The following is a 71,655-nucleotide window of genomic DNA, read 5'->3' on the forward strand; positions in this document are numbered from 1 at the left end:
TCTGGGGGTTTTGATGTGCACCACGGCCATACAGTTGAGCGACATGATAACGTACGGGCGCGGCATGCCAGCCTGAATACCGGCCGCCAGCGTCAGAAAAATGCGACAGTAATGTTTGTTCAAGTCCATACTAAGCCGTCGGATGGAGTATCGTTGGCCAATATCGAGTCGTTGGTAGAAGCGATAACAGGAATACAAACAAATGTCTCCCCACGGCGCCTTTAATTGCTGCTGCTCAATCGCGGCTCCCCTGGCCTCGGCTGGCTCCGCTCCTGAAGGTGTCGCGGAAACCGAGCCTATCTTTGTTTTACTATGAGACGAGGTTCACAGTAAAACGATGACGAGAGCAGCACCTCAGCGCTAGCCAGTTTCGAAGTGCACTCAGCTGCTGCATCGATGCGAAACCGGCTAGGCTTAGCGACGACTAGGGCAGCCAGGGGGTAGCACGTAGTTCATTGCCCGGCGCGCCCGCGGGCGGCGTCGTTCCCGAAAGCTCGCCTCGCTCACTCCCGCTGGCTCACTGATTGGGTCAACAGCTTGCGACCTTCACTCGGAAGGCTGGAAAATCGAGAAGCGAGCGACTGGCGCTGCGACTGAGCGATACTTTATGCCCACGCTTGCACTACTGGCGAACAACCTTTAACGAACATATGCTTGGGTTATCGGCTGCTTTGCGGCGAGTCTTAGTTAAGATCGTCCGCGACGCCATCGTCACCGTCCGTGACGCACAGGCTGAGAACTTCAATTCCAGTACGTGCCGAAACAACTCGTATTTTTCGTAACGATACGAGCTCGAAAACACGCCTGCTTCGATGCGCTAGTGGGCTCTTGCTTGTTAAACTACACGTGATCAGGATGCGGCGAGTGCTAGCCACTGTTGCATATTAGCTAAAGTGAGACGGAAGTATCGACGTAGTTTCGTAACGCAGTTGATATCAAAGCACTCCGCTTGTACTGGTCACCGATTAAGCTGTTAAGTTTCATGATCTCCGGTGAGCGTGCCAGTGTCGCGCAAATTAATGCAGCGCAGCTACTCTCCATCGTGCCAATTGCGTTCAACTTATCCACGATATTCGCCAGATTGAGATACGACGCTTTTCTTCGCTGTTTTTGTCGCAACTTAGTGATTTTATCCGGCATCAAACGAAATTGCATTGTCAACACCATCGTCTGCTCCGTCGTCTGCTAGGGCATCCGGGTCACTTCAGGGGATCACAGGATCGCAGCTTCTACAAACGACATGCCAGAAAAAGTAACTGAAAGCGCTTTAGTATTCTTAAATAATCTAAAAATAATTTAAAATAAATGCAGTGTCTTTGTTGTGAAGATAATATAAGTATTCATGGTTTAAAAAACAAATTTTTTTGTCGGTTGTAATTTTGCACCGACACGAAAGCGCAGCCGTCGGCGCCATTGCAGCGCAACCGACACGTCGTGTTTTGTATTATTTGCCTCTTTGAGGCGTTGCTTGAGTACTTGTACGGCGGACACATGTGAAGAACTCATTCAATAGGAAAGTGGGCATTTTCCTCGTTGGCGTTCCATAACCCCTCTCGCAACGGCGCCTCTCCTCCTCCTGTATCCTCCTTGCCCTCTTTTTCCCCTTTCCTTCTATTTTCTCTTTCCCTCCGCCTCCTCGCCTAGTTGTTCTCTTTCACAGATCTCGCTCCGTTCCTTTCTTTTCTATAACCTCAGCGGCTAGGGCATAGAAAGCGTGGTCCAGCGTCTTGTGCGCGCTTATTTTGAAGCATTTCTGCAGCCGCTGCAGAGAAAGCGATTTGGGGATGTATTTTCGCCTTCGGAACGCGTTCGAATCGTGGTGCAGCGTCTTGTGTGCGCTTGTTTTGGAGCGAAAACGCTGCTCTGCGCCCATTTATGCAGCCACAGAGCCCAGTTCATTAACCGCCGCAGAGAAAGCGATACGGGGACGTATTTTCGCCTTCGGAACGCGTTCGAATCGTGGTGCAGCGTCTTGTGTGCGCTTGTTTTGGAGCGAAAACGCGGCTCTGCGCCCATTTATGCAGCCACACAGCCCAGTTCATTAACCGCCGCAGAGAAAGCGATACGGGGACGTATTTTCGCCTTCGGAACGCGTTCGAATCGTGGTGCAGCGTCTTGTGTGCGCTTGCTTTGGAGCGAAAACGCGGCTCTGCGCCCATTTATGCAGCCACAGAGCCCAGTTCATTAACCGCCGCAGAGAAAGCGATTCGGGGACGTATTTTCGCCTTCGGAACGCGTTCGAATCGTGGTGCAGCGTCTTGTGTGCGCTTGTTTTGGAGCGAAAACGCGGCTCTGCGCCCATTTATGCAGCCACAGAGCCCAGTTCATTAACCGCCGCAGAGAAAGCGATTCGGGGACGTATTTTCGCCTTCGGAACGCGTTCGAATCGTGGTGCAGCGTCTTGTGTGCGCTTGTTTTGGAGCGAAAACGCGGCTCTGCGCCCATTTATGCAGCCACAGAGCCCAGTTCATTAACCGCCGCAGAGAAAGCGATACGGGGACGTATTTTCGCCTTCGGAACGCGTTCGAATCGTGGTGCAGCGTCTTGTGTGCGCTTGCGTTGGAGCGAAAACGCGGCTCTGCGCCCATTTATGCAGCCACAGAGCCCAGTTCATTAACCGCCGCAGAGAAAGCGATACGGGGACGTATTTTCGCCTTCGGAACGCGTTCGAATCGTGGTGCAGCGTCTTGTGTGCGCTTGCTTTGGAGCGAAAACGCGGCTCTGCGCCCATTTATGCAGCCACAGAGCACAGTTCATTAACCGCCGCAGAGAAAGCGATACGGGGACGTATTTTCGCCTTCGGAACGCGTTCGAATCGTGGTGCAGCGTCTTGTGTGCGCTTGCTTTGGAGCGAAAACGCGGCTCTGCGCCCATTTATGCAGCCACAGAGCACAGTTCATTAACCGCCGCAGAGAAAGCGATACGGGGACGTATTTTCGCCTTCGGAACGCGTTCGAATCGTGGTGCAGCGTCTTGTGTGCGCTTGCTTTGGAGCGAAAACGCGGCTCTGCGCCCATTTATGCAGCCACAGAGCCCAGTTCATTAACCGCCGCAGAGAAAGCGATACGGGGACGTATTTTCGCCTTCGGAACGCGTTCGAATCGTGGTGCAGCGTCTTGTGTGCGCTTGCGTTGGAGCGAAAACGCGGCTCTGCGCCCATTTATGCAGCCACAGAGCCCAGTTCATTAACCGCCGCAGAGAAAGCGATACGGGGACGTATTTTCGCCTTCGGAACGCATTCGAATCGTGGTGCAGCGTCTTGTGTGCGCTTGCTTTGGAGCGAAAACGCGGCTCTGCGCCCATTTATGCAGCCACAGAGCCCAGTTCATTAACCGCCGCAGAGAAAGCGATACGGGGACGTATTTTCGCCTTCGGAACGCGTTCGAATCGTGGTGCAGCGTCTTGTGTGCGCTTGCTTTGGAGCGAAAACGCGGCTCTGCGCCCATTTATGCACCCACAGAGCCCAGTTCATTAACCGCCGCAGAGAAGGCGATTCGGGGACGTATTTTCGCCTTCGGAACGCGTCCGAATCGTGTTGCAGCGTCTTGTGTGCGCTTGCTTTGGAGCGAAAACGCGGCTCTGCGCCCATTTATGCAGCCACAGAGCCCAGTTCATTAACCGCCGCAGAGAAAGCGATACGGGGACGTATTTTCGCCTTCGGAACGCGTTCGAATCGTGGTGCAGCGTCTTGTGTGCGCTTGCTTTGGAGCGAAAACGCGGCTCTGCGCCCATTTATGCAGCCACAGAGCCCAGTTTATTAACCGCCGCAGAGAAAGCGATACGGGGACGTATTTTCGCCTTCGGAACGCGTTCGAATCGTGGTGCAGCGTCTTGTGTGCGCTTGCTTTGGAGCGAAAACGCGGCTCTGCGCCCATTTATGCAGCCACACAGCCCAGTTCATTAACCGCCGCAGAGAAAGCGATACGGGGACGTATTTTCGCCTTCGGAACGCGTTCGAATCGTGGTGCAGCGTCTTGTGTGCGCTTGTTTTGGAGCGAAAACGCGGCTCTGCGCCCATTTATGCAGCCACAGAGCCCAGTTCATTAACCCCCGCAGAGAAAGCGATACGGGGACGTATTTTCGCCTTCGGAACGCGTTCGAATCGTGGTGCAGCGTCTTGTGTGCGCTTGCTTTGGAGCGAAAACGCGGCTCTGCGCCCATTTATGCAGCCACAGAGCACAGTTCATTAACCGCCGCAGAGAAAGCGATACGGGGACGTATTTTCGCCTTCGGAACGCGTTCGAATCGTGGTGCAGCGTCTTGTGTGCGCTTGCTTTGGAGCGAAAACGCGGCTCTGCGCCCATTTATGCAGCCACAGAGCCCAGTTCATTAACCGCCGCAGAGAAAGCGATTCGGGGACGTATTTTCGCCTTCGGAACGCGTTCGAATCGTGGTGCAGCGTCTTGTGTGCGCTTGTTTTGGAGCGAAAACGCGGCTCTGCGCCCATTTATGCAGCCACAGAGCCCAGTTTATTAACCGCCGCAGAGAAAGCGATACGGGGACGTATTTTCGCCTTCGGAACGCGTTCGAATCGTGGTGCAGCGTCTTGTGTGCGCTTGCTTTGGAGCGAAAACGCGGCTCTGCGCCCATTTATGCAGCCACAGAGCCCAGTTCATTAACCGCCGCAGAGAAAGCGATACGGGGACGTATTTTCGCCTTCGGAACGCGTTCGAATCGTGGTGCAGCGTCTTGTGTGCGCTTGCTTTGGAGCGAAAACGCGGCTCTGCGCCCATTTATGCAGCCACAGAGCCCAGTTCATTAACCGCCGCAGAGAAAGCGATACGGGGACGTATTTTCGCCTTCGGAACGCGTTCGAATCGTGGTGCAGCGTCTTGTGTGCGCTTGCGTTGGAGCGAAAACGCGGCTCTGCGCCCATTTATGCAGCCACAGAGCCCAGTTTATTAACCGCCGCAGAGAAAGCGATACGGGGACGTATTTTCGCCTTCGGAACGCGTTCGAATCGTGGTGCAGCGTCTTGTGTGCGCTTGCGTTGGAGCGAAAACGCGGCTCTGCGCCCATTTATGCAGCCACAGAGCACAGTTCATTAACCGCCGCAGAGAAAGCGATACGGGGACGTATTTTCGCTTTCCGAACGCGTTCGAATCGTGGTGCAGCGTCTTGTGTGCGCTTGCTTTGGAGCGAAAACGCGGCTCTGCGCCCATTTATGCAGCCACAGAGCACAGTTCATTAACCGCCGCAGAGAAAGCGATACGGGGACGTATTTTCGCCTTCGGAACGCGTTCGAATCGTGGTGCAGCGTCTTGTGTGCACTTGTTTTGGAGCGAAAACGCGGCTCTGCGCCCATTTATGCAGCCACAGAGCCCAGTTCATTAACCGCCGCAGAGAAAGCGATACGGGGACGTATTTTCGCCTTCGGAACGCGTTCGAATCGTGGTGCAGCGTCTTGTGTGCGCTTGCGTTGGAGCGAAAACGCGGCTCTGCGCCCATTTATGCAGCCACAGAGCCCAGTTCATTAACCGCCGCAGAGAAAGCGATACGGGGACGTATTTTCGCCTTCGGAACGCGTTCGAATCGTGGTGCAGCGTCTTGTGTGCGCTTGCTTTGGAGCGAAAACGCGGCTCTGCGCCCATTTATGCAGCCACAGAGCACAGTTCATTAACCGCCGCAGAGAAAGCGATACGGGGACGTATTTTCGCCTTCGGAACGCGTTCGAATCGTGGTGCAGCGTCTTGTGTGCGCTTGCTTTGGAGCGAAAACGCGGCTCTGCGCCCATTTATGCAGCCACAGAGCACAGTTCATTAACCGCCGCAGAGAAAGCGATACGGGGACGTATTTTCGCCTTCGGAACGCGTTCGAATCGTGGTGCAGCGTCTTGTGTGCGCTTGCTTTGGAGCGAAAACGCGGCTCTGCGCCCATTTATGCAGCCACAGAGCCCAGTTCATTAACCGCCGCAGAGAAAGCGATACGGGGACGTATTTTCGCCTTCGGAACGCGTTCGAATCGTGGTGCAGCGTCTTGTGTGCGCTTGCTTTGGAGCGAAAACGCGGCTCTGCGCCCATTTATGCAGCCACAGAGCCCAGTTCATTAACCGCCGCAGAGAAAGCGATACGGGGACGTATTTTCGCCTTCGGAACGCGTTCGAATCGTGGTGCAGCGTCTTGTGTGCGCTTGCTTTGGAGCGAAAACGCGGCTCTGCGCCCATTTATGCAGCCACAGAGCCCAGTTTATTAACCGCCGCAGAGAAAGCGATTCGGGGACGTATTTTCGCCTTCGGAACGCGTTCGAATCGTGGTGCAGCGTCTTGTGTGCGCTTGCTTTGGAGCGAAAACGCGGCTCTGCGCCCATTTATGCAGCCACAGAGCCCAGTTCATTAACCGCCGCAGAGAAAGCGATACGGGGACGTATTTTCGCCTTCGGAACGCGTTCGAATCGTGGTGCAGCGTCTTGTGTGCGCTTGCTTTGGAGCGAAAACGCAGCTCTGCGCCCATTTATGCAGCCACAGAGCCCAGTTCATTAACCGCCGCAGAGAAAGCGATACGGGGACGTATTTTCGCCTTCGGAACGCGTTCGAATCGTGGTGCAGCGTCTTGTGTGCGCTTGCTTTGGAGCGAAAACGCGGCTCTGCGCCCATTTATGCAGCCACAGAGCCCAGTTCATTAACCGCCGCAGAGAAAGCGATTCGGGGACGTATTTTCGCCTTCGGAACGCGTTCGAATCGTGGTGCAGCGTCTTGTGTGCGCTTGCTTTGGAGCGAAAACGCAGCTCTGCGCCCATTTATGCAGCCACAGAGCCCAGTTCATTAACCGCCGCAGAGAAAGCGATACGGGGACGCATTTTCGCCTTCGGAACGCGTTCGAATCGTGGTGCAGCGTCTTGTGTGCGCTTGCTTTGGAGCGAAAACGCAGCTCTGCGCCCATTTATGCAGCCACAGAGCCCAGTTCATTAACCGCCGCAGAGAAAGCGATACGGGGACGTATTTTCGCCTTCGGAACGCGTTCGAATCGTGGTGCAGCGTCTTGTGTGCGCTTGCTTTGGAGCGAAAACGCGGCTCTGCGCCCATTTATGCAGCCACAGAGCCCAGTTTATTAACCGCCGCAGAGAAAGCGATTCGGGGACGTATTTTCGCCTTCGGAACGCGTTCGAATCGTGGTGCAGCGTCTTGTGTGCGCTTGCTTTGGAGCGAAAACGCAGCTCTGCGCCCATTTATGCAGCCACAGAGCCCAGTTCATTAACCGCCGCAGAGAAAGCGATACGGGGACGCATTTTCGCCTTCGGAACGCGTTCGAATCGTGGTGCAGCGTCTTGTGTGCGCTTGCTTTGGAGCGAAAACGCGGCTCTGCGCCCATTTATGCAGCCACAGAGCCCAGTTCATTAACCGCCGCAGAGAAAGCGATACGGGGACGTATTTTCGCCTTCGGAACGCGTTCGAATCGTGGTGCAGCGTCTTGTGTGCGCTTGCTTTGGAGCGAAAACGCAGCTCTGCGCCCATTTATGCAGCCACAGAGCCCAGTTCATTAACCGCCGCAGAGAAAGCGATACGGGGACGTATTTTCGCCTTCGGAACGCGTTCGAATCGTGGTGCAGCGTCTTGTGTGCGCTTGCTTTGGAGCGAAAACGCGGCTCTGCGCCCATTTATGCAGCCACAGAGCCCAGTTTATTAACCGCCGCAGAGAAAGCGATTCGGGGACGTATTTTCGCCTTCGGAACGCGTTCGAATCGTGGTGCAGCGTCTTGTGTGCGCTTGCTTTGGAGCGAAAACGCGGCTCTGCGCCCATTTATGCAGCCACAGAGCCCAGTTCATTAACCGCCGCAGAGAAAGCGATACGGGGACGTATTTTCGCCTTCGGAACGCGTTCGAATCGTGGTGCAGCGTCTTGTGTGCGCTTGCTTTGGAGCGAAAACGCGGCTCTGCGCCCATTTATGCAGCCACAGAGCCCAGTTTATTAACTGCCGCAGAGAAAGCGATTCGGGGACGTATTTTCGCCTTCGGAACGCGTTCGAATCGTGGTGCAGCGTCTTGTGTGCGCTTGCTTTGGAGCGAAAACGCGGCTCTGCGCCCATTTATGCAGCCACAGAGCCCAGTTCATTAACCGCCGCAGAGAAAGCGATACGGGGACGTATTTTCGCCTTCGGAACGCGTTCGAATCGTGGTGCAGCGTCTTGTGTGCGCTTGCTTTGGAGCGAAAACGCGGCTCTGCGCCCATTTATGCAGCCACAGAGCCCAGTTTATTAACTGCCGCAGAGAAAGCGATTCGGGGACGTATTTTCGCCTTCGGAACGCGTTCGAATCGTGGTGCAGCGTCTTGTGTGCGCTTGCTTTGGAGCGAAAACGCGGCTCTGCGCCCATTTATGCAGCCACAGAGCCCAGTTCATTAACCGCCGCAGAGAAAGCGATACGGGGACGTATTTTCGCCTTCGGAACGCGTTCGAATCGTGGTCCAACGCGCAATAACGCGAGACAAACTACCCGTAGTCAAGTATTAGGGCCAAGCATACACCACGCGACAGAAAAAAACATAGGTCGCGTAGAGAAAGCTATTGCGGGCGTACTTACGCCCGCGAAATCTCGCCGTGAACACTTACGCTCACCGACTGCAGTCAAACAGCGAGGCAAATCCACTTTGTGCACAAATGTGGGCGTAAACCAACAAACGCTAAAACATAGGGCACGTAATTCAGTTGACATTCCGACTGCGTTTCACTCATGCATATACATATGTCTTTTTTCAGAAGGCCAATTAAGCGTTCCTTCACTGCAAAGTCATAAGAGTTGGCTCCTCCTAGAAGCCGCTTGGCGTGAAGGGTAGCTTCAAGGGTTTGCGTCGCCAAGCTGTTTCTAGTCTTTGTTTTCATCAGGTTGATCAGAGAGAAAACTTTGTTGCACTGCAGTGCGGCGAACAGGGAAGCTTGCAGAGGCAAAGCCTTATTTCAGGGCGCCCGTCTGCCTCATTGAGTCTTTAGAGCTTTTCTCTGCAGCGCTTCCCTCATCATCTCTGTACAGTCCGTGCATTTGATTCACCATGTAAATAGAATAAATATATCGTTGTCCCCCAATGTCTTCGTGAGTCCCGTCATCCTCGTACCTCCACCCTGCCCGACCCCGCTACCTCGATCCCATCAATGCTTTCCGCACGTGCAGATGGCGCATTGGTAGACTCTCAAAATCAAGGTGGTCAAGAAAGGGTGAATAAGGAGCCTATTCACACGGAAAAATAAAAATGACCCATACAGAAAGTAAAATTTCCCTACATTACAACAACAATCTATTTTTCCCCTAAACGTTTAAATTCTCTAGATATAGGAGAAAATCCCTAGGGTTGGCAGGCCTGCGCCGAAGGCTCGGAAGAGCCGGCGCAGTGTAAACGGAAAGAGGAGTGGGTGGGGGGACAGGAGGAGGGGCCGGAGCAGCGAGGAGGGTTATGGAACGCCAACGAGGACTCGCGTGCCGTCGGCTCGCGCGCGCCTCGGTACTGCTGTAAACAAGGCAGCCGAGGCGTGCTTTTTGAGAGCTGTAGAGAAGTTGGCGTTACGACCACTGAGGGTGAACAAAATTGAAAATTAACTTTGTGAGGTTTTTTACGGCACCACGGGTGTTCTTACCCAACAAAAATCCGTCCGTCGCCGTCCTGTTTTAAGCGATGCAAAATCTTAAATGGGAGCACAGTTGCATGACTGTGTTCGAAAAGTGTGGAAATGACGGGGCGCTTACATCGCACCAGAGTGCAAGTTTATCGCCAAACAGAACGGCTGCCAGTGATTAGTTGACCACAACAGCGCGTTTTCCGGAAAGGCGATGCTGCTGTGATCACCCTTGAGATTACTCAGACACGAACGTCACATGATTCATTTCACTTATTTTTTTTAATCGAAAAACATCATTATGCTAAGTAAAGCAGTTTTCGGATAGGCAGCACAACGGCCTTCACCTCAACCAACGACAGCAGTGGGTCACGTATGTGGCACAGTTATGGCGTCGAACCTTTACCCACGACCTTCAGTTGACCTTTGACATTGGGGTGCTCTTTGGGTTGACCGTAAGAGCACCCGATGGGGTGATGTGAAGCCACGTGATGGGTAACCATGCGCGCAGAAGCTTCCCGCTGAATTCCAGGGTTATTCAAGTTAAGGGACTGCCAACTTTCCCCCTGAAAATAATAATAATAATAATAATAATAATAATATTAATAATAATAATAATAATAATAATAATTGGTTTTGGGGGAAAGGAAATGGCGCAGTATCTGTCTCATATATCGTTGGACACCTGAACCGCGCCGTAAGGGAAGGGATGAAGGAGGGAGGGAAAGAAGAAAGAGAAATAGGTGCCGTAGTGGAGGGCTCCGGCATAATTTCGACCACCTGGGGATCTTTAACGTGCACTGACATCGCACAGCACACGGGCGCCTTAGCGTTTTGCCTCCATAAAAACGCAGCCGCCGCCGTCGGGTTCGTGCCCGGGAACTCTGGATCAGTAGTCGAGCGCCCTAACCACTGAGCCACCGTGGCGGGTATCCCCCCTGAAAATTGCTGCTTGTGGTTTCGTTATTTTCGCGTGGAGGGCGCAATTCCGTCATTTAAGTGCGACGCAGCACTGAAAAAAAATCACACTTTCCAATAAATGCACGCCATAAAGAGAACTTGCGAAGAAGCCGCCTTGTGTCCACGATCAAAGGGACGGAGAGCAAAGACCTCAAGTGAAAAGCAGGGCCGACTAGTAGCAGCCAAAAACGATGTAAATGCGTGGGAAGGCTTACTTACCGCCAGTACGTCGGTGAGTACTTTATATGTGTCAGTATTTGGCAACTTGCTTCGTGTATACTTGTTCGTATTGGAAGCTTCTCATTCATTCACGCACGAACCGGCAATTGACGAACGCAGCCCTTCTACACCATCTACCAGAAATTGAGAGGAGGGGGGAGGTATTCACTATACTCTTTTTAGGCTTGAGAATAGTTACCGAATGTAAAGAAACTGGTCGCCGATGTACTTTCCAATGCGACGGTTATGCAGACGCATATCAGTATATTTCGATTTTCTAGCTCTCTCCGGCATAGCGAGAATGCTCTTTTCAAACACTTAACAAGCTGCGACTGCAGTACACGAACAGAGGCAGGCAAAAAACGGCACCATGTGACGTCACGAACCGACGAGTCAAGCGACGAAGGTCATGACGTCGCATAATTAATGGTAATTAATATAATTAGGCAAAACTAAGATTAATCACTATAATTAGTGATGACATCATATGAGTGTGACGTCATACCAGGTCAAGTGACAGCGATGTAATGTGCCATCAGACCTAGTCACGTGACGACGCTCTAATATGACATCACACCTACTCACGTGACAACGATGCAATTTCTTGTCGTACCAGGCCCCCATCTACCCCCTTCCACCCCCATTTCAAGATCCATATGGATCCCACATTACTACACATGCGCGCATGACGCATTGCAAAGAGTGCCCACAACCCGGTCCGCATTAATGACATTAGGATTGTCCAGCAGGTAAACGCGCCAGTTCTCATGTATGACTTACTGCAAAGATCATGCAACGACACACGCCTTTGACTCTCGAGATGATGGCGATGATGATGCTAACAGTGTATCCTTATGAGCGCGGGGAAGTGTGATATACCGCTACGAAATTAAAAGTTGCCAGATAATTCATTAAATATTGTACATTACCCAGCAACCGAAGACAATTATTGTGCGGGAAAATAGGAATACCTGCAGCTAATAGTTAGGGATGATGATGTTCCTGGGAGGTCAAGACCCTCCCTCGTTTCAGCTACTTCCCTCCAGGTTTGGAAATCCTAGGAATTCTCCGATTACTCGGTGATCCCGCGCCATTTTGAAAGAAAGGGCTAGATCACGTCTTCGAACACTGTGTAAACTATTGGTCAAAACAACTGGCCTAGAGGGGACAGCGTGAACCGCTCTCTCTGTCAAGAGCACCATGGCTCAAATTTCCCCGCAGCAGAATATCTTTTCCCGAGCACCGCCCCCCCCCCCCCCCCATACGCCTGAACAGAATGTTGTGTACCATTTCGTCAACCAGTCTGAGAAAATTGCTTTAAGTCAATCACTTGTCTTCCTTCAAGACTGAACTAATCCATGGTACGCCAGCATCCTCGACGTTTTTTACCTGCGAGCACCGCCCGTGCATTCTGCTAAGCCGTTTATATTCAACGATGGGTCTCTGCAAAATAGTTGCACGAAAGATAACGCGTAGTGCCTGGTCATCTGCAAGGCAGGCTGCCAACTTAACCGATCCCATACGAGAAAAGAAAAAAAAAGAGGATGATTAGAAACATACAAACAAAAATCGCACACTTAAAACAGAAGCAAACAACAGTGTGCCCCATTAAACGTCATATTAGAAGGTTTGAAACAGCGACTCAGCAGCACGGCGCGAGCATATAATCAATCCTATTGTACATCTTCATTCAAAAAAAGGAAAACGAATCGGCTACCACATCTCTATACGTTCATTATAGTCTTGCATTTTTTCGCCGCTAAAACACCGCTATGCTGGCGCGTTCGCATCGTGTTGCGGTGTTTCGGCATAATAAGCGAATTTCCGAGAAGGAACAAGGAACCGGAGACCCAAAGGGAGGTTATTCGGAAAGATAAAAAAGTGGATAAAAAAATGGAGCGAACAGCGGAACAGCTGTGAGAGAAAATTACAATTATTACAATTACTGCACCATTTCCTCTCCTCGAAAAGCAATTTTCCAAATAAAAATGCCCCTGTGCTGTGCGGCGTTAAAGAACGGCAAGTGGACTAAACTGAAATGAGCCCTCCACTATAGTATTCATCATAATCTCTGCATCACTCCGGAACGTGTAACTCAACGTTTACCTTTCTGTTTTTTTTTTATTCACGCATGTACAGAAGTACGGTCGACCTCAGTTTTCGGCATACCGCCGAAGCAGACATCGTTTGGCGCATTCATAACCGAGCTCATTAGGCAGTGTAAGCTTTATCATCGTATCCACAAGTACAGCACCTTATCGCGGACACTTCTAGACGGCGTGCGCTTTACCAGAATTAACCGCACGCCACGCGCCCCCGTTTCATTCCGTCCCGATATCGTCCGCACGCGTCTACAGCAGCGGTGAGTCGCACGCAGCCTAGTAGGCGTTGCATAACCCTCCTCGCCCCACCGGCCGCTCCCCCTCTCCATTCGAGCCAGCAGCGGCGCCAAACAGGCGGGACTCGGGTGCGCGGGGGTGCTGAGGGGGAAAAAAGCTCGGGAAAGACCTTCCGCGCGACCGGCCTGTTTCACATGGCGCGCCGGGAACGAAAAATTACGGCCCGGCCGCACTGTCGTTGCGACGATAATCGCAGCCGCCGTTTCACATGCCAACGATTTCTGTCGGTGTCATCGGCACCCTAGCGTCGGTGCGGCCTTTCAGTGCACGAAAATTCTTCGGCTGCAATAAATGTCAAACATCGTGGCAGGCGTTGATTTCGTAATCATGGGTAATAATATTGGGCCGTGATGTATTATTAAACGTTTTCGAGATTTTCCTCCCAACTATGATATGCCGTTTTTTACCAGTTTTGTGTGCCCTCAGCAAAGGTTCAGTATCGGCTTTTTGGAGCGCGGTTTATTAACCCAACAAGTGTGGCCCTCCTTGAACATCAGTCTTAGATCTAGGAACTGAAGTTCATCTTTTTCCGGCATTTCGAACGTGAAATTTAGACCCATTGCGTTCTCTTTAAACACTTTCAACACATCAACCGCGCGCCTAGCGTGCCCTCCCTTTTTCATTAGTATTAGAAAGTCATCTACATATCTCCAGATCTTAAAAGCAAGACCGTCAAGATTTTCCTTGATCGCTACGTCTACTTTTGCAAGAAAAATGCTACTGAGTATCGGGGCTACACGAACCAATACACACACCCTTTTTTTGCAAGAAAATTGTCCCGCGCCATTCCACAAAAGTTGAACAGAGGTGAAAAGAAAGCAGTTCTAAAAAGGCTTCTACTGTGATACCGCTGAGACCAGTAAATGCTACTTCATCGTTCTTGAGTGTGATGCATTCCTTGACGGTGGACAAGAGCTTGCCATGAGGTAGAGAATAATACAAATCTTCAACATCAATGCTAAATCCGAAACAGGTTCCTGGGTTGCTATCTTGGAGGTACCAGACGATCGCCTGTGAGTCAGGAACAGCATAGGGGTCGACTACTTCTAAGGCGGTGAGGTTCTTTTGTAGATAGCCGGATACTGCGTGTTGCCAAGTGTGGCGCTCGGACACAATTGTGCGAAAGAGCCCGATGTACTAGAAATTTGCTGCTATGTTCGCGCTGTATTTTTTCCTCTAAAATGACTATATATTAGAAAAATATATTTGTGGGGAAAAATGGGAAATTTTTAGCCGACAACTGGGAAAAACCAACTGGCCAATGCAGCAACACTGGTATCGGGCATGTTGTAGTATGGGGTATGGAGCAGTCCGAGTTTCCGAGCGCAATTTCGAGTTTCCGAGCTCGGGCGCAATTTGATACAGAGATGGACGCGAGGGAGCACTGGTAGTTTGCAGTGTCTCGAATTATGGCGCGCAGAATCGCGTTTTTGCTCGAATTGCGCGCAATACGCGAGTTTCATACAGCGCTGCACACGAGGGAGCACAAATAGTTTGCAGTTTCTTACGCTATGGCGCGCAGAATCGCTTTTTTTGCTCGAAGTAACCGCATAGACTATGATTCGACCTTGTTGGCCTAGCGCAGATACGTCCCCAGTCGCTGTCTCTGCAGCGGCGCTGCTTTCTCGGGCCAGGTCAGCAATATGGCGGCCCCGCGCACGTGAACGAACTCGACTGACACCTAATGGCGAGGCGGCCGATCGCGCGGAAGGTCTTTCCCGCGCTTTTTTCCGCCTCAGCACCAATAACCAAACCACAAGCAGCAATTTTCAGGGGGAAAGTTGGCAGTGCCTTAACTTGAATAACACTGGAATTCAGCGGGAAGCTTCTGCGCGCATGGTTACCCATCACGTGGCTTCACATCACCCCATCGGGTGCTCTTAAGGTCAACACAAAGGGCACCCCAATGTCAAAGGTCAACTGAAGGTCGTGGGTAAAGGTTCGACGCCATAACTGTGCCACATACGTGACCCACTGAGGTGAAGGTCGTTGTGCTGCCTATCCGAAAACTGCTTTACTTTGCATAAAGATGTTTTTCGATTAAAAAAAAATAAGTGAAATGAATCATGTCTCATGATGCATGTAAATGAAATGTTCGTGTCTGAGTAATCTCAAGGGTGATCACAGCAGCATCGCCTTTCCGGAAAACGAGCTGTTGTGGTCAACTAATCACTGGCAGCCGTTCTGTTTGGCGATAAACTTGCACTCTGGTGCGATGTAAGCGCCCCGTCATTTCCACACTTTTCGAACACAGTCATGCAACTGTGCTCCCATTTAAGATTTTGCATCGCTTAAAACAGGACGGCGACGGACGGATTTTTGTTGGGTAAGAACACCCGTGGTGCCGTAAAAAACCTCACAAAGTCAATTTTCAATTTTGTTCACCCTCAGTGGTCGTAACGCCAAGTTCTCTACAGCTCTCAAAAAGCACGCCTCGGCTGCCTTGTTTACTGCAGTACCGAGACGCGCGCGAGCCGACGGCACGCGAGTCCTCGTTGGCGTTCCATAACCCTCCTCGCTGCTCCGGCCCCTCCTCCTGTCCCCCCACCCACTCCTCTTTCCGTTTACACTGCGCCGGCTCTTCCGAGCCTTCGGCGCAGGCCTGCCAACCCTAGGGATTTTCTCCTATATCTAGAGACTTTAAACGTTTAGGGGAAAAATAGATTGTTGTTGTAATGTAGGGAAATTTTACTTTCTGTATGGGTCATTTTTATTTTTCCGTGTGAATAGGCTCCTTATTCACCCTTTCTTGACCACCTTGATTTTGAGAGTCTACCAATGCGCCACCTGCACGTGCGGAAAGCATTGATGGGATCGAGGTAGCGGGGTCGGGCAGGGTGGAGGTACGAGGATGACGGGACTCACGAAGACATTGGGGAACAACAATATATTTATTCTATTTACATGGTGAATCAAATGCACGGACTGTACAGAGATGATGAGGGAAGCGCTGCAGAGAAGAGCTCTAAAGACTCAATGAGGCAGACGGGCGCCCTGAAATAAGGCTTTGCCTCTGCAAGCTTCCCTGTTCGCCGCACTGCAGTGCAACAGAGTTTTCTCTCTGATCAACCTGATGAAAACAAAGACTAGAAACAGCTTGGCGACGCAAACCCTGGAAGCTACCCTTCACGCCAAGCGGCTTCTAGGAGGCGCCAACTCTTATGACTTTGCAGTGAAGGAACGCTTAATTGGCCTTCTGAAAAAAGACATATGTATATGCATGAGTGAAACGCAGTCGGAATGTCAACTGAATTACGTGCCCTATGTTTTAGCGTTTGTTGGTTTACGCCCACATTTGTGCACAAAGTGGATTTGCCTCGCTCTTTGACTGCAGTCGGTGAGCGTAAGTGTTCACGGCGAGATTTCGCGGGCGTAAGTACGTCCGCAATAGCTTTCTCTACGCGACCTATGTTTTTTTCTGTCGCGTGGTGTATGCTTGGCCCTAATACTTGACTACGGGTAGTTTGTCTCGCGTTATTGCGCGTTGGACCACGATTCGAACGCGTTCCGAAGGCGAAAATACGTCCCCGTATCGCTTTCTCTGCGGCGGTTAATGAACTGGGCTCTGTGGCTGCATAAATGGGCGCAGAGCCGCGTTTTCGCTCCAAAGCAAGCGCACACAAGACGCTGCACCACGATTCGAACGTGTTCCGAAGGCGAAAATACGTCCCCGAATCGCTTTCTCTGCGGCGGTTAATGAACTGGGCTCTGTGGCTGCATAAATGGGCGCAGAGCCGCGTTTTCGCTCCAAAGCAAGCGCACACAAGACGCTGCACCACGATTCGAACGCGTTCCGAAGGCGAAAATACGTCCCCGTATCGCTTTCTCTGCGGCGGTTAATGAACTGGGCTCTGTGGCTGCATAAATGGGCGCAGAGCCGCGTTTTCGCTCCAAAACAAGCGCACGCAAGACGCTGCACCACGATTCGAACGCGTTCCGAAGGCGAAAATACGTCCCCGAATCGCTTTCTCTGCAGCGGCTGCAGAAATGCTCCAAAATAAGCGCGCACAAGACGCTGGACCACGCTTTCTATGCCCTAGCCGCTGAGGTTATAGAAAAGAAAGGAACGGAGCGAAGAGCGGAACGGCTGTGAAAGAGAACAACTAGGCGAGGAGGCGGAGGAAAAGAGAAAATAGAAGGAAAGGGAAAAAAGAGAGCAAGGAGGATACAGGAGGACGAGAGGCGCCGTTGCAAGAGGGGTTATGGAACGCCAAGGAGGAAAATGCCCTCTGCGTTTCTTTGCTAATGATCTGTATTCACACGCGCTATTTGTATGCGACTATATAGGGATGTGAGTAGAGGCAGTCAGCCTGCGGTTGCCGCAGCTATAATGCGGCGCCAAAAAAGCAGGGGGTATATCCTGCATGACAAGTGTTGTTCTCATTGTCTTTATGTGCATTTATTACTCGCGTGCCGTGGTAAATAAAAATGGAACCAGATATCACAACAGAATTACGCTTTCGCTTGCTAGCGCTTCGACACTCGGTGCAAAAGCATGGATTTGCACTGCGTAGAAGACGATGAGCGAGAAGTGCCGCGCGGCGGAGCGCTCGCGCTAGGCCAGCTGCGATCAGACACCGCAATATTTTGCTCAGGGTTAGTACTCATCGGATTAGTGCTTGTGCCTTAATATGCGTCATACTAAATTTTGAGACAGTGATCGCATGCGAAAGGCTAGTTCATATTCATCGCCTTGTCATTTGTAAACTTGTCTGTGCTTCCCCAGTGGAACAGGATTTGAAGCAGTGTTATGTCAAAGTTAGATCAATCTTGCGTCTCCTGAGCTGTAAACGTTGATGCTACCTCTCCTTCTGAGCACTGCGAGCTGTCGGATATGCAACTGCACAATTATTTAGGATTTCTACCTTTTTGCTATATCCCTCGCTTTTGTGGTCCGCATTCAAGTCGTTCGCCATTGTCGATGGTTTTTTTGTTACTTATTTTCGCTTTGTTATTTATTCTTGGTTGCGTGCCATCAGCTGTGGTGCCGGCGATTCTCCGAGCTCGGAACTCTTCCCAGGCACGGGATCCTACCCACAGACCTCCCTTCGCCGCACTCACGAGTGTTCTTTGGTATTTTTTTGTTTCTCTTGCCTTTACTTGCATTGCCAGTCGACAAATTTGTGCAGCTTTTTATTTTATGCAGATTTGTTAAATGCGCCAGCAATTTTTCTATGAAGCCAAGCTGTGCTGTGAAATATCAAGCTTCTTGCTAGTGAAGGCATGCTTTTTTCCATTCTCTCTTCTCATTTAACCAAGGCAGACTGGTTGCAACTTTAAATTTAATACCTAGACAGTGGTGCAAGGCACCATGATAGGAATTAATGAAAACCTGCACATCCTATATTCAAATTGGTGTGCGGTATTTCAGCCAGCTCATCTTTCAGGGTGGTTATAACAGTCATTGTGACTCTTCTCAAAGAATGTATATGGGTGCATTACATAAAATCTGTTCATTTGTTTTGTCATGGGCTAGCTCATTGGTTTTTTATTTACTTATATTACGTCTAAGTTTAGTTTTTAAAGCAGTAGACGATTTACTCTCTTGTCATTCATGACATGGCTACAGCCACTGAAAGCTGTTGCTCTGGATGTATTTATTTGCAGTTGCCAGCGGCCAGCATCTATTGGGCCATGCGTGCTTCCTGCCTTCGGCTGTGTCATCCCTCCTGATCCGTTCATGGTAGTTATTCTTTTTCAGTGATGCATATCTTAGCTGCCTATTTAGAAAAATATTTTCAATATAGGCTTGCAGCTGGGTTTAGAAATGCATGAAACACTACATGCACTTCACAGCAGTACCTCAGCTTATAATTACCGGAACTGTAGACTTGTACAAAATATAGTCGCTGATGTAGCTCTTGACGCAGCTGCTGTTAACATAAACGTGCTTTGACATTGCACACCTGTTGCCTGGTATGCATATGTGTCGTCGAAAAGGACCTATATGTTCATTTATCCCTTGAAAAACATTGTGCTCTACAATGATGGTTTACCAGTATTTCTGACACAGAGACCAAATTGTCAGTCAGTAATGTAACATTGCACGATGACACCAATCCTTGTATGGTATAGCATCCTTGCAATGCACTGGGCAAGCTGCTGTCAGCACAGATTTATTGCGGGTTTATTGCCATAGCATATGGTTATACTGCACAGTTTGTACCTCTACCTTCTTAAAGCTGTATACTTGAAAAATTTAAAATTGGTTGAAGGAAAATTCAAGGAAATGTAACAGTAACTGTCTCACATTTTGGTGGACACTTGAACCGTGATATAAGGGAGGGATATAGAAGGGAAGTAATGAAGAGCTGATGCCCATGTTAGATGCCCCTCTTTAGTTAAACATACCTCGCAATTAACACATTTGGTGCAAAACAAACATGGGACTTGCACGCTCACAAGCACCCTCATGTCAGTAAAACAAAGTGCCAATGTTGCCGTACTTTAGAGCTTTGCTCCTAAAAGCGCAGCTGACTGCTGCTCAAAGTTGAGAGCAAAAATATGTCTACTTTTCCTCATGTGCAGTCTGCGGTGCTGGTGCCATTTGCAATGGTGATTGACATTGAGTTGCATGATGCTCAGTCTGTTCCTGGAGTTAGTGATTTTGTTTGTCGTGTGAATGTGCTGTTAAAATTAGTGCAGAACAATGGTTATCTAGTTCATTTTAGGTAACTGTCTCCTGTGCCACATGCTACCACCCTTTTTCCTCAAATTTCCTAATCTCATTTAGCCCCCTGATTGCCACCCATTCATGCATTCACCTACTCTTGGAATCCTCCCAGTGTTTTAGTGTGGTAGTGCTTATATCTTCTCTGCATTACACATGCACTGCACTTCCTCTTTTTTTGATTTAGTCAAGATATCTCTGTTCCTGTTTCTTGCATAAGCATAAGAGGCGACTCAAGTGCACCATCTGGGCTTGTGATGCAATGTGTAGGGTGCTTCGTTTTTGGGTAAAACCTGGTTTCTTCCTACTGCTGCACCAAAAAAGATTCTTAAAGATCAGGTTCAACCCAATTTCTGTGCAAATGTGCCTGTAAGAAAGTGTGGTTTGAAGGTGCACAAACCGAAGAACTGCTGGAGTGTAGTGGATGTCACATAATTCTTCTGACAGATTTTTTAAACAATTCTGGTTATTTTATTTCTCTTTTAATGTTTATTGTTTGTCGGTTGCTTATAATTTTTGGATAAACTGAAAACTACATGTACTGACTGGTATTTCATTCCAATAATTATACCCATTATTATGAAGCTGTGTTGGAAGGTAGGTGTGCATTTAGTATGAGTGCTTTGAATTTCAGTGATTGTTTCTGCAATGCAAAATGGAGGACAGGTCTCTGCTGTGCGAGTTTTTTGCAATGGAGTGAAAGTAGCTGGAGAAGCATTGGCTACTGTGTCACCCAGCCAAAAGTTCTCCCACAGACCACTGAGCTTCTGAATACCTATGGCTTAAAGCTCGAAGCTCTGGTTGCCCTTTCCGAGGTTTTCTGCATTAACGAGTGCAAGCCCAAGGGCTCAGACTAACAAACATTTGAAACCATAGAGCTATACACAGTAGGGCTGGGGCCGTGCAGCAAGTCAGTGTGAATTAGGTCGCGATAAACATGGTTTACTGTAGAAAGCTAGTGTGAAAAAATAGTTGCGCTCACAGAAACCACTGTTTCTTTCTTAGTCGCTCATTGAAATAAAGCAATGCATGTAAAATTTTATATCTCACTGATTCCTCAATTTTTTTCTAGCTAAAGACCAAGAGTTGCATGGAAGTTGTGCAAGCCACCAAGTTGCGTGTGATTTTTGCCAGGGACCTGGAGCAGGCTGGAAAATTAATGGATGGCCAGTGGTATTCACTCAGTAAGGCAAGCTTTTTCTGTAAGTAGTTTTTGGCATGGCATTGCTTAGGAACGCATGCACAATCTGACTACTCTATGCCCGCCCATGCTTCAAAAATAATGAAATACATGAAAAAAATTGATTGCCGAAAAAAAAATTGCCGCTTCTGTTATGTTTTTTCAGGAAAGTATTTGCCATTTAAAGGGCTGTGAAAACCTTAAAAATTATTATGTGCTTGTTGTGGCTTTTTTTTTCAAATTTCTTCCACATCTATGTTGGCCTGACCTTGTAGCTTGTCTGCATGAGATTGGCTGCTACCTACAGTTTGCTTTTTGTTGCTCCTTTATTGCCTGTCACAATCTTTACTTTGCGTGGCAGTGTCATGCAGTTTGGGAAGTAATCTGATCTTATTTCTGCATTGGCCTGTAGTGCAAGCTTTTGCATGTGGGGCAGTTTTATGGTGTCCTTTTGTTTGCTGTAACTGCAGTTTGGCCATGAGGGTTAGAGGCTTAGTCATTTTTTATTTTGATGCAGTGTCATATACTTCATGCATAAATTAATGAAGTAAGCACTATTTTTTGTAATAAATGAACATTCATTATATCTGTGGCCATTATAAGTGCACTTGACTCTAAAATGGCTTTCTTTCGGCATTCAGTATTAGATCTTAAAACCAGCCGGAAGACACAAAACAGGAGAAGGGATGAGCACAAGATGAGGCTGGTCTAACTACTGAAATTTTATTGAACGAAAGTGGCAAAAGAAGACCTGCAAAGAGATTCAAGCACGCAAGACCCCAAAGCAGTGAGAGGGCAAAAAATAACCGAAAGGCACTGACGTACTAGTAAACCATCTAAAAAACTAATTCCTTACAGTGAAGGTTCACCGACGGTTTAGCCAGGCACTTGTTTTTAGCCTTACTGATGTAGTAAGCCTCAACTATATCAGGACAGATTTATCACTTCCCTAAACCACTGATGAGCTGCAGAAATCAGGCGTGCAAAGAGAAAGGTCGTCCTCCGATTGCATTCACGAGATTGAACGTGCAGTGTCAGGTGAAAATTCGCCTTCCTCTCTATACAGTGAAAGTGCTCTCAGTCAGGCGCACATTCAGATATATGCTTGTCTGCCCATAGTAGTTTCAGCTACGAGGCAGTGGAATGCAAAAAACCGGTTTACTTTTGCAAGTGGTGAACATTTTTTATCTGCCACTGTGCATAGCGGACAATTACCCGTAGTTGTATCAAGCCTAGTTTGAACGAAGAAGCAAAGGGCTCCTACCTTACTTTTAGCGGTCAAGACAACAGCAACATCATACTTTGGTGCAACTTTCTTGGGATGGTGCGAAATGGCGTGGAGGTAAGGTATAGAGCCCGTCTTTTTGTGCTGCTCAACTACATCAGCATCATGTGAACTGTGTTCCGTTCCCTCGAGAGAGTAAAAACACACTCTGACAGGTGCGCAAGATGGGCAAATGGGAACCCAGGTGCCATTGGCTTGGAAACCTGCTCCGAGAATGCATTCTAAACACTGTGATGGCATGACTTCCATAAAGCAGTCGTGATGCATGTGATTGCCAACCTGTCCTTCACCAGCCTCGAGTGGTTCAACTCGTAGCTAAGAGGCTTCCTGATCTTGGGCTTTGGCGCCAACATATGTGGTCGTCCGCAAAGCGCAGGTCTAAGTCAAGAAGCTACAAACGGTTATGCTTAGTGAAATTCAGACCTAAAAGATAGGCTTTGACCACATGCCTAAAGATTTCTAAAACCTCTTGTGTCAACTTATCTGCGCCTTCCTTGTGCAAAAAAATTAGGTAGCTATCAACATAACGAAATGCTACTATGCCGAGGCCTTCCAAACAGGGCTTTGATGCGGTATCGACTCTGGACAGAAGAATGTCGCGGAGGAACAGTGCAACCTGGGACCCTCTGCATATGCCTGATTTCTGATGTAAATACCACCTTGCCAACTCACAAAAGTGGAGTTCTGTGGAGTTCTAGTTTCTTGTGGACAGCAACCTGGGCAGGTGCTCTGCAGTGAGCATCGACATGGAGGGCTTGCACTATTCATTGTCACATGATAGACCTCTGAGGTATGTGCAAACTGCATCAGTGAACAATGAACATGCTTTTACAGATGATTGAGCGATTTCGGTTGCTGGCTTCTTGGGGCTGTTGTCCTTTTACTGCAAATCCGCATTTGTCAGTTGGCAGGGCGGTATTTACACGCAGGTCGTACCTTTGCTCAGCAACATTTTTTGTCTAAAGTCAATAAGGCATTAGAGCCCTGTTTGGAAGACCTTGGCATAGTAGCATTTCGTTGTGTTCATGACTGTAATTTTTCTGGACATAGAAAGCTCAGATAAGTTGGCACAAGATGTTTTAGGAGTCTTTAAGGCATGCGGTCAAGGCCTGTCTTTTACATCAGAATTGTCTAAGCAGAACCGTTAGCAGTTTCTTGATGCAGACTTGCGCTTTGTGGACGAATATGTTTGTCGGGGCTACAGCTAAAGATCGGGGAAGGATCTTTTTAGCTACGAGTCGGACAACTCGTTGTTGGGGAAGGATGGTGAAGAGGTGTATTTGTCGCTGGTTAAGGTCAGTAAAGATGGAAACACTTGATGGGTGTGCAATCGTGTGCATGCCATCAGCTTTAGATAAGTCATGCCATCACTGCTGAGGACGCATTCTTGTAGCAGGTTTCCAAGCAGCTGGGTTCCCACTTGCCCATCTCAACATTCTGTCATAGTATGCTTTCACTCGCTCGAGGGTAAGGAGCACATATGTACTCCGATGATGCTGATACACCTTACCTCCACAGTACTTCACAGTCTCAAGAAAGTCGCGGGAAAGCGTAATGTTGCTGTTGTCTTAACAGCGAAGTGCAAGACAGGAGGCCTTTGCGCCGCCATTAAAAAGGCTTGATAAAACTGGGTACTTGTCCACAATGGACAGTGTCACAAAAAAAGGTTCACCACTTGCAAAAGTAATGGAGTTTATTGCGTTCCACTGCCTTATGGCTGCAACTAATATGGGCAGACAGGCAGATATTTGAATTTGCACTTGACTGAGCACTTTCACTCTATAGGGGGAAGGCAGATTCTAATCTGGCACTGTATGCTCAATCTTGTGAATGCAAATCTGAGGATGACATGTCTCTTTGCACGCCTAATTTCCACGACACATCAGTGGTTTATGGAAGGGATAAATCTGTCGGTAGATAGTTGAGGCTTACTACATCGGTAAGGCTAAGGACACGTGTGGCTAAGCCATCGGAAAACCTTCACCGTAAGGAATTTGCTTTTTTAGATGATTCATTAGTATGCCAGTGACCTTTGATTGCACTTCGACCTTTCACTGCTTTGGGTTATTGTGCGCTTGTATCTCTTCGCGGGTCTCCTTTTGCGGCTTTCCTTCAATGATGCCGCCGCAGTGGCTCAGTGGTTATGGCGCTCGGCTGCTGTTCCAAAAGACGCAGGTTCTATCCTGGCCGCACCAGTCAAATTTCAATGGAGGCAAAATTTTAGAGGCCCGTGTACTGTGCGTTGTCAGTGCACGCTAATGAACCCCAGGTGGTCGAAATTTCTGGAGCCCTCCACTACGGCGTCCCTCATAGCCCGAGTCGCTTTGGGACGTTAAACCCTCACAAATCAAATAATCAAAATCTTCAATTAAATTTTTGTTAGTCCCGCCTCTTGAGCTCATGTCTTGTGCGTTCTGACTGATTTTAAGGTGAGTCAGTACCAACTCGGCCAGTCATAAGCCTTGTTCAGTATTACAACATTTTGAATAAAGTGAGAAGTTTACTAGGCTATGTTGCCGGGGATCGTGTCCGCAGCAGTTGTGGGCAACTCAGAAGAGATAGCGTCATACGATTGGTTGTGTAATTGGCAGAGGATGATGTGAGGATGCTGCTCGAAAAGGAAATTTCATAATCGGATAATTATTTACAGCCAAAAATGTCCAAAAAGTGGTTGGGCCAGGGAAAAAGTGCCGCGAAATTTGAAAACGCTGAAAGTAGGTGGAGCTACAGCATAGTGCCAAGTTTGAAAAACTGGAAGTATGGACAAAGCCAAAGCTTGGCGCCAAGTTTGAAAACTCGAAATGAGCAATCACATGACCAGTGATTAGTGTCCTATACTTAACCAGGAGATAGGAAAAATAATGATAAATCAGAGGCAATTAGGTAATTATTGAGAAGCGAAAGGCAATGAACGCGTGATTAGACTAGGCGGGTATTCAGTGAGTGGGCAGGAACGATCCGTGGAGGAAAATTTGAAAACTCTAAATCGTTGCTGGGATGAAATGAGGGTAAAATAAGAGTTAATTGATAACCAATCAAGTCAACGAGAAAACAACCATGGCGCCAAATTTGAAAGGCGACCAGTGTCGAGGAAGCATCAACGCTTTCACATTTTTTTTTTGCGCAGGTAGCTGCGGTGATCTCTATTTTTTGTTTTTTTCAGCCAAGACAAAAACCATTTTTCTTGGCTCATGGGCGATGTATCTAGGAACCTGCGGCCAGGACAACGCTGGACAGCATGCATCAGCAAGCTCGAAAAAAAGCACGAAACAGTAAATAAATATTGATCATTTTCATTTCAATTCTAGTGGTTTTGTGCACGAATTACTCTGGAATGCACAAAGCTTGTGTTAATTGACAGGCAACCATTAACAAGCTGTGCATTTTTGTGCATAGCCTACTACAGAACACAAATCCTGTGTTAATTGACAGGTGACAGTAACGACTGTTACACAGTGTACGAGCACTACACAAGACACACTACTGAAGACAAGGCAAAGTACAGAAGATAAGACAGACTACAGAAGACAAGACAGACTACAGAAGACAAGACGGACTGCAGAAGACAAGACAGACTACAAAGACAAGACAGACTACAGAAGTCAAGACAGACTACAAAAGAGAGGACAAACTACAGAAGACAGACTATAAAAGACAAGACAGACTACAGAAGACAGGACTACAAAAGACAAGACAGACTACAGAAGACAAGACAGACTACACAAGACATGCCCAAAATACGACAAGACTACAGACTACAGAAATTTTCTGTCTTAGAATCCTGTAGTGCGTTTTGACTGGGTATGCACACGTTGGCAGGACAGCAACAATTGGGCCGCAGAGAGAGGCTCTTGCTAAGGAATCTGCAACCTCATTTAAGTGAAAACCCATGTGACCTGGTACCCAAAGCAACCTTACCGAATTTAGATGGAGCGGAATCAGGAACTTAAAGAGGCGTAATGCCCGAGACTCAGTGGGTGAGGATAAGGAAGAGCAAATGGACAGAGAGTCTGTCATAACCACAACCTGGGAAACGGTAGTTTCTAATTTTCGTAAGGCTAAGATTACTGCTAATAATTCAGCCAGAAAAATGGGAGTGAAGTCAGGAAGACTGAGAGAAAAAGACCAATCCAGTGAAGGCGAAAAAATTCCCACACCTGCCTTCTCGCGATCCTGCGAGGCATCGGTAGGAATAAGAACATGAGAGGGAAAGGACCTTAGGTGGTCCTGCAACAGACCCTGAAGAAGCGGGAATGGCTGCAGCTTTGCATTCGATGGGAAAATGTCATCGAATTCAATCTGGACAGATGATCAGTTGTTATACAATTGGCGGACATATGTGAAATGAATATTTATGGGATCAAGGAGGGACTGCACGTAACATATCTGCGGGGTATGAAAACGAGACCAGGCAGCACTAAAAAAGGCGGAAGGTTGACTAAGAAATATTATAATGGAAGCGTGAAGAGGTGAGTCGCACAATTTTAAAAATGTTTGAACTGTTAAAAGGCGAAACCAAGCTCATAACGATGGAATTCGCGCCTCAAGGTGCAGAACAGCATTGGCGACATATTTTGGAAGCCCCAGGCAAAGGCGCAACGCCTCACGCTCCAACAGCATAAGAGGGTGAAGTTTATAGGCAGGAGCTCCTGAGAATAAAAAACACCCGAACTCCAAAATTGGGCGGACGTACATTTTATAAATCATCAGAAGTGTAAGCCTTCTCACGCCTGATCTATCACTACAAAGCCTACGCAGGATGCCAATGGCCCGCACTCCTTTTGCAGAAAGTTGCTCAATGTGTGGCCGCCAGGAAAGAGTAGAGTCGTATATTACTCCGAGATACTTCACCGTCTGAACTTGAGGTATTATGTTATTTCTATAGACCAGGCAGATATTTACAGGAACAGAAACTGGAAATACTAACAATGCGCATTTCTTCACATTAAGGAACAGATGAATTCTTCCTAACCAGTTGTCAAGAACATTGAGGTGATTTTGCAAGGTTCGACCAAGAGTGTGAATGTCACCTGCTTATGCAAAAATGCAATATCGTAGGCGTACACATAAGTTTTCACATTTTGAATGCATGGAATTGAGCTTAGAACAATGTTAAAAAGAACAGGTGAGAGAACTGATCCTTGCGGTACACCTCTTGTCTGTGGAAATCTCCTTGAGGAAACACCATTTTGGCAGCAGTAAAATTCTCTTTTCCAAAAAAGCAGAAATCCAGGCTACAAAATAGCTTGGGAAGTTGAGTTGCTGTAATCTTAGTAATAGAGTCGAGTGCTGAAGGCTGTCGTATGCTTTAGTGACATCCAAGGTGACAAGCGCAGCAAACTGTTTTCTATTGCGAGCTAATTTAATACGACTCTCTAGGTCAGTATGAGCACACCAAATTGAACAACCCGGCCTGAAACCAATTTTACATGGATTCAATATAGCATTTTCTGAAATGAATGACATGACACGGCTCAGAAGGACACTTTCCACCAATTTCACTAGGTTCGATGTTAAGGAAATGGGGCGTATATTGTATAAAGTTAAGCCCTCCCCTTGCGTTTTAAGCAGTAAAACTATTTCAGCAAGACGCCACTCATGCGGTATCCAAGGACCTTTAATAGAATGGTTAAATAGAGCCAACAGGTCTGCAGAAAATTCATTGAACAAAATTTTGATCATAGATGAAGTGACCTTATCGGGGCCAGGAGCCGCTGGGGATAAGTGCAGAACAATTTGCGACAGCTCAGGCTTAGAGACCTCAGTGAAATCACTTCAGGTGCATGTAAATATAGTAGGAGAAGGTAAGGCAGATGTAAAGCGAAGCTCTAAGCCAGACGCAATATCCTCTAAGGCCTTTGCGATGTCAGCAGGGGACTGAACGAGGGACTCAATGTTGGCAGCCGGTGGAATCACCTTGTTGCACCTCATGAAATTAAACAAAGCTCGTTTATTTCATGATTGTGAAAGAAAATAGTAATGATTTGTATTATACTCCTCCTTTGCACGGGCGACGGTGCGCTTAAATGTTACTGCAACATGCTTATAATCCAACTAATTTTTGGGGGCATTGATTGATGAGAAGTTTCTTCCAAGCTGCTTTCCGTCGTCTATATGCACGCGCGCGCTCATCATTCTACCAATTGTTCGCGATTGCGCCCTTGGTTCCCTTAACCAAAAATTCAGACTTTTGCCTTGCATGGTCCAGTACTGAACATAGATGTGCAGCCTTGCTTTCGGCACTTGTCTGAGCGCAAGGGCCTGAAGTGATTTGGAGGGCTGATTTTAGCGTGTCTTTAAAGCAACTGTAATTTATTAACGTGCGCAGATGTCGCTCAGGAAAAGTTAATTTACACGCAAATTTGAAACTAATCGGTAGATGATCACTGTTTGTTGCACAGTCAACAGGCGCCCAAGACATGGCAGACACTCCTTGGGAGGAAAAAGTTAAATCCAAGGCAGAGCGGCATTGGCTCCGAACAAACGTAGGCAATCCGGAATAGTTAGAAATCAAGTTGTTGTCAGAAGCCCAATCAAATAGTCAAGAACCAAAGCTGTCTGTTTTTTTTAGACCCCCACGTCTAATGGTGCGAATTGAAGTCTCCAAGTAATAGAACCTGAGATCGGCTACAAGACATGAGTGAGTCAAGGGGCCGGGTGTCACGCACACCAGACGGGAAATATGCATTAGCTACCGTAAAGGGCTGTTGACCTGGGACCCTGAGGTCAACCGCAAGGATTTCACATTCATTGTAAGCATATTGGAAAGAAATGCATGCCCTGTGGCAAAACTTTGTAGAGATGAGCACTAACAACCCTCCCCCTCGTGATGACCGGTCAAGCCGAACGGACCGTAATTCTTGAGATAAGAATGGAAATTTGAAGTTAGCCATGTTTCCTGCACGTTGAAGGTAGGCAGCGACGTCGACGTTCTCTTCTTCGGTAACGTTGGGCAGCATGGCGTCTAGCGTGGTCGTTGCCCTCCTGCCATGGACGAGCCTAAAAGGCGTCATCTGGGTGGTCTCCTGCACTGCGGTATTGTATACGCGAAGACGATGTAAGGCAGGATGGCGTCCCAGGTCTTGTGTTCGCCATCGACATACATGGCGAGCATATCGGCGATGGTTTTGTTCAGGCGCTCGGTAAGCCTGTTAGTCTGCGGAAGGCATGCAGTTGTCCTCCGGTGTCACAAAATTCGGCGCATGTTCGATAAAGACGGCGCTGCGCGTAAGCAATTCCACCCGCGCGCTGTAAAATAAAACCAAAAAAAAAACAGCGGGGAAGGAACCCCGGAGGGGTTCGTAACTGCGTGTGCTTACCTTTCCCCTCAGCTCGCCGGCGCGGCGCCAAAGTTAACATAGCCACGCGCGGCGTCGATTTCTTTAGAATGTCTGAGTATTTTCTACTCTCGTCGACGGAGAGGGCATGACCTTGACCGCACTAAAGTGATACCCTCTACCCTTCGCTCTTGCGCCGATGACTCCGCGTGGCGAGAATGTCCTAGATTTTTCTGGAAGGCGGTTGAGTTGGTCGGCGAACGCCGACAGGTGCGGACGCGTGGCATATGAGATCCGTGTTTTTCGGGTATTTTGACCCGCCTAAACCCTTTGGACTGCCTTCTTTTGGGGTGGAATCGACGCTGATAACGAAGAGGACCACGAGGACCCAAGATACGAGCTGGTGGGTCCGACATTTCGATTTTTATCGGTCCTTGAACTTCCCACGGGGTCGGCGCGACAGTAGGCCTAGCTAGGCCTAACACGAGTACGGGGCTCCGCGGCCTCCCCGGCCTCAACGAGAGGGGGGCGAAGACCGGAGAGAAGTCCCAGATGAACACCCCTAGCGACAGACAGCCCACAATGACAGGCTTGAATAGCTTTATACCAGAAATGCCAGAAAATATAGACGAAGACTTCCAAGACACGACCGAAGAGAACCCCGGGCGGCAGAGTCGGGGGGCTCCGTGAGAGCGACGAGACCGACGCATAACAGCAGCGACCCAGTAGGAAGAAAGACGCAAGTTTCCGAAAACAAGGATATGGAACTGGATTGGATAGTCGTAGGACCGAAGGTTCGGAGAAAGCAACAAAGAATGGAGATGCAAGGAACCCCGGGGAAGATGACCCCGGAGCCTCTCTCGGAAGGAATGCAAACTACAAGGGGAGCACCAGCTGCGCAGAAAGAAGCAGAGAAAGGAGGAGGCGAGAGGAGGAGACTGCCGCCGCTCCCGAAGTACGACTTAAAAGTAGTTCTCCGACCGAGAGGACTCACAGTCAAGGATTTGCAAACACACCAAGTGGCAAAGGCTGCAGCGGAGGCTACCGGGCACGAATGCAAGACAGGAGACTTCATCGTAAGACTACGAAATGGTTCTAACATAATAATCATCAGCACTGGCGACGATATAGTAGCCAGGAAAATCAGAAATATCACGCAGCTAAAATTTGGCGATAAAACCTACGCAGTCAACGCCCACGTGCCGGCACCGGAGGACACGGTGAAGGGAGTCATCCACGGGGTGGACCCAGGAACTACACCGGATGAGCTCAAGGACAACCTCAGACTACGCAGGCAGGGGGTGAAGATCCTGGCGGCCAGGATGCTTGGAAGCTCGAGCACGGCCGTCATCACCTTCGAAGGCACTTTTCTACCCAAGCAAGTGATCTACCATGGAGGAGAGATGTGGTGCTACGCAAACAAACCAACGAGACAAGTCTGCTACAACTGCGGTCAGCAAGGACATCGGATGGACGTCTGTCCAAGCCCACAAACCAAGACCTGTAGGCAGTGCGGATGCCAGAACCCGGTGGAGGCACACCAGTGTACACCCAAGTGCATGCATTGCGGCGGAGAGCACGCAGCCGGCTCGAAGGACTGCAAGCAGCGCCTTAAGCCAGCGAGCGAGCTACGCTGGGGACCTCAGCAGCAGCAAGGTCGGCGCAGCAGAAGCCGCAGCAGAGGAGGGAAACCGCGATGGTTCGGGGACGAAATCAGAGACCCGGACAGAAGCAAGTCGCGGAGTCGCAGCTGCGGCAGACCCTGGAATCAAAACCAGGGGAGCGGACAAGACGAGTCCTTTCCACCGCTGGACAACGGAAGCAAGCAGCAGCAGCAGCAACAACAAAGACAACCCAAGCAGCAACAACAACAGCAGCAGAAGAAGAAGAACGGCGGCAACTCGCAGGTGAGCTGGCGGGACGGCCCTCCCAAATCGCTATATGCTCCGCACTCTAACATAAACGGAACAAAAAACACACAAATCCAAAAACTATCAGAGGAAAACGCCAGTCTTAAGCGCGAATTGGAACAGTGCCGCGAAGAGATGAGGCAACTAAGAATACAGCTACAAGAGATAATTAGGGAGAAACAAGAAATCAGGGCAGGTTTTGTACCTATAAGGACACCAACCCCACCAACACAGATTGAGGAAGAATTACAGCAGGATATAAGGCCGGACAGCCCAATAATGAAACTCATACAGGAGATGCGCAACGAGATACGCAACGAAATGCAGGGGATGCGTAGTGAAATGCGCAGCGAAATGCAGCAGACACAGCAGAAGGTAGCTATGCAAGAGCAGAGCTTCATGAACTACGTTAAGAGTCAAACCACGCAGAGAACAACCAACGATGCGAGGGATAGGCTCTTTAACGAGCGCAGGTTCAGCACTGAAACCCCCAGCATGAGTAGCGCTAACCAAACATGGCTGAGCGAAATCAACAATTAGAGCTATAGCAATGCAACTGCAGAGGCTACGCACGCAAGCAAGGCCTCTTGCAGCAGTACATATATTCCAGGGGAACCACACCAGATATTATTTTACTACAGGAAACAAACAACACGACACCAAAACTCAGAGGGTACACATGTCAAGAGGACAGCCGCATTGCCACCTTAATTAGTAACAAGGTGGTGGCCATAGAACAAAAACAGATAGAGGACACAAACATAGATCACAATCACAGAGATAATTCCCAAGAAGAAAGCGAAAGCCAAAAGCACCCTAATAGTTAACCTATATAGTCCGCCGAGGCAAACAAATGGCGACTTCCTCAGGCTCTTTGCGGAGGCGAAGAGACTAGCAGGCGATTTCAACGCCAAAAGCCCAAGATGGGGCTACCCCAGAGATGACAAGAAGGGGCGTGGCATCTGCTTAGCGGCAGAGAGCACAGGGTGCGACCTCCTAACCGACGAGAGCCAGCCAACCAGACAAGGCAACAGCGTGAGCCCAGATACGAGCCCGGACCTCACCTTCGTAAGAGGCAACAAGCAGGTAGAATGGGAAAACCTTCTCGAGAACCTGGGTAGCGACCACTACATAGTCAGAACCTGCATGGTGGCCGAGGGGGTCAAAAGGAATATTGGCACGGCACGAATCACGGATTGGGACGCTTTCAGGGTGCAATGCACTCAGATAGAGGGCGAAATCGAATCCTTAGAGGAGTGGAGTCAAAAGCTTCGGCAAGTCCAGGAGGGATACACGAAAGCTGTGGATAGAACAAAGCAAACACCGGAAGTAGATAAAAGGCTCATCGGGCTATGGGAAGCAAGACGAGGGCTTACCAAGCGCTGGAAAAGGCAGAAGCTAAACCTAAAGCTTAAAAGGAAAATCGCTGAGATAACTGAAAAAGCAGAGGAATATGCAGTACAACTGGCAAGGCAGGGCTGGCAGCAGTTCAGTAATTCGCTGAATGGCACGCTAGGCACGGCTAGGACGTGGCAGATTCTCCGAGCCCTCATGGACCCAACCCAAAGCAAAACCGAAGGCAGCAAGTCGCTACAGAGACTGGTACATCAATATGATGGAACCGAGGAACAGCTGCTAGAGGAAGTTAGGATAAAATGCTACGGGAAGGATCAGATAGAAAGCTACAAGGAAGAGTATAAAGGCGAAGAGAATCTAAACATGGGCAGGCCTATCACCAAGGAAGAGGTAATCGAGGCGGTAAGAGCGGCCACAAAGAACGCGGCAACGGGAGCAGACAAAATCAGCAACTCACTAATCAGGAATCTCAGCGACAACGCCATAGACCAGCTAGTGGTGTACCTCAATAAGCTTTGGCAATCCGGCACGGTTCCGGCAGAGTGGAAGCACGCAATGGTGGTTATGATACCAAAGCCAGGCAAAAAGCTATCGATCGAAAACCTCAGACCCATTTCCTTAACATCATGTCTACGTAAGCTCTACGAGAGGATAATCACCAAAAGGATTCAAACACATCTGGAAGGAGGAAGGTTATACCCGGATAGCATGTACGGTATAAGAGCGAACCTGTCCACCCAAGACATCCTAATACAGCTTAAGGAGGAGGTTCTAGCCACGATGCCAAAAGCAGGGGAAAACGTGGTCATGGCCCTCGATATAAAGGGGGCCTTCGACAACGTCAGCCACAACGCCATCATGGAGGGAATCAATAACACCAACTGCGGAAGAAGAGTCCATAATTATGTCAGGGCCTTTTTAAGCGATAGAACTGCGACAGTCGGGCTTGGAGACCTTAGAAGCGACCCTTTCGGCACACCATGCAAGGGCACTCCCCAGGGATCGGTCATCTCACCGATATTATTCAACGTTGCGATGATCGGGCTTGCGCGGCAACTCGAGAGGATACCAGGGATAAACCACGCGATGTATGCCGACGATGTCACGGTATGGGTCACCCAGGGCTCTCTGGGGGAGAAGGAGGACAGACTACAGGAAGCAGCCGCGTGCGTGGAGAAGTACACCAGAGAAAGAGGCCTCAGATGCTCAACCGAGAAATCGGAGCTGCTGAGAGTCGGAAGACATCCCACTAAAGCGGAGCTGGAAGTCTACCTGGAAGGGCAGAGGATCCCAGAGAAAGACATGATAAGGGTGCTAGGTATGTGGCTGCAAAGAAGCAGGAAATGCAGCCACACCATCAGCCTAATAAGTAAAGCAGCAGAGCAGGTAGGAAGAATGATCAGCAGAGTCTCGCATAGGCGGTACGGCATGAAAGAGGAAGACACGCTCAGACTCGCGAGCAGCCTGATAGTCAGCCGAGTCACCTATTCACTGCCCTACCAGATACCAACCAAAACCGACATGGAACAGATAGATGTAATATTAAGGAAGGCATATAAGACCGCCCTGCATCTACCTAGGAACACACCGAACGAGAAACTACTCCAGCTAGGGATTAGTAACACCTTCCAAGAGCTGAGGGAGGCCCAAATCAGGGCACAGTATACGAGACTCCGAGGCACACCAACAGGCCGGGAACTGCTGAAAAGAATAGGGGTGGAAACACAAGAGCGCCTTGACAGGTACAGGGACGTCCCGGATGGAATTAGAAAAGCCATTCGGGTCGCACCCCTGCCCAGGAACATGGATCCGAACCTGCACGAAGGAAGACGGAAAGCAAGAGCCGAGTATATCGAGCGAGGCTTAGCCAATCTGGAAAACACGGTCTTCACGTACGCGGCGCTGTACCTGATGGATAGGAAGCGCATGGCCGCGGCTGTAGTAGTCGACCACCAGGGAGAACTGATCACCTGTGCAGCGGCAGAGGCTGCGGACGCAACAGAAGCCGAGGAGGTTGCCATAGCTCTAGCGGTCGCTTGCGGCTCCCAGGGAAACAAATCTCTAAACATACTTACAGACTCGAAAGAGGCATGTAGGAACTACACTAGGGGAAGGATAGGTGCCGCAGCCATGAACATACTCAGAAAAGCGCGTGTCTCAGACACAAAACACATACACAGCCTGGTTTGGATACCCGGACATGCAGGTATTAAGGGAAATGAAAGAGCGGACGGCCATGCTCGAGCGATGAGTTTCCGAGCGGGATTACCGGACGACTTTTGCACCCGAGCCTGCGACGGGGGGTATGCAGAGCACCTGGCCCTATACAGGGGCTTAAGGTATAAATATCCTCCGCCACACAAGGCACTAACAAAGTAAGAGGCTACCGGGTGGCGCAGACTGCAGACGGGTATTTTTCCAAATTTACACATACTAAACAAGATGTTTCCGACACAATACAGAGCCACATGCCCGTGGTGCGGGGCGGTACCAACGCTGTACCACATCACATGGGAGTGTGAGCGAAACATGAAATTCCACCAACACAAACACACAAGTGCGGAGCAATGGGAGAGCCGGCTCGTCAGCAGCGAGCTCACGGTCCAAAGAACCCTGGTGCAGCACGCTTACGAGGCAGCGCGGCTCAGCGGAGCCCTGGAATGAGGGCCCGACCTTGCGAAGACGGGATCCGGGATTGCCTGATATGAAGACGACGCGGATCCTGCTGCCGCCGAACTACGCAAATGTTCAATAAAAGTTTTTCTCTCACTGGAAGGCGGTTTCCGCGCTCGACCAATGGGGTCGCACGCCCGGCGCGAGAAGGAGGAGCTTGTGCTGTTCATACTGCGTGTATGTGCGCGCCTGCCTTGGCGCGAAGAACAAGCAGACGCGGGCTGCGCCTATAAATGAGGGGCTGCAACACTGTCTGTTAGCCCGAGCCGCCGTTTAAGCTTCCGAGAAGCGCGCCCGCTCGACTCCCGGGAAAACACCACTCGAGCAGCCACGGACCAGCGAGGCAATGTGCGCCAGTCTGCGGATAGGCCCCGTCGTGCACCTCAGATCGTCGGACTGTCGCAGTGCCTGGTGAACAAATTGTGTTTTGTTTGCTTGTCTCTCTCTGTGTTAGTGCACTTTAGGTGCAAATATTCTGTTGAATTCGTATCTCTCTCAACTGTTACTTTCCACGAGTTGCATTGTATTTGTAAATCACTTTGTGTTCGCTCGTACGAGTGATTGCGAAATCCTCTGTATCGTCTCTTCGCTGTATAAACTTTGTTTTCTTTTGTGAACCTTTGGCTCCGACCCATTCTTTTTCATGCCACCGGCGCAAGCTGGGCACCAAACGACCAACCCCCTTGTCACTTGGTAGCTGGTCTCCGGCTGAGCTTGCCACGCTGAGTCGAGGGCATCTCCTTTGTGACCGAGACCGCTACCCCCCCACGCTCTAAGGGTATCTGAGAGCACACGCAAAAGTGCGCGAAGTGGTGACATCCGGTAGCTGGTTTGGCTTAACGCAGGATGGCTTGCGTTAGTTCCGCCGTGAATTCTGTTCCTCTGTCCGTGATGAGCACATCGGGGGCGCCGTATAGCAGAAGAATGCACTCCACGAAAAATATTGCTTCTTCTGCTGCTGTTCCGTTCGGTAGGCGTTTCGCCTCGGCGTAGCGGGTCAGGTGGTCGGTCGCTATAATGATCCACTTATTTCCAGACGTTGACTTTGGGAAAGACCCAAACAATTCCATGCCGATTTGCTGAATGCGCATTGAGTGGGATTCAATGGGGTTGGAAATCCTGCTGGTCGGGTGAAAGGGGTCTTTCGTCGCTGACAATCTCGGCAGGTTTTCGCATAATGTGCGACATCGGCAGACAGGCGGGGCCAGTAATACTTGTCTTGAATGCGGCGGAGGGTGCGAGTAAACCCGAGATGTCCAGCTGTCGGCTAGTCGTGTGAAGCCTGTAGAACTTCTTCGCGGATACAAGCAGGTACAACAAGGAGGTAGGCTATTTTGTTCGCTGCGAAGTTCTTCTTCATGGGTAATGTTCCATTCATCACCGAGTAATCGGCTCCTGTGTCGACAAGAGCGGTAACCTTCCGGCCGTCGATAGTCACTTCTAAGTAGGATCTCCTGGCTCTTTGATTGCAGTTCGGCGTCGGGTCATGGCTTCGTCGCGTATGCGAATCGCGGGTGGGGTGTGTCGTCGAAGCTTTTCTCTGTGCGGCGTCGTTTTGAATGCAGCTCGCGTCGTGGTCGGGGTTGTCATTTTGTGCGGCATCGGATGGATGGATGGAAGGTAGGAGCGTCCCCTTTGAAACGGGGCAGTGGTAGTTGCCACCATGCTCAGTTTTTTCCTTTATTTTTGTTTAACTCTGCTGTAAGTTGTCAATAAAATGCGCCATTTTCTATAAAATACGCATTCCTACACTTTAAAACTTATGTCACCTCTGTGCTTTTGAGCCACCAATCCTCCAATCACTTTTTGCTAATTTCCACTGCAGATTTATTTACATGACTATTGTTATCTCTAAACCCTAAAACCTGAGGAAGAGTTACTGTACCTGCATCGACATCGGGATGGATGCCATCACATTTTAGAATGAGGTGTTATATTGTTTCTACAGATTTACCACACACAACACATGTGTAAACATCTTCGTTAAATCTCTTTTTGTAGCTGCGCGTTCTAAGACACCCTGACCTATCTTCAAAGAGGAGGGCACTGCCTCTTTAGTTATCATAAAACGTTTCCTTCCTGATCTGCCTTTTTCCAGCATCGATTTAGTTCTACGCTCTGCTGCTTTTTCATTGAATCTATCCAATTTTTACCTTCGACGTTTTTAACCTGTCGTTTAATGCTCTTTCTTTCTCCTTCCTCGTCTCTGGCAAACTTACTGGCCAGCTTTCTAGTTCGTTTCCGCCACTGTGTGTCAACGCTCTTTATGTGCAGGTATTTAAATACCTTAGCTGCCCACCTGTTATCGTCCAATTTCCTCAGCCGTTCTTCGTATAGTACTTTACGCTGAGATTCCCGTGCTTCGAACGTTGCCCTGCCCATATCCCCCTGTACTGCCTCGTTTGTGGTTTTCCCTTGGGCACCTAGTGCTAATCTTCCAACAGTTCTCTGATTTACTTCTAATCGCGACTGAACGTCAGCCCTTAAGCATAGAACCTCATTCCCGAAAGTATGCCCCGGCACCATTATTCCTTTCCAAATACCTCTGAGGACTTCATACCTGGTGTACCCCCACAATGCACTGTTTCATTATCCCGGCATCTCTTCGCCCTTTTGTTATGAGAGACTGCTCGTGCTTTTCCGTGTACATATGCCCTTTGTTTACCCACACCCCGAGATATTTGTATTCGGCCACTAGGGGTATTTCATGGCCTTGTATTGGAAACTCCTGATCAGTTGTGCCGTTGAAAACCATCACACCTGACTTAGTTGTGCTAAACTGAAACCTAGACTGCCTCCTTCGTCTCCACAGCAATTCACCAAAGTTTGCAAATTTTTTTGGCTATCTGCTAACAGTACAATAACGTCCGCATACATTAAACCCGGTAGTCGTTGCTCAACAACCTTTCCGCCTAAAGTGTATGACAGATCATAACCTAGATTGCTTCCTTGTAGCCTTCTTTCCATACTTATCATATAAAGCATGAACAGCAGCGGTGATAGAGGACAACCTTTCCTTAATCCTTTGTGTACCTTGATAGTTGTTGTACTCTTAAATCCTTCCCATGTTATTTCAGCTTCATTTTCTCGATATATTTCCTGTAGAAAATTAATTACCTCATGATCGACACCTTCACCTTTTAATATGTTCCACGGGAGTTCCCTTTTCACGTTGTCGTATGCACCGCTTATGTCCAGGAAGGCTAAATACAGAGGTCCGTTTTCCGCCTTAGCTATTTCTATGCACTGGGTAAGCACGAACAGGCAATCACATAAGCGCCTACCACTTCTGAACCCGTTCTGAAGTTATCCGAGTATTCTATTACTTTCTACCCATGACTGCATTTTTGTTTTCAACGCCTGCATCGTCAGCCTGTATGTAACTGATGTTATCGAAATCGGTCGGAAATATCTTTCTTGGGAAAAATTCAATAATTGGCTTGATTGGAATTTCATCGATCCATGCGGACGTACATCTTGGAATATTTGCTTCCGCCTTTTTCCAGTTAAGATTAGTCAGTTCCACGCTGTTTTCTATTGTGATGTCCTGTGTTGCTCCCTCATTTGGGGTGATTACTCTATCGTCTTTCTTAAATGACTCAGCTATCACTGATGAAATGTGGTTCACAGCCTCATCTCCCTCTAAACATTTTCCCTCAGCATCGTGAATATGTTCCTGCTTTCTGTGATTCGCTTTGCCCAGCCAGCTTATATGGTTCCAGAATTTTCTTGGCCCCCCTTTAGTTGCATCGCGAACTTCAGCCAGCCAGCGACCAGAGGACTGCTTTATTTTAGCCTGGACGAGGACCTGCACTTGCTGTTTCTTTTGTCGATAAGATACCCATTTTCGGCTTATTTCCTCTTCAGAGAACTGCGCCCTCTTTGCTTCTCTGTGTTCCCGTGATGCCAACCGTCGTCGCTTGATGGCCTCCCTAATTTCCTTATTCCACCATCTCGTGGCTTTTTTCTTTCCAGCGGTTTACTCCTTTTACTTGTTTTATCTTCAGTGAGTAGTTCTAAATTATTATAATCCCACTTTTCCATGGGATGTGTATTTATTGCTTCCTCTATGCAGGCCACTATTTGCGCTATTTGTTCGTCATTTAATTTTGCGTACTCTTTCTAACTCCCATTTATTTCTCTTCTGAGCACAGCTCCAAACTGTAGACTACTACTCTTATGATCACTACCGAGGCTTTACTTCCCCTCTTCGTCTATTTCCATTATTGCGAGCTTGCTATACATCCCCTGCGAGATTAAGCAGTAGTCAATGGTCGTTTGCCTCTTACGGGATTCCCACGTGATTTGTCCCTCACACTTAGTTCCTCTATTTACAACAACTAGGTTGTGTCGCTTACAGAAGTCTAGCATCAACTTCCCGTTACAATATATGTATCCATCCAGATCCTCGATGTGGACATTCATGTCCCCCAACAGAATAATATCGGCGCCTTCTCCAAACTGATTTTTGGTGCAGCGAGTGTAGCGTCTTCATGCGGCGTAGCGGGTGCAGCGTCTTCACAGGAAGTGGTCGGTGGAGGATCTTCGGCGTTTCGCTCGTGAGCGACCTCACCTCCAGAGGTTGCTGTCTTTAGTTTCCCCTATGGAGGCTGGGATACCTTCCTCATATCGCGACTGCGTAGCTGCGGCGTGGCGACGCAAATCGCGAGGTTGACGGCGATGGTGAGCTCGAAAGGCGGTTCGGCGTGTACTCCTTTCGACGCAGGTACTCGTCGATTTCCTGCGGACGTTGGCCCAAGCTTGGTCGTGGGGCGTTAACGGAAAATTCTCGAAGACGGATACGTCGGTACGGGCAGTGACGTATAATATGGCCGGCCTCACCGCAATGGAAGCACAACGGCCGGTTGTCGGAAGTCCTCCAGGCATTTCCTCGCATTTCCTGGGGCTTGAGCGTCGGTAGTAGGCTGGGCGGGCGGGGGCAGGGAGGTGGCGTTCGGGAACAAGTTGTTCATGTCGGACAGGATGCAGGGGTTGTCGTTGGGGCTTAGGAGTCATTACTACAGCGGCGTAGGTCATGGCCTGGGGTTCTGCGGCCGTCGGGGTGCCAAGTGCCTGTTGCACTTCTTCCCGTACCACATCCATCAGATTCGCTGCTTGTGGCTGCGGGGAGGATGGCAGTAATCGGCGTAGCTCCCCTCGGACGTTTTCGCGGATAACTTCCCGCAAGCTGTCGCTGGTGGTGGCCGTCGTGTCCGAACGGAATGCACAGGCAGAGGAAGGGCAATTGTACTGCCGAGCTCGGACGTCGAGGGTCTTCTGAATCGTGCAGGCTTCTTGCATGAATTCCTCGAATGTTTTTGGCGGCTGGCGGACGAGGCTGCCAAAGAGTTCTTTTACGCCGCGCATTAAAAATCGAACTTTCTTTTCCTCGGTCATCTAGGGGTCGGCGCGGCGAAATAGGCGCTTCATCTCCTCGACGTAACCGCGGACGGGCTCATTCGAAAGCTGGATCCTAGACTCGAGGAGTCATTCGGCTCTTTCTTTCCTCACGACACTGCAGTGAATACCTTGAATAGTTTTCTCTTGAATAGCTTCCATGTCGTAAGGAACTACTCGTAGTTTTCGTACCACGTGCGTGCGGAGCCATCCAATGAGAACAACATGTGTCCAATTTTTGGCGCATCATCCCACTTGTTGAATGACGCCACGCGCTCAAATTGGTCCAACCATTCTTCAGGGTCTTCGCCTAGGGATCCATTGCAAGTTAGCTACACCCGCAGCTGCTGCAGTATGATCGGTGTCGACATCTTCGGCGAGGTTGCGGTGCTCGTAGCAGCATCTTTTCGCTGTTCTCCGGGAAGACCTGAGCTTGAAAGCCTGCTTCAAAAGATTCGGGGAAAAAGTGAAAAGAAAGAGGAGTCGTGCGTCATTAGAATATCGATTGGTAAACGGTCTTCTGCGCAAGGAATGCATATTTAGCTCAGGAAGGCGGGTCCAACTGCTGGTGTTACCGAACGATATGATACAGTGTTACGCTTAGGATGTCCTCAGAGTGTTCAAAAAACGGTGTCCAGGTTCACCGAGCAGTTTTTCTGGCCAGGTGTCCAGAGTGACATTAAACGCTTTGTTCGCTCATGTGACGTGTGCCAGCGCACAGTTCCGAAGGGTAGAGTTGGTCCCGTACCTCTGGGCAAGGTGCCAGCCATCGACATACCGTTTCAAAAAGTGGCTATTCACATTGTCGGGCCAATCTTTCCAGTTTCCGCCAGAGGCAATAGATATGTGTTTGCTCTGGTTGACGTGGCGCCTCGTTATCAGCCATGTTTGTTTACGAGCGAACTCTCCGCAACGCTAAAATAAAGCCCCTCTATGAAGTTTTCTGCCAACCAGATTAGTAAGCGCCAATCCCTCTCCCACACGGCTCTTCCACCTCAACAGCTTTCCCACTTCCGGTCTTGAACGGAAGCGCTGCCATTTTGTTTCTCGGTTCTCGGGGCGAGTCTGTGGCTGCGTTGCATCGCTGCTGCTTTCAGCCATCACCGTATTACTGTTTGGGTACTATTTTTTCAATGTCGGAAAAAAGAAGCATATCGCGCTAGCGGTTCGTGCCCGCATGGGATGATTACACCGGGTGCAAAGGGTCCAAATTTCCGAGTGTTCAAGCCGCCAAGTTGACCGACGCCGAGGGACAGGGATCGGAGCCGTGGTGCGCCTTCGCACCTCGCTGACACTTGCATTCGGTAGATCATCGTTTCGGCAAAACAATGAGCGCGACCGTGATTAACCTGTGCGACGGATAACGACTTGACGGGGTCCGGTGTCCATGCGAGCAGATACAAAATTGCCGCCGTCTTCCGGCGCAAAACGAAAATCGGAACCGGAAAAGCCATATGTTGATACGGAAAGAAGACAGCGGCGCACTTCAAACTTTGGCGTTACTTAAAAAAGCGCCAGCGACACTCGAGTTATAACATATCGTTACCGTGTACCTTGTTGCCGGACTTTCCGGTTAGCGCTGTGCACGCTTAAAGACGTTTTAGCATACCGTCTGCTCCGTAGCAAGTTACCGCAAGGCTAAAATGAGTGATGATAATGATGATGATGATGATGGCGGCTGATGTCCCAGCTTTTATTTCAAACGAAATTATGGACGCATTGCAAGCATTTCTTCGAAGTGAGATGCTAGATGCAACTGCATACAAAGACGTATACACAACCTTTCAGCCAGAACAGCCAGCTCAGCGGCTTTTCAAATACGCCCGCGAAACTAGGCATATGGCCTGCCCTGGCAAATGGACAATTTTACTTCGCAGAACTAAGTAAGCTTGCGTACGCAGCGCTCATTGCGTTGCGAACGCCGTAAAAAGCGCAACTGCGACACCTTCGGTTTGCGGTGCCGCTTCGTCGCTTCTTTGGATGCATTTTTGGATGTAAACATAGCGGCGCCATCTAATGACAGTAAGTAAAGCCACGTGAACTCTGGCCAACGTTGACTCTGGCACGGCCGGTCTCGATGAAACCCCTTGATAATTTGAAAGTAGTGACACTCTCCTCCGCGTCGCACTTTCCTCCTCGATTCTCCTCGCGCGGCGGCTGTGAGCTCTGCGCACGACACGCTTTTTCTCCTTGGCGCCCACCGGCCGACCGCAGCAGTGAGCGAAGCGCGTGTTTTTGGGCCAGCTCTGCGCTCCAGGAGTGCACAAAATCTTTGAAAAATTGCAAGAAAAACATTGAGAATGCCGAAAGTAGCGTTCATGAATAGAATGGTTTCTTAGAACTGTGTGAATGGGGAATACTGACGTAAACAAAGCCTTCAGGCGAGCTCGGTACTGCAGACATTTAAGTCACATGATAAGATGTTTTAGTTTGTGCTCCTGATTTAGTACTGCCTCTAACTTTGTCTGTGTTTGTTTTTTAGAGCATGAACTCTGTCGCCGCAGTAAAACTTCGGAAAACGACCCGGGCTGGTGCTCTGAACTTCAAGATCAGAGAAGGTCAAAGCGGGACTAAGTCAGTTTCGCTACTGTCAAGCTATGAGTATAGGCATAGTATATGTCACGTGGTAAACCGTGAGTTTGGATCACTGGTTAATTATATACTTATTATGACTAATTACTGTAAGCCAAATTAATTGATATTTAGTAAATTGCAATTGAAACCCAAATTTGCGCTGCAGCATCGAGTCATATACAGTTGGAAAACTTAGGCCAACTGTAATGGCACCGTGCTAGGCAGCGATCCACATTAATCTGCGTTAATTAGTTAATTTGCTAAAAACCAAACAATGAGCTAGACGATGAAGTCGTATACCTTACGACAGGAACAGCGCAGCACGAGACAAAGAAGGGACAGGAGAGACACGACGCTTTGTCTCGTGCTGCGCTGTTCCTGCCGCAAAATCATGCACCAACCAGCCCAACTTTCCACCTTGCTAAAGTCATATACCGTTGAAAAGCTTATAATGGATGCAAATGCTCTGAATTAGTTTACGATACCTATTAATTAGCGTTATTGAGCTATATGCAATCAAAACCACCCTTTGCATTGTAGTATCGAGTCATATACCTTTCGAAAGCTTAGGTTAGTGCAAATGAGGTGTGCTAGTTATCGGCCCGAATTAATTAGTGCCGAATATTTAACTGCAGTTAAATCCTAAATCTGCACCATAGATGAAAAACTAAGGGCAAGCGTAAACGCGTTATGCTAGCTGGCCAAACTTAAAGAAAAACATCACAAAACCAGAGCTAACATTCTAACTAGGCTTAACACAAACTGCTTCGAAATTCAGCTTTTGTTGTCAAACGAGAGGCCACCAGATTTCTCTGGAATGACTGTAGCCGCGTGCAAGTCTCTCTTTATGCTCAAAACTGCCTCTGGATGATGTCAGGACGGGGCGAAAAGAACAAAGACAAAAGAGGCACAAGGACACAACAGGACAGGCGCCAACTTGCAACTGAGGTTTATTCGCCCAAACCCTTACGTTTTATGAAGCACCCGAGCCGTATCGCAGAAGCCTATCACACAATAACAGATTGTAAACAACAATCAGAATTCAAGAAGTAGGTGCAACTTCTAACAGACAGGAAGATACATACATGCATTCAGCACTACACTCCTAAAAAAGCAAACTTTTTTTGACTAAGTCCCATGATTATCCGTGCGCCAAACCAACAGGAAAGCAGTTCATCCTCACAACACAGGCACACGCTTAGCCAAGACAAACAGATCGCAATATCAAAATTCCTGCTTTAACACATCGTGTGATAATGCATGAAAGACCAAAAACAAACTCGGACAAAATGGTGGACATGAAAACTTAAAAGCTTTGAAAGTACTCTCAGCGTCAAAGTACTAAAACAAGGGTCAAAACTTAAAACCTTCGAGATATCCTCTCAGCGTAAAAGAACTGAAAGTATTGAATTCTACACAATTTTCGTTTGGCTGTTAAAACACATCCAGGAACAACAAACTATGCAGAGAAAACTTCAACACATTAAAACCTAAAGACAGCTTTCGAGAAAAGCCACCTCAGCATCACTGATTGAAATGGATGGTTTACTAACGCATGCGCTTCCCGCTTTCTTAACAAAATATACCTCTACTACTTCTCGCTCCAATTTGTCTTTCCACTCTTCAGAAAAATTGTTCTGTTTAGTTCCGGACGACACTATTTGCAAGTTTTGCAGTGGTCTGCAAGGAAGCTTCCATGTTGGTTGCGCACATTCCGTAAGTGTTCTCTGACACGTTCATGGAAACATCGACCGTGCCCTATGTAAACGAGACCGCAGCTTAAAGAAATCTGATACACAACTTGTGACCTGCATTTGGTGAACTGTTTTTGATGTTTAATATGGCAAACCGGTCGTTTCTTCTCCGGTTCAGTCATAGTACAGATCTTTGACAGCTTTGATGGGGTGCAGTGCTGAATGTGTATGTATCTTCCGGTCCGTTAGAAGTAGCACCTACTTCCTGAATTCTGATTGTTGTTTACAATCTCTTATTCTTGTGTGATAGGCTTCTGCGATACGGCTTGGTTGCTTCATAAAATGTAAGGGTTTGGGCGAATAAACCTCAGTTGCAAGTTGGCACCTGTCCTGTTGTGTTCTTGTGCCTCTTTTGTCCTTGTTCTTTTCGCGCCGTCCTGACATCATCCAGAAGCTATGCACCAACTAGCCCAAACCAAAGTACTTCTCAAACCTGCCGTAAGCGCATTAGGCGTGTTTCACCTTTAAATTTTGCAAGGCCGAGAGCGACCGTCATTCTCACCTTCGCTTACCGAGCACTGTTTTGTCGCTGCGCCGCCGAAGTGCGTGCTCTCTCTTTGAGGACACGAGTTAGCCCACTAACAATTTTCGAGTTGGACGCAAGCTTCCTTGTCGTCATTCTGGCCTGATTAACGTTAACAGAACGTAACAGAGGCAACCAGTACAAGCTGCGTATGCTGCCCCAGATACTGACGCGTACTGAGTATTGCAGTTTCAGAAAGTATGTGCGCCCAATGAGTGACTTAAGCTACCATAAAGAGCGGCATTTTTTGTTGTCCACGTATATTCAACCTGCGGCGTCTCCTGAAACTGCCTGAAATATTTTTTTCAAAATATCATTGCAAAAGACCTCAGGTTATGCACTTGAATGTCCAATGACCTCTATTCTCTTAAGTTCAGGGACATTTACTAACATGAAAGCATTGCAAATGTTCATTTTTAGTTCCTTACATAATAAGCTAAGCCAGCTGGTATAACGCGCATTGCTGTGAGGTTTAGCGGAGCTCCGTTAAGTTGCGAAAAACTTTTTTGCGGTGCTGCTTTGTTTCCTGAATGACGTGAGGAAAGTTCATGCTCACGGGAGGTTTATCGAAAGAGATGATGAGGCTACAGATGTGCAGGAGAATAATACAAAGCTGGTAGTCATCGCCTCTCAGACAAGTCTGCTAGCTCGTAAACTCCGATTTTAGCAAGACAGAGCGCAGTTCCTAACTATTTTTTCTTTGCTGGCAGTTATTTCATGCTTGTAGTTACTGTAAACAAGTGACTTAATTTTTGCGTTGTCATGGGGTGAGACGGGCGGTCGTGAGACGCCGCCAAACTTACAAAATGCCTTTCCAAGAGGAATTCTTGGACGTCGCGTGCTTGCAGCGTGCTCTGCTCCTGCAGCCAGGGTTGGGTTCCGTCTATAACCTTTCCTTTCGCGAATGGCATGACGCGTTTTCCTGGGTAGCACCACGAATTCTTGATAAAGGCGCTATTATTCAAATGTTAAAGCAGTTGAGCTTGAAATTTCAGGAGCTATATTTGCTCTGCAGAATCCTTTACGCTTTGAAACGTGCCATCCAAGTATTACATGCCGCATATCATTCTACGCACTCATAAAGAACCTGCCAGAAGACGAACTATCGAAGCTGAAACCCTTGCTTTTTAGCCAAATATAAGGGTAGAACGTGTTGACGTCTGTGCCCTAAGCACACGTTCGACCATACACAGTCGGGCTAAGGAGATAGAGCGCAAACGTTAATCCGTTGTTTCAGATTTCTCCCATGGCAAAGTGGCTGACGATGCGGTCTTTGCGTAAAGCGTAAGAGGCAAAATATAAAGGCTTGACGGTTACCACTGACGCGGGCTGAGGCCGGACTGGGAGCGAGAACGCGTTCTCCTTCGGAGTGAACGGCGGTCGCAGCGGCGGAGCGGTGGGGCAGTGGCAACCCCACCGAGGTGCGGCGGGAGGCGGAAACAGACCCCATTGCGGAGGCCGTAAGAAGAAAAGCGCGCGCTCCCCTCGAGACCGTCCGAGACTGGGCTGGAGCAACTTTTATTTTCCAGTCTTTTATTTTAGGAAGAAAACTGAAGATATAGCAAAATGCGGGCACAAAATTGAAGAGCTGCAGCAGTGTTATTTTGGCTATGTATAGTTAGGTTTAATTGCTCAAAAATCGCCAAATGATCTCAAAAACATGGGCTAGTTGCTACTCAAACTTCGACGTATAATTGAGAGTATGCGAATTAAAAGCGAAATCCTTCATTTATAGCGAGAAATTGTGCCGAAGAATGCGGCGGCGGTGCTGTTTTTGGTCCGAAGCGGCCGTGCAGGGCTCCGCCATGTTTTTTTACGCGAGAATGCTAACTCTCCGCAACGCCAAAAGAGATCCCGTAAAGTGTTAGCGGCCCAGCAATGGCCGCGCATGCGTAGATATCACTAACCGGACCCGGTAAACGGTCGCGTAAATACAGTAACGATAGGCTGTAGTCTTTGTGCTTGAGACACCAAGAAAAGAGGTCTTGTTTTGTTCAGTGGCATTTACTTGCTTGATTTGATCAAGAATATATTGAAACGCTTTATCACAATTTCTTGCTGAATACACACAGGACAGCCAAGCTAATGGCAGCCAAATGGTGGATGAAGCGCTCCACAGCTGGCCAGCACCTGCTGTCAGCAGTGCCCGGCTGGCAGCCGAAGAGGAAGAGGAAGCCCCCCAGGTCTACACACAGCGACGACACAGAAACCAAGCCAGCGGTTCACCGTCGGCAAAGTGGTCAGGTTGCCGCCATGGAGCAAGCTCTGTCGACAGACGTTGAGGCACGGCTTCAGGCTAGAGAGGATGAGCGGACACAAAGGTGCATCGAACATCAGTCAAGGCTGAAAGTTATTGCAGATGAGCATGCGCTAAAAGAGCAGCAATACGCTGAGAGGAACAAAAAGAAGTGCAATTCATAAGATGATGCATGTGTTGCGAGAAAAAGAAAAAACACTGAAGCTTAAGCAAGCTGTACTTACCATGCAACTATAGGCTCTCTCTGCAAAGCAGCACTGAATAAAGTCATTGTGCCTAGTATTGTGCCACTGTCTTTCAACCCTTTAGCAACTGTATAGGTCATTTTAGCATTCCTGCAGCATTCTCCGTTCATGCTGATATTCACCTGCACTTCAAAGCTCTCAACACACAAATTAACCTCTAATCAGAGTCCTTCTCACTGCTACCTCCACTCTGGTTGTTAGTGAAGCACCGCTGAATAAGTCGTGCTCTCAGCTGGGAGCCCAGATGGGTGTCGGGGGGCATGGTCCTTCAACATCTTCGTGCTCGGACTCGTCGCCATTTGGAACTGGGTCCCTCAGGGTACACGAAATGGTATGTAGTGCTGCGCACGCCGTTATGATGGCAGCTGACCGTTCCGTCTTAGTTTCAAGCTTCTTTCCCAAGCACAAGAATCTCCTCTTCCACAATACAAATGCTCGCTCTACTGAGTTCCGCGTCTTAATATGGCTCCTGTTGTACCTGCCGGAAGCAAGAAAATTAACACATGCATATTACACACCAATGCTGCAAAATTGTTTCTCTTGCATTTTCTGTGCACATCTTTGCGGGTTCCTGAGTAGCGTCATCAGGAAGGGCAAACGCGCATCCTTGATTTCCAAGGAGGACGGAAGGTACTGCCTTTTGTTGGTAGCTCGCCATTACTCGGATGTTACAGAATATGCGGTTATCGTGAACAGAACCAGGCCAACTTCACACAGCGCCATAAAACTGAAGTTTGGAGCATGTGATAGCCTGTAAATGAAACAAAAAGAGGATATTCAGACCATTGTGGCACATGAAAGAAACAAACACTTTACTTGGCGACAAATTAAGCACTGAGCATCTCCTCGGCCAGACGTACCAGGGCTAATTTGACAGCCAGCTATGCCAACCCGAGCCAGGCAGGTTAGGTTGACGGTGAAGGGCTGCGGGAAATAAGGGCATTGCAAGGCTTGTGGTGTGTGAGCATAATTCCACGTAGAGTACATGCAAATGTAGTGTACCCTGTCGCCTTGTAAACTATTCAACATAGGTGAACCTACACCAGGCTCATAACATTTTTAAGGCAACAGCCTTTCATGCCTCATGAGTGTGTGCAAGACCTGTCGGCTGGAAATGTGTACAAGTGTCGGCTCAACCTGTCAATCAAACCAATTGTCATTCAAGGTCATCAATAGTCATCAGTAATTGACATAACTGATCATTAATTAATGTTAGGAAATCACTGTGATAGCATAATTGCAATTAATTAAGAGGAATTAATAAATGTATTAAGGAAGGGAGTATCACCATTCAAGAGAGTTCCACAACAACAATTGTACAACAGCTGTATCTTACCGGCACTCACGTACGGGGCGGAAACGTGGAGGCTAACAAAAAGAGTTCAGCTTAAGGACAACGCAGCGAGCCATGGAAACAAAAATGGTAGGTATAACGTTAAGAGACAGGAAGCGGGCAGAGTGGGTGAGGGAAAAAACGCGGGTTAATGACATCCTAGTAGAAATAAAGAGAAAGAAATGGGCTTGGGCAGGGCATGTAATGCGAAGGCACGATAACCGCTGGTCCTTAAGGGTAAAGGAGTGGATACGAAGAGAAAGTAAGAGTAGCTAAGGGTGGCAGAAGGTTAGGTGGGCGGATGAGATTAAGAATTTTGCAGGCAAAGGGTGGATGCAACTGGCAAAGGACAGGGTTAATTAGATAGACATGAGATAGGTCTTTGCCCTGCAGTGGGTGTAGTACGGCTGATGATGATGATGATGATGATGAGAGAGTTCCACATGACGACACAAAGCATTTGTGTCGCATAACCCTACATGCACGTCCTTGATTGATGTGTACCGTTCAACACTGCTGCAAGCCGTCACAAAGCAACAGGCCCTTTTCTGGAGACGAATTCGCATTTCTTGCCAACAACAAAAGGTATACTAGATGTGAAATATCTGAGAGCAATAAATGTTACTTACCTCCACATTTATCGAGAAGAAACCTTTCCTGTTCTTGTACACTTCTCCACCGGTGCTGCACATACATACAGTCAGTGCACCTAGTAACACCGCGGAAACCTCCGATGCCGTAAAATCTTGTCATCGTCGTCTTTGTTTCAAAAGCACTCGGCAGCCGGACGTACTTCCGAACGAGACGCACACATTCTTCTGTTGACAGCAGGCCGAGCAGGCTGAGAACCGTACAACCGGAGCGTGATCAGGAGCTTCAGGGCGGGCGGTAGCGGGGATCCTGTATTGTCGGCACTCGCAAGCAGCTGCAGCTCTTCCAGAATAGCCAGCACAGCTTGTTTTTGAAAAGCGCTATCGAGCCAAGAATTCGGCGGCAGCTCGTAAACACGGGCGCGCCAAAGTTCACGTGCGCGGCGCAAGAACCTGACGTATCTTTCAAAGCTGCCGTCTCGGGTGACGGACGGCAGTGCCTGCGTTATTCTGTTTCCTGCGGCACAGGAACACGGACGTACTCGGGAACACCTTGTTCGGGAAAGCTGAAGAGCGGCGCCTCGACCCACTGCACGCATGGGGAACAGTCGGAGAAAAACACGGCGCTCGTCCGCGCTGCGCACAGGCACGCCGTAGCCGTGCGCAAAAGAGCATACCGCGTGCAGAGCTTTGCAGAGAAGCTTGCCGTCAGGTAAAGGAGCGTGAAGGTTGCATGCCGGCTCGCTCAGCGTGGGGAAGCACAAAGGAGGCCCTAACTCAGGGCTCCTTAGTGAGGGGCGTTTCAAAATTGACATAAGGTCGCCTTACGTTGCGTGAGGTGCCTTTAGTATGCTAAGGAGTGTTTTATAATTCGGCCCCAAGTGTTGATTTTAGCTGCTTCACGGGCACACAAGCTCGCTATTCAGTGAGAAGGGCCTGCCGAAGTAGTTGAAAAGCTATCCGATGTTAACTATGTGGTTAGGATGGCAGGCCGGAGAAAAAGGGAAACGAGGGTTTATCACTCGAATCTCATGAAGCCTTACAGGGAACGCGAAGCCATTGTCCACCTTGCACTAAATGTACCAGAAGAAGTGGAGACAGAATTTTTGTTTTCAGGGGGCGAGATCGAATCACACCCCTTCAAAAACCTGCTCGAGAGGATTCGTACAGAGGAGAATGTGAGTGCAGAAAAAACGGGAAGAGCTGGAGAGACTACTGTGCGAATTTCAGGCTGTTTTTTTTTTCGGACCAGCCAGGGAGAACTGATTTAATAGAACACGACATTTAACTAACATCAGACCAAGCCATTCGCTCTAGACCATATCGATTCTCTCCGCAGCAGAAGGAAATTTTAGCTTCTGAAATAGAACGGGTGCTAGAGCTGGGGTTTATAGTTCCGTCAGAGAGCGAATATACGTCTCCCCTCATGCTAGTGCCGGTACCTGGCAAGGGCCCCTAGACCTTGCATTGATTACCGCCGGCTAAATGCAATAAAACGCGACCAGCTGTGCCTTCACTTAACGCGGGGTACTGGCAAGTGCCCCTGACAGAAAGAGCAAGTCGTTACGCGACGTTTATCTCGCCCATGGGTATACCACTGTAAAAAAATACACTTCTAAAGGCGTTTTCAGGTGTCTAACTCGCACCCGGCCTTGAAGGGAGTCTTGGTGTTTTCATACACCTTTCACGCGGGGTGATCGCGAAAGAACCAGCCCGAAAATGAAAAAAAAATGACCTAAAGGCGTTATGGCGACTCGCACGCTATTACCGCCGAGCCATTGGCGTTTCAGCGCTTCTTACACCCCTACACCCTTCAGGAAAAATGCATGCAATGGGTTCATAGTTTGTTTTCACATTTATTGCTTTCCTTAAGTGCTCTTTAAATTTACCGTTATAATGCTTACATAACGTAATATACCTGTATTACTGATGCTCTTCATAGCCGTAGACAGGCAATGCGCCAATAAAAAAACATTTATTGACTCGCAAATCACAATACCGTAGAAATGTGTAAAATTTTCACTGTCAGGACAAAGACATCCACAAAGCACAAGAAGCTTCGGGAATGAATTCCTTACTGCCATCCAAGTAATGACTGCACCATGCCTGCTTTATTAGTGTTATGGTGCTACAAAAATAAGATTGAATTGCAGTTATATCTACTTCTTTTTATTTTTTCAGAAGAAAGAATCAAAAATTCATGCCTGTGCATCATTATTAACCAGCTTGAGGAAGGCTTGCACTGTGACACTAACTCCCAGGAATAGCTTGTACGCAAACATAAAGTAGCTTATGCTGAACATCCATAATCACGACAGACTGCAAGTTGTAGTGAACCGCAGTGATGAGCCTGCTGAGTAGTCATCCTCCCCCGACGAACAGGTTCTCAGCCACATCAGGATTTTCTTCACAGAACAGCATGCATGTTGTGAGTCTGCATTTTACACAAGAACAGTACAACATTTCATATCAGTTTGCATTTCTCAATGATCCTTATAAAATGAGAACATAGTTCTCATTAATGATGCGTGATATTATGCATGCTAATGCTAACAAAGAGAATCAAATCTGCCCATATGGCGAGCAAGCGCCAGCTGTCGTTCTCTACACCATTCCAATGAGGCCTTTGTGGTCTCAGAGAACATAGCTCTAAACGGCATTATATAAACCAAGTATGAGCTAGAAAGCTACCTGTCAGGAAATGGAGTGAAGGTGGTCAGGCGATGAAATTAATTCAGCATGAACTGCTACAAGCTAGTGCAAACCACTGGCCTTGCTGGAAAGTGAACTCACTATAAAAGGCCCAAAACACCACGACAACAGACCAAAATATAGCGCACTTCGTAATGCTTTACAATCACACCAACGACAAGACAGGTGTAACATTCACTGAGACAGAAGAAAATATAGTATCTGTGTCAAAGTCAGTGATGCAACTCCTTCCATGACAGTGGTCTGCTTCAACGCCACACAAAGCATGCATTCATTATTATACCAAGTATGTTACATCTTGAAAGGCAGGTAACAGTGCCAAGTTAATATATCTTCCGTGTCTGTAGCCAGTAAACTCAAAAAGCCATTAAGAAAAATTTGCGCGAGGTCACTAAACTATTTCACTGAAAGCCGCCGGGCCAGTTGGTGCATGATACTTTGCAAAACCGCGCAGGGTAACAGGACACCGAGAAGATGACACAGATACAGCGCTACTGATGAATTTATTGCTTTGCTCGCAATAAATACAGGAAGCACCATCCAAAATACCGAGAACGAAGGTCATGGAATCATCATTTTGTGACATCTCGCATGATTATTTACCCAGATATAATCATGGACTAAATCCGTGACATCCAGTCAACTTATTTTTTCATTAACATTAGGAATGATGTGCTTACGAATGTTAATTCGTAAATATGATGCACACCTCATAAATCTCGCGCATGGGCTATCGATTATATTTCCTCAGAATTTTACAACATCGAAAGCGCGAAATGCATTCACTGTACAACATGTGTCTCGGTTGCTTGCTGCCCCATCCTGCCTGTGTTGCCGAAATGCTCCAGTAGACTAATGTTGACACGCCGGCCTTTTTTTCCCAACATATGATGCTCTGCATGACAAAGGGATTTTGTAAACCAAGTCACTGTCGCATGCTGTGAATTTGCCTCTTTGCTTCGTCTTACACCGGGCGGTCTTTGAAGCACCTTTGCTGGGTGCGTTGCATGCTAAGTTCACAGCAGCCCGCCCGATCATTTTCTTTAGCGCGTGGCTGATACCGTGCACATATGGCATGACAGCTAACTTCCGTCTTCTTTCTGAAGCCTCGCTGGGGTCGATTGGCAAATTTTTTTCATCACCTTGAAGCCAACGCTGCAAATGAGGAAATCTGGGAAACTAGCTTCACGTAACCGCGTCAGTTGGGCCTCGACACTTTAATGCTGTCGGTTAATACACAAGCTGTTTAGGGCATTTTTAGTGCGTCTGTAGCCATAGCATTTTTTTTCGACTGCGGAAGATAACACAAGCACATATGGGCCTCTCCGATGTACAGTCATAGATTGAGAAACTGAAACTGTACTTTCACTAGCTTTTCTTTGGTCAGCTCGAAGTTGGCAAGAACTTCGGAGGTCTTAAAATGTCAACAATGTCCTTGTGTTGCCCTTGGTTAGGTTGTGGATTACTAGGAAGTTGTACACAAACCGGAAGGTCGTTATCATATTCGTGCCACGAAAAGCTTCTATTGGCGATTTTGACAGTCAGGTCAGCAGAAGGTCACTGAGAATTGCTGCAACGCAGGAACCGGTGCATACTCCTTGCACTGAATGTACAGATTATCATGAAACTTTACATAGGTATAACGTAAATAGATGGCTAGCAATTCCAGAAATCCATCCGCATTGGTTCTGGATCGTACTGCTCACATGGAATCAATGCCTTCTCTTACCATCTCAAACAAGGCGGTATGTGGCAGCGTGTAATGTACCTAAGTCGTTGATTACAATGGAGTAGACAATTTTTTTTAAGCGATGTTTATTGCCTCTGGGCATAAAAACTATGAAGTGAGAGATGAGTAAGATGCTTAAATAAATGAAAAAAGGTGGGCTGATTTGATGAAATCAAGAAGTGAACGATGACATGAACCCTGTGTCCAGGCAATATAGCAATCCGGATTGTCCGGTGAGAGTCCCACTACCGCGAGGTGCTGAATTCTCGTCGGCTTCAGCGCCGGGCAGTCCCACAACAGGTGGTGGATATCCGCCTCACAGTCTCTGTTCTTGCAGGCTGGACACCCGGGGCGGAGATATAAATCTTTGAAATGCGGCCACTTGCGTGTCACAGTTGGAGTGAGGGCAACCCAGACCCGTATCCTCCGAAGCGCAACCTCCTCTGCACAGGTAAGACCACGGAGGAGGATTACCGCACACGGAGGGATAAGAGCACGTGTGCGGCGCCGGAGGTTTTCCTTTCTTGTTAAAAGGTTCTTGTTAAAAGGTTGTCCTTTCTTGTTTCCTTTCTTGTTCTAATTCTGGTGCTTTGGTTGACTTCCTAAAATCCAATAACCCGGGAAGGTGTGATGCTTTCAGCATTGATGTGCAAGACCTATATTATTCTCTACCTCATGATGACCTCATGAAAAGTGTAAAAATGTGCATCGCTGATTACAACAATGAAACTGATTTTATTGCTAGATGTGGTGTGTCCCTTGAGAGCTTCCTAGAGATTCTGTCTTTTTACCTCCGTTCAACTGTCATTGAATGGAAAGGGAAATCGTTTGCGCAGAATGATGGAGTGTGCATAGGATCTAAAGTAGCACCTGTGTTAGCCAATATCTTCCTTGCCAGGGTAGACAGATCCATAGACAGGAGATGTGACGGGTTGGTTCTGAGGATTTTTCGGTATGTCGATGATTATATTGTTTTTGTTAAGAAGGGTTACTTGACGCGTAGCGTGGTAGATGTACTGAAGGTTTTCAGAGAATGCGCGATGGGACTAACTTTCACGACTGAACTTCCTAAACAAGATGTACTTCAATTTCTGGACTTAAGACTGTTGTTGGAAGAGCGTCATTTGTGTTGGGAATATTTCCCTCGCTCTACCAAGTTTTTTCTAAATTACCAATCAAGCCACACAAAACTGGTAAAAAATGGCATTGTTTTTTCTAGCCTGAAATCTGCCATGAACAAGTCATGTCTTGAAAGAATCAATGAAAGTATTTTGCGTCTAGTTGGCCGATTAAAATCTAGTGGTTACCCTTCTCATGTGATCTCCAGGGAATGCGATAAGCTTCTTAGATGGATCAAGAGCGGGGATAAGCCAAAAAGGGAAAAAAAGAAGTTTGTGGTGGTGCCTTACACGCATGGTGTGGGACATGGTTTGAAGAATGTTGCGGCGAGATACGATGTTGATGTGGTCTTTTCAGCGCCTAAAAAACTTAGAGGTGTTTGCAGGCAGGTGGAAGAGAAGGCTAAGGCAACAACCGCGAAGAAAAAGACTGGGGGTTGTCAGACCAACCATAAGAACCCTTTTGTGCCCTGTAATGTGGGGGTTGTCTACAGGATTCCGTGCACTTGCGGGTTGAGTTATATTGGCCAGACAGGACGTTGCATCAACGCTCGTCTTAGTGAGCACCACAGGTCCCGAGGTAATGGGTCTTCTTGTAACCTTGCCCGCCACTGGAGAGAAGGTACTTGCACCCCTCTGTTGTCTAACACCGTCATCCTAGGAAAACATAATGACAGCCTAACGCGGGAAATTTTGGAGGCTTTTCACATCCGCTTGGAACCTGATAGCTGTATTAGTGATCCTTCTGTCACACTAACTGATAAAGAGATGATGTTTTTATCCGGCCAAGATGTGTAGTCTCGCGCTCGTGCTGATTGTCACCTTTGTGGGCATGATTAGCAGCTTTGTATCGTTTTTCTTTTGGTTTTTCCCTCTTGTTTGTGTTTGGCGTTCTTAGTATTTAAGATGCTTGGACGTGAATTAAAATCTAGTTGCGAGTCAGCGCTTGTGGTGTCCTTTCTTCGTTGTGTCCCGTTGTTTTATTGCGCTGTTCAAATATGAATTGTTAAAAGGAGGGTGGTGTCATCCAGAGTGAGGACTCAAGGCAAAGACGAGGTTGGGGTCGAAAGGCAGGTCGAAGAATCTGCGCGGCTTTGTGCGCTCAGGAGGTCACGCGGGACCCACTCAATGCGGATTTGCTGCGGCATGCGTGCCGCTAGACGATGGATGCCTTGGCAGATTTCTGGGGTGCGACTGACTCGTTGTAGAAGGCGTGTGACGTGAAGGGCGTCGGTGCGAATGACAATGCGGGCCGTGGGTAGCATGGGAACGGCGGCCACAGAGCAAAGTGCCTCTTGAACCACAAGCATCTCCGCACAGAAGGAGGAAGAAGGTTCTGAGAGGCGAAACCTTGACGTTTTGTTCAGAGCAGGCTTGCAAGGACAGTAAACTGCTGTTGTTGTTTCGCAGGCCTGGATGCTTGCGTCAACGTACATAACGATGGAGCCATGCGGCAGATTGGCGTCTTGCTCTGTAATTTGGTCGCAAAACGACGATGCCGCGCGAGTAGATGATGGCCGACGTAGATCAGTTGACTTGTTGTCGCTTAGCTGCACAAAACGCCAAGGAGGAAGAACTGACGGGCGCGGCTGTAGAATGGAGGGCGATGAAGCATATGCCCTAAATGCACACGTTGTGTGTGTAAGGTTTGACTTTAGGCGGCGAGCATCGCGTCGCTGCTGCACCAGCTCATCTAGTGTATTCGGCTGCACATGTTTTTGGAGCGCCACGATCGGGGTAATGCGGGGAAGGCAATGATGACCCTCATTTCCTCTCGATTAACAGCTTCTTGACAATCCCACTGAGCCCTCGTCAAATGCTAGAATTGCGCTTGGTGAACGAGGCGCGCTTGCACAACCGCCCGCACAAACTGTCGTGCAACATGAGAGCGGGCTCCTCCTGTTTTAGGAGCAATGCGCCTAATCAGACCCAAAGCCTGAATTGCTTGCTTTTTATCCCGAGAAAGCCAAGCAGTACCTGTTCCTGACTCGCGTATTGTCAAGCCCAAGATTTTTACGGTCGAACTTTCTTGAATTGGAGTTCCGGATAGATGGAGACGAATTGGTGTTGCAGCCAATTTACGGCGCCCACAGCGGTTGGCGACTGACACGAACATGCTTTTGCTCACTGAAAGCTGCAGACCAATTAAAAAAGCAAAAGTCGACGTAATATCTATGGCTGATTGTAGGCCTGCTGCTTGAGTCATCAGGTCGTTGTCAGTGCTCCACACCGTTATATCATCAGCATACAATAAGAACGTAATCTCAAAGACATTATGTACGCGTCAAGCAAGGGGGATAAAAGTAATATTAAATAATGTTGGCGATAAGACCGATCCCTGGGAAACGCCGCGAAGAGGCGCAAATGATCCGACAGCTTCACCACCGAGGAGTATGGAAAAGTGTCGGCCTTCAAGGAAGGATTTAACAAAATTGCGCACTCTAACGGGGAAATGCAGCATGTCAAGCGATTCCAGGATAGCAGCATGACTGATATCGTACGCCTTTTCAAACGCAGTACAGTACGTACATTGTGGCTGCGAGTTGAGGCCAGAACTGCTGACGCCAAGACAGCCAGTCCATCTTCTGTACCTATTGACGTACGAAATCCAACTTGGGCGGGATGGTAGAAACAATGGAGCTCAAGCCACCAGGACGTCGTGTGGCAGGCTTTTTTTTCGGTAAGCTTGCATAATGTTGGCGTACGCGATATAGGCCGGAAATGTCCGAGGTCTGTCGGCGCCTTCCCCGGCTTTGGTTTGGGGATCACAATAGCCAATTTCCAGGTTTCTGGTACGAGGCCTTCTATCCATACCTCGTACGGAATGGAATCCGGACCGGGCGCAGTCTTCCGGCGGGCCTCGTCTATTGCTGCAAGCAACTCGGGCATTGAAAATGCGCTTGCAGTTCCCTCGGCGTCAGCTGTAGTTCGGCGCTTATCGACATATGCTGGAATGGCAGCCAAGGGGGCTCCTATGACCCTTAGAGGCAACACATCATACTTGGGAAAAACTTCCGCGCTGCCTCTCTGGCGAAATCATCCGGAGCTAAGTTAGCTGCGAAGCATGCTGTGGCCGCTGCGTCAGGACGACGGGAACAATGTTCCATTGCACGAAACGTTCACCAGAGAGCAGCATTCGATGACTTTGTCGAGAACTGCTCACACCATGCATGCCACTGCCGTCGCGAGAGATCGCGTTCATATCTGCGAGCCTTGGCAGTAAGGTAATTCAGCCTTGTCCGTGCTTGCGCAGAAGTCGGGTCTCGGGAAGCTGCTATCTCCGCTTGTCGGCGAGCAGCCCACAGGTTAAGCAGAACAACATCCGTCGCCGGGCGATTCACGTCCGCCCAGGTGACAGCAGTAGCCTTATTCAGCGCAGTTTGTAAGCAGTCCACAAGTAGTGCAGATGATTGCAGAGAGAGATCTTCGACGGTGGTGCGAAACGTGTCCCAATTGACCACAGAACACCTACGGCGTAATCGCCGGGCCCTTGATTGTTGGAGACCGATGATGATAGGATGGTGGTCACTACCCAGCAGTCTGGCTCCAGGTGCCACGATGGAGTCCCGGGTCCTGACCACCACGTAAGGTCCGGAGCATATGTTGGACGGCGGGGTAACCTCAGTCCGGATGAGGGGCGTTAAAGTCACCACCGACTAAAACAGGCCACCCTAGGTGCTGTCGTCGTAGAATTAATAACCACCCCAGGTTAATGCGGGAAGGAGCTCCACCGGCGGGTCTTACATAGTATGACACGACCACAACAGTTGCCTTGGGAAGCTTCACAGCCACTGCGGCTACCTCTTGATATGAGGTGCACCAGTTTTCTAGAGAGAGGCGAACTTGAGTAAAACGTGCATCAACGTACACCGCCGCCTTTTCCGGAGGGGCAACAGTGTGCGCACGACGGTCGTTCATTGAAGGAGACTTGTATCCATTAAAGCCCGGAATGGATGGCAAGGCACTGGTCTCCTGCAGTAGCAGGGCCCACACCTGGAGCTTGTTCATGCGAAGTCGAGATTTGAGCTCTCCCAGCTTTGTGGAGAGGCCTCTGCAGTTTCATTGGAGCAAACCACAACAACGTGTACTCGCCATTTTCGATTAGGCTTCCAAGCGTTGTAATAAAACTGATGTCGGGTTAGATAACTGGTTTACCATAAATCGGAGGAGGGATGTTGTTGAGTTATCCTGCATTAATGCTGAAGACCTGGTAGAGTCGGCGAAAAACGCGTGAGGGCTGGACGTAGCCGAAGGCGCTGCAGCATTGATTGGTGTGGAGTGGGATTCCGCTGGTTGTCTACGGCGAGCAAGCAGTTCCCGGCGTTGGCGTAGCTTAGAGACTTCGGTTAAAAGGCGTGCAATTTGGTCGTCAACTGCTGCCATGTCCTCACGCAGAGGTTCCAGTATGCTGTGCTTTTGTGTAGCTTGAAGGCGACGGCGATCCTTGCGAACTTTATCACTGTACGACTGTTAGGCAGGGTCTACAGGTGGATTGGGCTCAGAAAGCTCCGGCCAGTCGTCTTCATCCCACTGAAGAGCCGCAAACCTGTTGGATGTCTGTATCGGGGCTCTGTTTTAATTAGGAGGCACTTGCTTACGGATCCCACGCCGAACCTTCTCAGTTGCTTTCTGTTTTGTTGGGCAAGTTGGAGAGGTGATCTCGTGGTCGTCAGTCTTGCAAAGTCCGCACTTGTAAGACGGTGTGCCTTGTGGCCGAGCCTCATCTTGCGTTGCAAAAGGGCATGATCGGCGCATGTGACCAGGTCAGAAACAGCTGTAGCCATAGACAGCACTCGGTTTGTAAGGGCGAGGCCGCAGAATACAGCCATAGTAGTAAAGTCGTTCTGGGAGAGTTGGTGGGCCCTGTAGTGTGACGATGCACGAGCGCCCCTTTCCCGTATACCGCGCTTGGATGACACGGTGGGTTGGACAGTACAGCTCACGCTGGAGGGTCGTCGGGTCTTCGGCCACGTTGACGTTGTAAACAACACAGCGTTGTAGTTCCGAACCTTCTACTAGGTACACCTGGACCGGCACCGAGATCTCGCTAGTAATCGATATGCACTTGAGCGCTTGCAGACGCTCGACAGCAGCCAAAGTCGGGAGCCACACAACGATGGTATTAGATTTCGTTCTAGACGTGAATCCACGAAAGCCTTTTGTCCCAAGACACGCGTCCAGGTTCGCCTGAAGAATCCTGTTCGGAATGTCTGTCAGGCTTTTGGCTGCCAGAGCTTTAATGGTCACTTAATACGATACCGATCCCGATGTCGGCACAGCCGCCTGGCTGGCATACGCTGGGCAGGAACGCTTGCCTTGTGAGCTGCAGTTGGCAGAAGACGAATCCTGTTCGAGTAGACACTTCTTCTGGGCAGCTGTTCGAGAGTAATGCCGACATTTCTGGCTTCTTTGCCAGGTCTTTCACGGTGAGCAAGGAAAGCAATTCTTGCAGATGCCACCTTAAAGGGACGTCGAGGGGAAATTGAAGTTGGCTTGTATCGATAGAATACCAGCTCCTGAACACAAAAACACCGCTCTTACTGAAAGCAAAGCGCTTGTAAAGTAGAAAATAGCAATAAACAAAATACAGGTATCGGCGCCACAGGCCGATCTCACAAGTACAAGCGTGGCGACGTCATAGGACAAGAGACGCCAAATTGGAGGAATTTTCCTTCCTACATGGGGTCGCGAATCTTTGAGGCGGACAAAGGAAGGTAACGCGGTTCAATATAAAGTAAGTGTTGTTTTAAAACCGATAGCGCACTTTTGTCATACAAGGAAGGCAGACAAAAGACAACCTGAATGTTGGAAGCAAAGAAAACCGATGCTTGGCGGCGCCACAGGCGGCCAGGAGAGTTTCAATTCTTTATGGCGCTTCGCGGCTATGAGCTTTGCGTGCCCCGTGGTTTTGTTTTTTACGCGCCTCGATATACAAACGCCGAAAAGCAGAGGAACTCCAAGCGCCGCTTCAAGTGCTAATTAACCTTTGAAGGAACCTGTTAAGGCTGGTCAGATGATCGCCACGGTCGATGAAAAACTGTGATGGCACGATGGTCGGTGATCGTGCAAGGCAGTTCGCAGTATAAAGAGCACTTGTGTCATCGCACGCTCGCCCGGCGAAACATTCCCGGCTGTGCCAGTCGACTTCAAACTACTTAACGAAAATCGTTTATTAGGAACGGGAGACAAGGTACAAGGTACTAGGAAAAATTGCTGATGGCCTAGCTCTGTTAGGCCGGGATATACGTAGCGAAAGGGCGGAGATTTCTGCATCGAAAGAGTGCATTCACTAGATGAACCTTTATTGATGGCTACACCTTGAGCCGTCGTGGCGGATTGGTAGCGCCTCAGCCTGAAGCGCCAAAGGCCCTAGTTCGATTCCGAGCCTCGTCACGGGATTCCTTTTTTATTCAATGAGTGGGCGGGGGGTTTCAGTGGCTTCCATAGATGCCGCCAGCGAATACGTTGTTTAGCGGTTAAGAGGAGGCTCTGTTAAGGCGCGTTTATGCTTCGGCGTAACGCGCGCGCTGCACGGCGACGTCACCTCGGCCAAAGCGAGACCGTCTATAGACCAGATTCTTTTACCCTCGCACGCAGGCTGCCGAAGCGCTCCTACTCTCGACACCAATCGCCATCTGTCGGCGCGCGCGGAACGTTGGACTGCGAGCGGGTCACGCAGTCGGCGCGTAGAATGCGTTTTTACGTGTTCTTCGCTTCCGTCGCTGATGCGCTCTATCACCTGACGTATGCGAATGTCTGCTGTGCATCACTACTCAGATTTCCCCAGGCCGTTCTACGGTTATCTGACACACATTGTTACACACATATCCGAGGGCAGTCAACCAGGTAGGGTGCGGATTCGAAACAGGTACTTACAAGCACATTTTGCGCGGGAGTGTCGTTTGTCGCCGCGTTTTACGTACGCTTCCATCTATGATAATTTTATGCATCAGGATGTATATTCATTGATTTGACTCGATGGTGCAGTGATGTGCAAGCTGTAACGGGATCAGCCAGCTGCAGTCCGAAGGTTGTCCAGGCGAAGCGCATGTTTTCAATCAGCAGCACGTCTTCGACATCCATGCGCTGAGCTTGCTCTTGTTTCCGTTAAACACATTTCGTGCACGTGGATGTAAGCACAACCGCTACCAATTTAAGTTGCTATTTCCACAGATATCTCAGGGTAAAGGGCGGACCGTATTATCTCTCTGCTGTTGGTACCTGCTTGAACCACAGCAATATATGCACGATTTTATTACATTGTGTGACACTTGGCCAAGCGGCTACGCGACGCTGTCACACGCGCCGAGAGCTTCCGAATAAAATAAACGCGACTTCAGGCCGCAGAATTAGTGAAAGCTGGCATCCCTGCCGATATTGATTCAGTCTTTCAATGTTGATTCAATTGATTTAATATTGATTCAAAATACGTTTTTATGCGCCAGATAGCATAAATTATGACTAAAGCTGTTTTATGTTAGCCATGCCAGTCAGTTGAGCTCACAACAATAAATTGCTGATGTAACTTGCGCACCACGTAGCTGGCGACAAGAATGCCCTATTTGTGGTGGGTGCTTTATGGCCGGCAGAAAGGATTAAGAGCGCATTAGAGCTGAAATTGCATGCTGGCTGTGCACATAATGCTTGATACTGACCAAAAATTTTTTTCTTTGCGACGGAGCACCAAGACGGTAGCGAGATAAGCGCGAGCGCGTGCTAAGCGCCGGCACAATTATCGTGAATGCCGAACTATATGTCATCAATTTTTATCCTTTTGATAACGCCAAGACTACCTGCAATACAACCATGCTGTGGAAGTATGCTAGGCAAGGTTTTTATAGCGCGCGCAGGGCAGTAGTTCACGGCTATATGCAGGCGCGGCCCGCGGAGCTGCCGCAGACCCGCAGTCCCCAGTGAAACGCCCGCAGCGCGGCGCGCCAGTCGGCGGAAAATGGCCGCGCCCGAGAGCGGCTCTTGATTCGGGTCTATACTCCAACTGCGCTTAACCGCCGATGCGTTCGGCGGCTTCGGCGCACTCTGACCGCACTGGCGGGGACTTGGAGCATGTCTCCATTTCGCGCCGAGTGCGCCAGTCGCCGCCGGCCCGGCCAGACTGATTCGGCTCCGCGGCGAGGTGCGAGTTGTGATGTAATTCAATAGTTTCGGCAGTTGGGCGGAGCTGTTCTTTTCGAGCTCTCGGCTAATTTAATCTGTAACAAGGTAACCATGTGGGCTAGTTGGTGTATTTCAGACATAACTTCACCAGCGAAAGCACCAGACACCAGGAAAAGAAGAACACAAGACAATGCTGGACTAACAACTGAAGTTTATACGAGGAACGGCCAACTTAGGACACCAGAAGACGCATGCTTATTTGGTTTACTTATGTATTTGGTTTTTTAGTTTTTTGTGTGTCTGATATGCATGCGTCTTCTGGCGGCCAACTTAGGACACCAGAAGACGCATGCTTATTTGGTTTACTTATGTATTTGGTTTTTTAGTTTTTTGTGTGTCTGATATGCATGCGTCTTCTGGTGTCCTAAGATGGCCGTTTCTCGATAAAACTTCAGTTGTTAGTCCAGCGTTGTCCTGTGTTCTTCTCCTGGTGCATCGCGCTTTCGCTGGTGAAGTTATGTCCGCTAATTTAATCTATTCACAGTACACATCTGAAGGCACATGCAAGTGGGCGCGATCCAGTGCACCCGTTGGATCTAGCGGAAGCCGTTGAAGCGTCGTGCGTTGGCTTTAGTTTCAAGCCGCCAACTTTAAACGCGACCGCCCTTCAGCACCCATCCGTTTTTTGTGGCAAAAAAAGTAAATAACTTGGCCCTTGCAACCGTGGGAGACCTCGACGCCGCCTGCTTCACCGTGCAACCGCGTCGTTCAAGGAATCACAGTCCGTTGGCCCCAAAGCCCCGGCCAGCCTCCGATGGGCGCAACGCGCCGACCTTGTCCTGGCCCCTTGCGACTCCCCGCACTGAGGTTATGATATTTAGTTTGCAGCGGCTGCTCACGGCGGAAGGGGGAAACGACCCGCCGGCGCCTAACCTAACCGTGTTTCCTCGAAAGCATCGCACGCTCTCTGGGGCTGAGGTCGCTGAAAAGCAGGCCGGTTTTTTTTTGCAATAAGTACGCCGTCGGGTTCGGGAACGGGATCCATCGTAACGCTGGCAAGACGCCGGTGCAAACGTAAACGAAGCGACGGTAGCGACCCCCGATAGCTGCCTTCAACGTGCGGCTGCGGTAGCTTTCATATCGGCAACTGCTAGACCGCACCGCTAACCACCAGAAATCACGGAGTCTGCGTTTACGTCACGTTCACGTCATTCCGTCCTATGACGTCATAAGAGTTCTCCGTGACGTCATAAAAGTTATCGAGTTTGAATCGGAGCGGCGGGAAAAAGTTTTTCAACTTCGAATCCAAATTTCTTTGAAATAAATGCATATTTCGCTCCCGGACAAGCGGCAACAAAGCCATGAGATGCCGAACTATCAGATTTTCTTAACAAAAAAAATTTGATAGAGTTCTCCTCAGTGTTCCTTTAAAGGGGCTGTGAAGGGGGCTCTAATAGAGTTGGGCATGTCTGGGATATTGAAGCGCGCCGTTTCACGAATAATGTTGAGCAAGGATTTTTTAAATGCGTTTTGTAGAAGCTGTTTTCTGTAGTTAAAATTTGAATTTCAGCGTCTTCGCGCCTCTCCCTCTCCTCTCGTCACTTTTTTCACGCTGGAAGGCAGGCGATCCTTCGCCGACCCCGCTCTGGGAGCGGAGCTTCCCGACCCGCCGGAGCTAAGCGGCTTATTGGCCGCGGCCACGGCAGCTGCCTGACGTCTGAAAGAATCTAACCAATGGCCACCTAGCTCTCACCTTGTCTACGCTGATGCGGGGGACAGAGGAGGGTGCGAGCATGAAAAAGTCGTCGGAAAGGGCTCGCCAACTTTGACGCGTGATTGTGGGTCGTCTGCTGCGTGTAGAAGAGTACTATTTGGCTCTGGTTTTCATGGCAACACAGTGCAGTGATTAAGTGAGTTAATGTGCTCTCCTCGGAAGGCGTTTCAGAGCCATTTTAAGGGTTGCTGCCACGATCCTTGTTCAGAGACAATTACACCAAAAGCCAGTTCTTGTGTGTTTCTGCCGTAAAGAAGGAATAGGCACTCACCCTTCTTCACAGCAGGCCCTAGTTTGGTCAAGTTGTTGGCTTCACACAAGTTTTTGGGCTTCGTTCTTCAATGTTTCGCACTTGACCTTCTTTTGCAGCTTGTAGAATTTCTTTGCAATGGCTTCATTTGTTTTCACAGAAAGTAGCTGAAATTAGTATGCAACACGCCCAGCAAAGGTGATTCAAATGCAGCCCCGTGTAAGACGAAGCACAGAGACAAATTCACAGTATGCGACAGTGGCTTAGTGTACAAGATCCCTCCGTCATGAGGAGCGTCATATGTTGGGAATTAAGGTCGGTGTGTCAGCATACATCTAATGGAAAATGTCGGCAACACATACAGAACATGGCAGCATGGTAGCAAGACACTTGTCGGACTATGAGTGCATTCCACAATTTCTATAATGTAAAATTCTGAGGAAATATAATCGATAGCTCATGCGCGAGATATACCAGACGTACATCATACATAAGAATCGTTCAACCTGCGCAAGCACATCGTCGGTAATGTTACCGAAAAAAGAAATTGACTATGTGGATAAATAATCACAACAGATGCGACAAAATAACGATTTCATGACTTTCCTCCCCTGCATTTTGGATGATGCTTCAGGTATTTATTTTGAGCAAAGCAATAAATTCCTCAATTGTTAGTCAGCGTTGTATCTGTGTCTTCCCTGTGTCCTGTTACCCAGCGTGCGGTTTTGCCAATACTAAAATACTGTCACACATTCTTAACAGATGAAGTCTAGATCTTGAAAACGACCACAAGGGGCTCCAAGCAGATGTTCGCTTTCTGCACCCACTCATGAAGAAATTCATACACATAAACGTGTGCATTTGGAGATCACACAATGCTAGCTGTGGCATCACAATGTTCACAAGTCAGGCAAATTTTTACTCCACGAGTTCTGGTTCCCTTCCTTTAATGCATACGTGCACCGTGTGGTTAACAAAAGTATAAACTAGATAAATGGAATAAATCATTTTGCAAACATCGTTACTGTAAAATGGGGTTAACAAATGGCCACATTCATCCTTAGGACAGACCTGCATTTCATCTGCCGTTACATATGAAACATGAGAATACCAAGCAGCCAGATGAATAAATAAAATTTTCTCCAAAATTTAGCAAATGTACATACAGTCATACCACTCCACTGGTCCGGTTGAGTATACTCCTCAGGAGCAGCAGAGTCCATATGGGGTGAATGCCTGCACCAAAAATTAGTTACAAAGCAATACAAATTTGCACACAAGAGGCAAAGTCAACGACATGATATATAACCATTACAATTATGCAAGCAGAAAAAATTGCATTCTACCTACCTCCATAATTAATCGAGCTACAAAAATATCATAAAGTCTCCTTCAAACCAGCACACATTTGGCATTTAAATGTCATTGGGTCATTCCACGGCAACTGATTCAGCATTGGTACTCAATCCATCTTCGATTTCTTTACAATAAATAATGCCTTATTGCATTACTAAGACAAACATAAGCCCAGCTTCTTTTTTGCAGAATATTTTTTTTTGTGCCGTGGCCGCCATCTCAAGTTTTGAAGTGGTAGCCAAACCTGGCGTTGCAAAAACTATGTAAAAAAAAACATTCTTACGCATGACTATGAAACTTCTTTTATATAAATAAAAAGTATTGCGCTTCCTAATGCAGTAAATGGAACTTATTCTGTTTTAAACAAAACATGGAAGGTACAAAATATGAAAATTTGAAATCGTATATCAAATTTTATGTTCTCACAGCTGTTATTTCAACAATTTTCCTAAGCTATCCAGAAAGCAAAGAAAGGCGATAAAACTGTTTCAGAGAGCAAAAAGCATAAGGCATGTGAGCAAAAGAATTGTTAAGTTGAGAAAATTTGCTTTTTGAGACATCAGCAGTCTATTTCATAATGAGGTGATCTTAATTAAAATATTAAAGATAGGAAGTTGCACGATGCCATTTAATGGCATTTATTTCTAGAAGTTGAATCGGAGCATTTTTGTTTTAAGTGAGAAAACAATTTTGCAAGCTGAGTCCCTGCGTTCAACATCTGACATTTCGCCGTGCCTTCTCCTCACTGCAACACATTTTGCGGCCGGCTGCAAATATACACAAAACCAGTACTCCACTGCACGAATACAATGATGTGCTGGGCTTCAATGCCGCCAGGTTAGTCAATTTAGAAATAATACAGAAACCTGGTGAAGGGTACATTTACAAAAAGTAAAAATGAAGTTGCCGGATCGCAGAACTGCTATTGTTCCTCAACACAAACAGTACTGAGCCGAGAAGCACATTTTGCGGTCTGACCAATCAGAGGTAAGGACCTCTACTACCATGGAAATGACTTCAGTTTTTCAGTGGAATGAATTTTTTCACCACCCCACATGCGAAGAGTGCTTGTGACTGTACTGGAGGAACTGTGAGGCCCTTGGCAGCACCAGGAAGTATTCAGAGGCCATACAAAGGTCAAATACTGCTCTATGAGCTGTTTACATGGGTTAACAAAAATATCAAGTGTGTTGTAGCCCTCTGGGTGCTCCAAAAAATGATTGAATAAAACAAAGGTGAACTCACTAGCCGGTTTACAAGAGCACTACCATTAAGAGCAATACGCGAGTTTCACCATATCGAGCCTTTATCTCTGTATCAATGGTGCATGCTGGACTTACAACATGCTCGGGTTTAAAGTGACAAAATGTGATTGAACATGCCAGCGGACCTTTCAAAACTAAACTATAAGGAGCATCCACCTGGAGCACCGTGCAGTGAGCAATGCTGGGATTGAATACAGAGACACAAACTACAAATTTATTTCCCGCTTAAAACAAATTTGTTCCAAACTTGTTCCACTGCGTTTTGCAGTGGATAAGGGCGTACCTTAGAGATAGGCAGCAGTTCGTTGAAATTATGAATTTCTCGTCAAAAACGCTTTCTGTGACTTCTGGTGTCCCCCAAGGCAGCGTCTTGGGGCCGCTATTGTTTTTGATATACATCAATGATTTGTCTGATGTCGTTCATGGTGGCGTTGCTATCCGATTGTTCGCGGATGATTGTGTGCTTTTTAAGAACATCACAGCACCAAATGACCATACAATATTACAAGCAAACCTAGAGGCTATTCATGAGTGGTGCATTCGATGGGGAATGCAACTAAATGCACAAAAAACAGTTCTGTTGCGAGTTACAAGGAAGAAAAATATCAGCACCTATTCTTACTTGCTTAACAACAATATTATAACAGAAGTAGGCACGCATAAATATCTTGGTGTGACGCTAACAAATAAACTAACTTGGTCTCCGCACATATCCGCCATTTGTTCTTCCGCTATTAGTAAGCTGTGGTCCCTAAAGAGGAAACTTAAAGGTGCACCTGTCGAAGTTAAGCTATTAGCTTATAATGCCTGCATTAGAGCCAAGCTCGAATATGCCTTCATTGTATGGGCTCCGCACAATAAGAAGGACATATTGCAGCTCGAGCGAGTCCAAAGAAAGGCTGTCCGGTTTATTTTTAGCAAATATAAAAGGCACGATTCTCCTTCCTTATTGATGCGGCAACATAGTATAGGAACATTGTAATCCCGTCGAAAAATTAGTCGGCTCGCTTTTTTGCATAACTGCGTCTCAGGTACGCTGAGGTTAAACATGCCAGACTGTGTTAAGCTACATTGCACCAGGAAAACTCGACACACACACCCTCACTCCTTGGCCCCAATTTTTGCACGAACCAATACCTATAAGCATAGTTTTTTTCCCAGGACTACCAGTGAATGGAATTCCCTGCCTTCGCACACTTTCGCAGCCTGTGACTTTGTTAAAGAACTGGAGCGTCAATTTTTGCGCTGTTAATTGTAGTTCGCTCGTTATGAATTTTTTGTGTGAAATTTGTTTCTGAACAGCTGTATGCTTGTTATATGTGTACTCATGTTTTTGCCGCGGATGCCCCTCCTGCCTAGGCCATGTATATGTATGGTCTGCAGTATCTGAAATAAATAAAAATAAAATAAAAAAAGTAAATCCCACTGCCATTAGAAAACAAATGAGGACCACTTCGCCTTGCAACGGATAGCTGAATATGCCTCAAAAATAAAAATTTTTTGCTGACACGCCTTACATTGTTTTTCATCTCTGAAACATTTTTATCAGCTTCTTTGCCTTTTGCTGTTCTTTTGTTGGGTTTTATGGCACATAGGCAACTCAGGTCATCATGTGCCAAGCACAAGGTATTGGAAAAGGTTTTTTTGGTGAATACTAAAGAAATGTAAAAAAAAAATTATCCGCATATTTGGCACATATTCGTTTAAAGTAGGGTTTCAGAAAACTACGTTAAACAACACACAAATTGGTTCGCCATAATCCTGTGCTGACTACGAAATACCAAGGACGTAGAAATAAATGAGGGCATGGTTAGGCTATGTGCCCTATTTCATGAAGCCGCTTGATGAAGAAAAAAAAGTAAAGTGGCCCAAAAGAGAACCTAGCATACAACATAAGAAGACGCTTGCTGAAAAACTTAAACGCAACTTTGCTTCCATACTGCTCATGAATACTTCCCAGTGGCAACAAAGTTAAAGCTGTGGGCTCCCGTGTGGATGTGGATGTTTCCCCTGCAGACATCTATTTAATACCATCATGATTACTGACCGCCAAAATTTATTAATTAGGTCACTCTGGCCAAATAATGAACTTTTAAGAACTTGAAAAAGCAAGCTAAATATGCCTAGCTTGAACACCAGAGGATTCCTTAATCTGGGTGCAGTTCTAAAAACAACTAAAAACCAAAATAGATGGCAACGTCAACAAACTGCAAAGCGGCCTGATGCACAAAACGACCGGCAGTCAGCTCCTGTGCAGCAGACAAAATTAAAAGTTTATCTCAGACGTCACGACTACGCAATGCATTGTACGCACAGATACGGCACAGTCCCTACGCACCGCTGCAAAAATTACGACGCACGAAAAAGCCGTAGGGGCAAGAAATTTGAAGAAATAGCGTCACGCGGCTTTAAATTTGACAGAACACACATAGTAGAGCTCTTAAGCAGCATGCGGCAGTACTCTACAACATTTGTCTCGTCAAAACAAAAACAGCTGTGTGCGCAATGATTCTCGGCGAACTCTGTTCAGCGCTGCTTCTCTTCCTAGGATGCAAGGAAAGAGCGGCCTGTCGCACTGGAGATCTTGGCACTTAGGTACTTAGAAGCGACAAGCCCTGAGACTGCTCTTCCATAACATATCCTTTGTAAAATGGGAACCAGCATGCATGAAGAAATACGATTGCTTACCATTAGAGGCAGGTGCGTGGTCGTGCCGAGCTGCTCTATGTCTCCACATCACGGCAACGCTCGTCTTTTTCACTAACGCCGACTTCAGGACAACGATTGCTACATTGCAAATACACTCTGACACGCGCACATAATAACTTCACCCGTGCTTTCCGACTTCAAATATTTACAATGTGAGCGAGCGCTGCCCTTTCTGCCAATCTAGAACAAGGAAACGCATTCGGCAGAGCAGCTGGTTCTGTCCTGATACGTAATATACGGCACTTGGACAGCAGTGAACGAACCTACGCACTTTTTCACTTATATATGCACACTGAAAACACTTCAGTTCACTACGGTACCTCGAAAAACGCGGTCGAAAGCGTGTTCTCGTGAACCGCTGAAGCGCACACATGTACCACGACGCCATGGCGAGCAGGCTGGAAAAAAGTCAACAAAGGATGGATGGATGGATGGATGGATGGATGGATGGATGGATGGATGGATGGATGGACGGACGGACGGAC

General features: G+C 48.1%; 2 long non-coding RNA genes across 2 annotated transcripts; one reads left to right on the forward strand and one right to left on the reverse strand.

Moving 5' to 3' along the window:
• The first annotated feature begins 18,019 nt into the window (after positions 1-18,019).
• Positions 18,020-25,544, forward strand: LOC144122912 (uncharacterized). Its single transcript, XR_013312941.1, has 4 exons — positions 18,020-18,191; positions 18,726-18,801; positions 20,861-20,990; positions 25,417-25,544. It is a non-coding gene; the product is annotated as an uncharacterized LOC144122912 (long non-coding RNA).
• Positions 25,545-47,726: 22,182 nt separating this feature from the next.
• On the reverse strand, positions 47,727-50,734 carry LOC144122913 (uncharacterized). Its single transcript, XR_013312942.1, has 4 exons — positions 50,182-50,734; positions 49,080-49,143; positions 48,738-48,970; positions 47,727-48,013 (listed from the first exon to the last, which is right to left on the reverse strand). It is a non-coding gene; the product is annotated as an uncharacterized LOC144122913 (long non-coding RNA).
• Between the last annotated feature and the right edge of the window lie 20,921 nt (positions 50,735-71,655).

This window comes from Amblyomma americanum, chromosome 3, assembly GCF_052857255.1.
Source record: "Amblyomma americanum isolate KBUSLIRL-KWMA chromosome 3, ASM5285725v1, whole genome shotgun sequence".
In the NCBI taxonomy this organism is placed as follows: Eukaryota; Metazoa; Arthropoda; class Arachnida; order Ixodida; family Ixodidae; genus Amblyomma; species Amblyomma americanum.